This window comes from Eleutherodactylus coqui, chromosome 5 (assembly GCF_035609145.1).
Source record: "Eleutherodactylus coqui strain aEleCoq1 chromosome 5, aEleCoq1.hap1, whole genome shotgun sequence".
Classification (NCBI taxonomy): domain Eukaryota; kingdom Metazoa; phylum Chordata; class Amphibia; order Anura; family Eleutherodactylidae; genus Eleutherodactylus; species Eleutherodactylus coqui.
Genome location: NC_089841.1, coordinates 28,786,185 through 28,838,451, shown reverse-complemented (window position 1 = coordinate 28,838,451; position 52,267 = coordinate 28,786,185). Strand labels below are relative to the sequence as shown.

At 46.1% G+C, this 52,267-nt stretch overlaps 1 protein-coding gene across 1 annotated transcript; it reads right to left on the bottom strand.

Annotated features, from left to right (window-relative positions):
* Positions 1-2,900: 2,900 nt before the first annotated feature.
* LOC136629103 (zinc finger protein 420-like) lies at positions 2,901-46,039 on the bottom strand. The gene is made up of 14 exons (XM_066605237.1): positions 45,983-46,039; positions 31,252-31,347; positions 30,919-31,053; positions 30,713-30,836; positions 24,985-25,088; positions 24,606-24,785; positions 24,400-24,523; positions 24,253-24,317; positions 19,027-19,129; positions 17,627-17,718; positions 17,466-17,541; positions 17,273-17,370; positions 9,299-9,401; positions 2,901-4,995 (listed from the first exon to the last, which is right to left on the bottom strand). Exons 2-14 carry the CDS (start codon positions 31,345-31,347, stop codon positions 3,152-3,154), a joined length of 3,144 nt encoding a protein of 1,047 aa, XP_066461334.1. The 5' UTR covers positions 45,983-46,039; the 3' UTR covers positions 2,901-3,151.
* Between the last annotated feature and the right edge of the window lie 6,228 nt (positions 46,040-52,267).

The following is a 52,267-nucleotide window of genomic DNA, read 5'->3' as shown; positions in this document are numbered from 1 at the left end:
TAATTATCTTGTATTATCTTGTATCTCTGGCTTCATTTAGTGTTATATTACCGCTGGCAGCCAGCAACTGCGCGGCAATAATTCACAAACATTTTTACACCGCTCTGTCTCTGCTCGATTCTTAATCCAGCATGCTGAGGGGCAGAGGACGTGGACGCGGTCGCGGTCGAGGACGCGGAGTCCCAAGTGAGGGTGTGGGCATAGGTTGAGTTCCTGGTCCAGGTGAACCACAGCCGGCTGCTGCGGGAGTAGGAGAGAGGACAGTTTCTGGGGTCACCAGCTTCATATCGCAATTTTTGGGTCCACGTCATAGACCTTTTTTAAAAAATCAGCAGTGTGAGCAGGTCCTGTCGTGGATGGCAGAAAGTGCATCCAGCAATCTATCGACCACCCAGTCTTCTACGCCGTCCACTGCTGCAACTCTGAATCCTCTGGCTGCTGCTCCTCCTTCCTCCCAGCCTCCTCACTCCATGAAAATGACACATTCTGAGGAGCAGGCAGACTCCCAGGAACTGTTCTCGGGCCCCTGCCCAGATTGGGCAGCAATGGTTCCTCTCCCACCGGAGGAGTTTGTCGTGATCGATGCCCAACCTTTGGAAAGTTCCTGGGGTCCGGGGGATGAGGCTGGGGACTTCCGGCAACTGTCTCAAGAGCTTTCAGTGGGTGAGGAGGACGATGAGACACAGTTGTCTATCAGTGAGGTAGTAGTGAGGGCAGTAAGTCCGAGGGAGGAGCGCACAGAGGATTCGGAGGAAGGGTCGCTGGACGATGAGGTGACTGACCCCACCTGGTGTGATAAGCCAACTGAGGACAGGTCTTCAGAGGGGGAGGCAATTGCAGCCGCAGGATAGGTTGGAAGAGGCAGTGGGGTGGCCAGGGGTAGAGGCAGGGCAAGAGCGAATAATTCACCAGCTGTTTCCCAAAGCACCCCCTCGCACCAAGCCACCGTGCAGAGGCCAAGGTGCTCTAAGGTGTGGCAGTTTTTCACTGAGACGGCGGATGACCGACGAACAGTGGTGTGCAACCTTTGTCGCGCCAAGATCAGCCGGGGAGCCACCACCACCAGCCTCACCACCACCAGCATGCGCAGGCATATGATGGCCAAGCACCCCACAAGGTGGGACGAAGGCCATTCACCGCCTCCAGCTTGTGCCACTGGCTCTCCCCCTGGGCCCCAACCTGCCACTGAGATCCAACCGCCCTCTCAGGACACAGGCACGACCGTCTCCTGGCCTGGACCCACACCCTCACCTCCGCTGTCCTCGGCCCCATCCAGCAATGTCTCTCAACGCAGCGTCCAGCTGTTGCTAAGAGAATCGTTGAAGCGAAAGCGCAAATACGCCGCCACGCACCCGCACGCTCAAGCTTTAAATGTCCACATAGCCAAATTGATCAGCCTGGAGATGCTCCCCTACAGCCTAGTGGAAATTGAGGCGTTCAAAAATCCGTCCCGGAAAATTTCTGGGCGTGCCACTCAAGGGGTTAAAGGGGTTGTCCCGCGAAACAAAGTTGGGGTATACTCTTCTGTATGGCCATATTAATGCACTTTGTAATGTACATTGTGCATTAATTACACTGGCCAACACATATTTTGGTGCAGAGCGTTTGATAGCGGATCTAAGGTATATTTTGTGTGCTGATTTTAAATATGCCATCCATTTTCCCCTATCAGCTCTAGTTTCTGTGATATAGGCACCTACTGAATTTTATTACCCTATTCCATATTACACATATGATCGATATAATTAAACAAATACCGTACAAATTAGTGTTACTTTCTACAATATTGTGATGCAAGGAACAAAACAAAGTAGACTATGGAACAATTTATTGTTTTGCAGCTGTATGCAGCATGATTTAGGAAGGAGGGGTGGGCCCAAGCTGAACTTTTGCACCCGGGCCCCTGAGCCTTTAGGTACACTCCTGAACACAACGATTGTATAGCTATAAAACCCCACAACACCTTGGGCGACAAATGTACACAACCGTTCCTCCCTACTGGTTGTGACAAACTAAATGTACTAATAAGATTGGTGATGTGACACGGCGTGGCTGGCCATGTGCATTCGCTGAAACTATAGCTGATGGAGAGAAACTGTTTGCATATTCGTAAATAATGGGCCAAATATACACTTAATCAGTTGTAACATTTCTGGCACCAAAAATTTTTTACAATTTTGTTGGCCAGTGTTATGAGCCATACAGAAGTTATTCACTTACCTGCTCCGTTGCTAGCGTCCTCGTCTCCATGGTGCCGTCTAATTTTCAGCGTCTAATCGCCCGATTAGACGCGCTTGCGCAGTCCGGTCTTCTCCGTGTTGAATGGGGCTGCTCGTGCTGGAGAGCTGCTCCTCGTAGCTCCGCCCCGTCACGTGTGCCGATTCCAGCCAATCAGGAGGCTGGAATCGGCAATGGACCGCACAGAAGACCTGCGGTCCACCGAGGGTGAAGATCCCGGCGGCCATCTTCGCAAGGTAAGTAAGAAGTCACCAGAGCGCGGGGATTCGGGTAAGTACTATCCGTTTTTTTTTTTCAACACATGCATCGGGTTTGTCTCGCGCCGAACGAGGGGGCTATTGAAAAAAAAAAAAAAACAGTTTCGGCGCGGGACAACCCCTTTCAGTTATAAAAGTAAACTTTTATGAACAGTTAGGCTGGGTCCACACGGGACGGAATTTCTGTGCGGAATGTCCACACGCGGATCCTAATCCCGGGATTAGCCAGCAAAGTGGATGAGATTTGCAAAAATCTTATCCACATGCTGCGGCCAAGTAGAGCGGAAACGGATATGCGGAGCAGCAAACAATGACGCAGAATGTCAATTCTTTTTTCACTTCTGCAGCGGCCTCGCTCCTCTCTACGGGGAGAGCGGAAATCGCACAGAATTTCGGTGCGGCCATTCCACTGGAAATCCGTCCTGTGTGACCTCAGCCTAAGAAAACAAATTTAGAGACGCAGTTATATGTGTCAATGTGAAATATTCTATGTACACGGGTGATAATTAAGGTGGGATTGTTTGCTTTTGGAGAGCGGATGTTTATTGGTAATTACATACATTTATCACTTAATGCTGTAAATAACTTCCTTTTTTTGCGTATGATATGTCACTTTATTTTTTACATTTTTTTTGTACGGTTTGACAAAAACAGGTTTAAAAAAATGTCTTCTCTCTTGTGTGAACTTTTTGATGTAGCAGTAAATATGATTTCTGAGTAAAACATTTCCCACATTCTGAACAAGAAAAAGGTTTATCTCTTGTGTGATTTCTTTGATGCAGCGTTAGCTTTGATTTATGTGCAAAACATTTCCCACATTCTGGACATAAAAATGGCTTCTCTCCTGTGTGAAATCTCTTATGATCAACAAGAAATGATTTCATTGCAAAACATTTCCCACATTCTGCACAAGGAAATGGCTTCTCCCCTGTGTGTGTTCTCTTATGATCAACAAGGAATGATTTCACTGTAAAACATTTCCCACATTCGGAACAAGAAAACGGCTTCTCTCCTGTGTGAATTCTCTGATGTTTAACAAGGTCTGATTTCTGTGCAAAACATTTCCCACATTCTGAACATAAAAATGGCTTTTCTCCTGTGTGAATTCTCTTATGATCAACAAGGACTGATTTCACTGCAAAACATTTCCCACATTCTGAACAAGAAAACGGCTTCTCTCCTGAGTGAATTCTAAAATGTTTAACAAGGTCAGATTTCCCTGCAAAACATTTTCCACATTCTGAACAAGAAAACGGTTTCTCTCCTGTGTGAATTCTAAGATGTTTAACAAGGTATGAATTAGCTGCAAAACATTTCCCACATTCTGAGCAAGAAAATGGTTTCTCTCCTGTGTGAATTCTAAAATGTTTAACAAGGTATGAATTAGCTGCAAAACATTTCCCACATTCGGAACAAGAAAATGGCTTCTGTCCTGTGTGAATTCTCTGATGTTGAACTAGCTTTGATTTACCTGCAAAACATTTCCCACATTCTGAACAAGCAAACGGTTTCTCTCCTGCGTGAGTTCTCTGATGCTGAACTAGCTTTAATTTCCCTGCAAAACATTTCCCACATTCTGGACATGAAAATGTCTTCTGTCCCGTGTGACTTCTCTCATGTTTAAGAAGGTTTGATTTCCTTGTAAAACATTTCCCACATTCTGGACATAAAAATGGCTTCTCCCCTGTGTGAATTCTCTCATGATCCACAAAGGCTGATTTCACTGCAAAACATTTCCCACATTCTGAACAAGAAAACGGTTTCTCTCCTGCGTGACTTCTCCGATGCATAACAAGGTCTGATTCCTCTGCAAAACATTTCCCACATTCTGAACAAGAAAACAGTTTATCTTGCCTGTGAATTCTCTGATGTCTAACTAGCTTTGATTTCCTTGAAAAACATTTCCCACATTCTGCACAAGGAAATGGCTTCTCTCCTCCGTGAATTCTCTGATGATCAACAAGGACTGATTTCACTGCAAAACTTTTTCCACATTCTGAACAAGAAAACGGCTTTTCTCCTGTGTGAATTCTCTTATGATCAACAAGGACTGATTTCACTGCAAAACATTTTCCACATTCTGAACAAGAAAATGGCTTCTCTCCTGTGTGAATTCTCTGATGCCGAACTAGCTTTGATTTCACTGCAAAACATTTTCCACATTCTGTACAAGAAAAGGGCTTCTCAGTTTTTTGATGTCTAACAGGATGTGATTCCTCTGTAAAACATTGATCATATTCTGAACATGAATATGGCTTCTCTGCTGTGTGAGCTCTTTGATGTTCTTCCCTTCTGTGACATTTTCCCTGCTTATCAGTCTGTGACAAATCAGAAGATGGGACCCGTATAAGAGGATCAGATGATGTATTTTGGCTGTGAAGGGCTGAGGGGATATCTGGGATAATGGCAGGTTCTTCATATGTATCTTGTGTGATACCACAATCCTCTGCTTTAGTATCTGCAGATATCAGATCTCCCTCTGAGCTCCCGATACCGTCATCTGCAGAGAGTAAAACTGATTATTCTTTAATACTACATACCTTATAAATGATACTGATATTATAACATTTCCATACAAATAACAAGTCATGTAGCAAAATGTAATCATCATCTAAGGGTGCTTTTACACAGGCTGACAGCCGCTAGAGTAATCACTGAAAAGAGCCATTACGGATGACTGTCAGCCCATGTAAACACGGATCCTGACAGAGCGAGTGAGTAAGAATCGCTCACTCATCGAAGTCACTTGGTTTGCAGCTCACTTAAACACTAAGTGATTGTCGGTGCAGAAGAAAAACCAAAAACTACAGATGTGAATCGGGACTTACAAGTAACTAACAGGACTTTCATCAATAACATGGGGGTACTGGTGGATCTGAAAAAGGGTAATAAAAAGTAACTTGCAGCAGAGTCCTCCACAAGCCCCGGGTTACTGTCCCTGGTAGATTTCTGAACCAAAGCTACAGAAATAGTATATTCTATACAGACGGAGTTCGGCCATTTCTGCATCAAAATTAGTTTCTAATTTTCTATAAAGAACACACAGAAACTCTCCCATGAAGCCGGATGTCAGTAACACACGGTGTACGGCAAATATAGAACTGCTCATCTATAAAACAACCTAGTATATACAATCATTCTATATGCTGTCACATCAGACGAGGAATAATACGTCAGACCAGGAATAGGCCAGGCCACCTAGTTTAGAGCTCTTAAAGCTATGGCGTCACCTGCTGCTATTAGTGCTGACAGTCTTATTCACGGTATTGCCATGTCCCACTCTCTCTCACAGGCTGACAGAGTCACCTCCTTCCTCCCTCCCCGGCTCCAGCATTCACTGTAGTCTGAGTGACCATGCAGTGGGGGACAGTAGCGAGGTCACAATGTGAACCTGTGGGACAGAGTGCACAATACAGGGTGACGGAGGCAATGGAAGATGATAGGTGCTGTTGGGGGAAGAGTGAGTTATGGGGGCTGTTCAGGTACATCAATGAGGATTGGGGTTGTTTGGGGGATTATAAGGACTGTTTGCAGGATCTTGGAGGATGATGGGAGTTGTTTGGAGGGCATGGGAGGATGATGAAGCCACTTGGAGATGGACATGATATGGAAGGATATTTTTTGAGATTTAAAACTTTATTCTGGGTCCCATATGAGTCTAGTTATGCCACTGATTAGGGGAACAGAGGAAGATCATAATTGAGACCACAACGTGAAATTCCTGTGAAATACTGTAGATAAGAAAGGATACATTATGGCCGATCACACGCAACCAGACCGTGCTCACCGACTGCGGGAAGTAGTCATGTCATTATGACAGTATTTTGTGTGGCCAGCTATATCACAGGTTTCCACCATTAGATTATGATGCAGGTCCGCACCAAAATCTGCACAAAGTCCACACTATATGCTGTGGATTTTACCACAGATCTGCAGCTGATTTCACCATTTCAATTGAAGGAGTGAAGTTTGATGCAGATCCACATCAGAATATGTGCTAGTGGGGAAGATTGAAATGTGAAATAGGACACTGATTTGTTGTGGATTTTCCTCAGCAGAAAATCCACTCCGTGTGAACACATCCTTATGTCGGGTCGCTACTCACGGGCCTGTGATATATTCCTGCCCTACAGACTAAATTTTGTCAGCCAGCCCCTGACCATTACACACAGCTGCCATGAGATATATTGGGCTCCCATATAACGGGATTAATGAGAGCCCCAGGGGACGGGTGGGGGATGGGGTCTGAGTCTTAAGTGGGGGATGCTGAGCAGAATGGCCAGTGGGAAGCAGAGTAACCTGTCATTGACCACTGGGGGGCTCCTTAAAGGGATCCAACCCCTCGGGATATAATTCCTACTGCTAGTGTGCAGAGTGCTGGCGATCACTGACTTGGCTCAGGACATACTGATATCTTTATTGACAGGCAGGCAGCAGCCAGCGGTCAGCGGGGGCCTCTGTAACCATTTATCCTGCCCTGATGGCGGTCCGCACATTAGACTCTTCTTGATTCTGAACAGACTCTTTGGAGCCATTAGAGAACACATCTGTAAGCCGTTACTTTATCTCCAACCCCCTTATAATCGGCTCAGACGTTATATTAGGATGAAACTACTCGGAATCTGTTTCCCAATTGTGCCCATTTATGGCAACTGGAAGAGTATTACGGTGAGATCACACACTGCGGAATTGTATAATCTACAGTACAATGTAAGGGAGTGGGATTCTAAGAAACCGCATTCACTCCCAGCTGAGAGATAAGAATGTGACTGAGGAGAATAATAATGTGACTAGGAGCACAGGTAGTCTTCTCATTCATCTTTCCAGTGGATGGCCATGGAATAAGCAGATGGAACAGGATTCTACAGGTGAACAACTGCCTACGTTGATGGTGCCGTCAGCAAAGATTTGGATTTCTAGAACATGGAGTGAATTACCTATATGATGGACTGCTTGCTAGAGGCGGGTTGCACCTTAGAAAAACAGGTAAGCATATATTTAGTGGCCGCTCTGTTCACTCATTCGGAGAGCTTTAAACTGCAACAATATGGGACGGGAACTGAAAGGCTAGTTAAAAATATAAGCTAATTAATACATTCGAGAACCTCGCTATTAGAAGTGGAAAGAAAGAACAAAGACAAAAAATTCAAAGGGAAAGTAAAGGAGCAAGAGACACCAGAAAAGCTTGAACAGTGGGCGGCGACTAACAGAATGGTATTTAACAAATAGAAATGCAAAGTCCTACATCAGGGCAAAAATAACAAAAAAAGCACATACTGAATGGGAGGAATTGGGCTAAGCAGCAGCACATGTGAAAAAGACTTGGGTATACTAATAGATCATAGACTGAACATGAGTCAACAATGTGATGCAGCAGTCAAAAAGGCAAACACAATTTTGGGATGTATTAAGAGAAGCATAGAGTCTAGATCACGTGAGGTAATTATTCCCCTCTACTCTTCCTTAATTAGACCCCATCTGTAATACCGTGTCCGGTTCTGGGCATCCCACTTTAAATAAAGACAGAGACAAACTGGAGCAAGTTCAGAGAAGAGTTAAAAGATGGTGAGCGGTCTGCAAATCATGTCCTATGAGAAATTGTTAAAGGATCTGGAAATATTTAGCTTGCAAAAAAGAAGGCTGAGAGGAGACTTCATAGCTGTCTACAAATATCTGAAGGGCTGTCACAGTGCAGAGGGATCAGCCCTATTCTCATCTGCACAAGGAAAGACTAAAAGCAATGGGATGAAACTGAAAGGGAGAAGACACGGATTAGATATTAGAAAAAACTTTCTTACAGTGAGGGTGATCAATCAGTGGAACAGGTTGCCACGGGAGGTGGTAAGTTCTCCTTAAAGGGGTTGTCTCGCGAAATCAAGTGGGGTTATACACTTCTGTATGACCATATTAATGCACTTTGTAATATACATTGTGCATTAAATATGAGCCATACAGAAGTTATTCACTTACCTGCTCCGTTGCTAGCGTCCTCGTCTCCATGGTTCTGTCTAAATTCGCTGGCGGCTTGCTTTTTTAGACACGCTTGCGCAGTCCGCTCTTCTGCTCTGAGCACGAGCCGCTTCAGTGTGCTCGCCGCTACAGCTCTTCTGCGCATGCACAGATGAGCTGTATCCTCACGGGAGCGCGCTGGAGCGGCCATTCTGCTACCATCCTCTCTTAGAGGAAGGTGCAGAGCCGCCCAGCCCAGCCGCCCAGGTAAGTGATGGGTGACGGACTGACGGGGGTGACGCGTGACGGACTGCCGCTGTGGCCCCGGAGCCTACCGCTGTGGCCCGGGGGGGAGCCGGGGGCCTAGCGCCGGTTACCTGCTGCCTGGCGTTGGGTGACTGGTCGGTCGCGTTCAATCCCGGGGTCCGGTCGGCGGCTGCGGGGCGTCTGGTTGTTAGGGAGACACAGCTGGTAGCGTCTCGGGAGCGCGCACGTCGGGCTACAGCAAGCGACGGGAAAAGAGCCGGCGGCCATCTTGGGGAAACTTTTTATAAGTTGCTGAAACGCTGGAACTGTAAGTACAAACCAGCTAGAAAAGTCATTTACAGGGGGGCTTAGTAATGTATGCTTAATTAGGGGGACTGGGCAAAAAAAAAATTTCACTGCTTCCTCGAGACAACCCCTTTAAATGGAAGTGTTCAAACAAAGACTGGACAGATATCTGTCTGGGATAATTTAGTGAATCCTGCACTGAGCAGGGGGTTGGACCCGATGACCCTGGAGGTCCCTTCAAACTCTACCATTCTATGAGAATCTGTGACTCTTCTCTGCTGTATTTAGTGGTTACTACTCACCTGAGCGGTTACCTGTAGGAATCTCCTCTTTACACCGCTGATCGCCCCTCACATTTGTCTCAGTAGTATTAATATTGGTCAGATCTTCATCCGGATACAAAAGCTGTAAGACAAATATTGTAAAAGTCAGCAGACAGATACAAAAATGACCTGACAGCTGCAGTTATCAGTCATGTCAAAGTGGATGCCCCTTTTAAGCTACAATTGCTCCTTAAAGGGATTCTATCAGCAGCTTCATGAAGTTTGGCATGGAGCTGAGCTATGAGTCGTGGAGAAGGGCCATGCTGGCTTTTTCCTCCCGCATCATGCAGACTGACAGCTCCCACCTATTTTGTGTATAGAAAGAGAGCCGTCACTCTGCATGCTGCAGGCGGGGAAAAGCCAGCACGGCCCCCTCCACGACTCAGAGCTCAACTCCAAGCCGAACTCCATGAACCTGCTGACAGAATCCCTGTAATTCTATAAATGTTTGTATTTTGTAGCTGTATTTGATTCTACGTGATCATAATGAGCTTCACACTGCTGGATTTTATAAAGGTCGTCCCTTTACAACAAAGTAACTGCAGAATAACAAACACTTGTTTCAAAAGTAAGTGTTTTTGTCGATACAGATAAGGAAAAACAGATAAAAGAAATACACTTGTCCGATGATCATGGAGACAATTATCCTGGATTAATGCCTATATGTCTTGGTTTACTAGTCTTGGTTATGTGACATGTAATTGAGTTATGCTTTTATACTGGCACTGTTCCTAATATTAACTCTAGGTTTCCTTTAGTTGCTTCTGTGTTTCTGCTAACGTTGTCAGTCTATAGTAAACCGTTGGGACTGTAGTGTTGATAGGGGGTGAGGAATAAAGACGGGATGTGTATCATAGTTGGAATAAAATGGGCTCTGGGCGGTTGAACGGTGTTGGGCATTTTCTCACTGTGGAGACGTTAAAAACGCTTATTGTCGCCCTCATCCACTCCCGGCTTGATTACTGCAACTCGTTGCTGATCGGCCTCCCCCGCACCAGACTCTACCCTCTCCAGTCCATCCTGAATGCGGCAGCCAGCCTCATCTTCCTGTCCAGCCGCTACTCGGAGGCCTCTGCCCTGTGCCGGTCACTGCACTGGCTGCCCGTTAAATACAGAATTCAATTCAAACTCACTACCTTCATCCACAAAGCCCTCCACAGTGCAGCGCCCCCCTATATCGCCTCCCTTATCTCAATCCATCAACCAGCCCGGGCTCTCCGCTCTGCTAATGAAACCAGACTGAGCGCCCCTTTAATTCGAACTTCTCATTCCCGCCTCCAAGACTTCTCCAGAGCAGCCCCGGTCCTCTGGAACGCACTACCAAAGGCTACCCGAGCAATCCAGGACTCGCAGAACTTCAGGCGTGCTCTAAAAACGCACCTCTTCAGGGAGGCATACCGCATTCCCTAACGAAAAAAAAAAAAAACCTCTCTGTACTCCGCCTGATAACATGCTCCCTGACCTACTGACTGCAATCCCTGCTAGCCATCATAAACCGCTCCTGCAGTCACACCGTTTCTGCGGTCACACGGCTAAATGTCTGACCATTGTCTATGTGTATAGCATTGCTCACTCTCCACCTCACTATACCGTGCACATCTCCAGCCCCTTTACCTTCTGTATCCCCCCATTACTTGTAGTATGTAAGCTCGTTGGAGCAGGACCCTCACCCCTATTGTTTCCATCAACTGATTACTATATGTAACCGTGGTTCTGTAATGTTTGTATTTTGTCTTTCTGTATTCCCCCCTGTCTATGTAAGCGCTGCGGAATAGGTTGGCGCTATACAAATAAAGATTATTATTATTATTATAGGTGAACTCTGCTGTTGACAAATAATCCACCCAGTCATCCTGTAGATGGGAGATAAAGCAGCAGAGATATTGCTCCAAAGCCTGATTTGTTCTTTCCATCTGGCCGTTAAACTGAAAATGAAAGGCAGAGGAGAGATTTATGGTACTTCCCAGACCTGTGCAGAATGGTCTTCAAAACCTTGAGGTGAACTGGACCCCTCTGTCAGAAACCCCATTATCCAGATTTCCATGTAGTCAGAGAACTTCCCGGATCAACTCTGTGGTCTGTTTGGCAGTGGGATTTTTTTCTATGGGGTTGAAGTGAGCCATCTTCGTAAGTCGATCCACGACCACAAGGACAGTAGTTATCCCTTTCAAGGGGAGTGGATCAACTATAAAGTCCATGGATATAGATCAGTATTGGTGCTGAAGTAAGTAGTCTTTAGTTTCTCAAAAGCGGTTTATGCCTCTGGGGACCAGCAAAACATGTGTGCTTTCTTTGTGAGGGAGGTACTGGGGGAGATGACTTTTGAGAAGTCCTTAATAAATTTTCTGTAGAAATTCACAAAACCACTCAGGCACTGTACTTTATTCAAATGTTTTGGAATGGACCAATCCAGGCTGGCTTTCATCTTGCTGGGATCCATACTTAAGCCCTCTGGGGAGATCATGTATCTCAGTGTGAGGGTATATGTATATATTGCCGAATGTTTTTTATGCTTTATACCTATATGCAAGTTCTATTCAATTCCAAATGAGAAAAAAACTTATATGTCGCCTTACATCAGATATTCCAAAGACCTTGCAAGGCGAAGACAAAATGTATCTTGAACAAAATGTATTTTAAACATAGCAAAGAAGAATCGGACGAAGGACGCGTACTTGGCTGTTTTCCCGGAGGCGCCAGTATTAAGATAACGACTGTTCAACTATGCATCTGAACTTTCACAGTCTCAGGCCGGAATATGGTTATGCTGTGAATTTTAGCCAATGAGCCCATCACCCATTCCTGGTGATGGGACAAAAGGGTATAAGATCTCATGTAATCTGTAATAAAGCGAAAAGCGCAGTCATGTCCCGTGTGAGGAACTATACCAGACCTCCGTGTGTGGTGTCTCTTCTTACCGCCGGCAGCGGGGCAAGTGGGGTGGGCCTGATTGGTGCTGTACTTAGAATATTACCCTGACATCAGGAATTGAATTTGTGTCTGTTTGAACTCAGATTTCTCTAACTTGATGTAGAGGTTATTCCTTTGGAATCGTTCCAAGACCACCCTTAACGTGTCCACGATGTTCCTCCAAATTGTCAGAGAATATGAGGATGTCGTCAAGATATGCCACTACGAATTGATCCAACAGGTCTTGAAACACATCGATGATAAAGTGCTGGAAGGTAGCAGGAGCATTGCAAAGACCAAACAACATCATTTAGGATTCAAAATGTCCATATCTCGTCCTGAAGGCAGTCTTCCACTCGTCTCCAGGCCGGATCCGCACCAGATTATAGACTCTTCTGAGGTCCAGTTTTGCAAAGACACCTGGCCAAAGCCCCTCCAGTAGTTCTGGGATTAACGGGAGAGATTAGCAATTCTTAATGGTGATCTTGTTTAGTTCCCAGTAGTCGATGCTCGGCCGATGAGTTGAATCTTTTTTTTTTTACAAAGAAAATGGGGCTCCTGCCAGAGAGGAAAAAGGCTGGATGAAGCCTCTTTCTAGATTTTCATCCAGATGTTTCCAAAGGGCCCCTAATTCTGGTTCTGCGAGGTTGAAGATACGCTCAAGTGGAATAGAAGAATCAGGAAGCAGCTCAATAATACAGTCGTATGGCCGGTGAGGTGGCAGCTGGTCGGCCTTCTTCTTGCTGCAAACATCCTTGAACATCTGGTAGTGAACTGATAATTTCTCTAGGTCCTGTTGATTGTCCTTAAGGTGTTGCATTGGTTTAGGAGCGGATGGTGCAATTTGGCATTTTCCTTCCAGTAGTCTGAAGGGAAGGCAATGGTCCTGGTTTCTCGCTTGATAGAGGGATCATGGATAGAAAACCAGGGGATCCCCGAGAATCACTGGAAACTTGGGGGATGACATGAGCTGAAAGCTGATGGTCTCATAGTGGTCAGCACTCATGTGGAGCTCCAGTTCAATTGTCTCTTGTGTGACAGGGCCTGAAGACAAGGGTGACCCACCCAGTTTCCAAATCGATTGGTATGGATTTAAGTCAGGTTGCAATGTTCTTGTCATGAGCGAATGTTAAGTAAATGAACTCCCACCACCCCCGCTCTTGAATTCAACACTGCTGAGCACTGAGTGTTCTGATTGCCTGTTATAATCTCGAGTGGAAGGACAAAATGGTGGAGGGGGGAAGGCTTTCCACACCACTCTGAATTACTGGTACAAAGGTGTGTTGGGTGGCATCTCCTTGGCCATTGGTTTAGCACGGGTCAAGGTGAGAGTCCTTTAGGGCTTGCTTGGACAGTTTAAAGGGGTTGTCCCGCGAAACAAAGTTGGGGTATACACTTCTGTATGGCCATATTAATGCACTTTGTAATGTACATTGTGCATTAATTATGAGCCATACAGAAGTTATTCACTTACCTGTTCCGTTGCTAGCGTCCCCGTCTCCATGGTGCCGTCTAATTTTCAGCGTCTAATCGCCCAATTAGACGCGCTTGCACAGTCCGGTCTTCTTTCTTCTGAATGGGGCCGCTCGTGCCGGAGAGCGGCTCCTCGTAGCTCCGCCCCGTCACGTGTGCCGATTCCAGCCAATCAGGAGGCTGGAATCGGCAATGGACCGCACAGAAGACCTGCGGTCCACCGAGGGTGAAGATCCCGGCGGCCATCTTCGCAAGGTAAGTAAGAAGTCACCGGAGCGCGGGGATTCGGGTAAGTACTATCCGTTTTATTTTTAAACACATGCATCGGGTTTGTCTCGCACCGAACGGGGGGGGGCTATTAAAAAAAAAACCCGTTTCGGCGCGGGACAACCCCTTTAAGGCATAATGTCCCAAGCTCCCACAATAGAGGCACAAATTTTCAGAGCATCACCTTTCTTTTTCTGTGATCAAGAGAGGTCTGTGGATGATGCCCACTTGCATGGGTTCAAGGGTGGCGTCAGTCCTTGGGTGGGGACTAAACAAGAGTTGGCGGAAAGAGGACTTTGTGCTGGAGCCTGAACCCCGCAATCTCTTCCTTCACTGCTCAAAAAGTCTCTGGTCAATCCGAATGCATAACTGAATGAAGTCTTCCAGATTATCAAGAGTCTCCACTCTGGTAAATTCATCTTTTACCCACTCAGATAAACCCCTGGCACAGAGTTGTGCATCTCCAAAATCTGCCTCTGTAGCCCCTCAATCTCCCGTTGCATACAGACAACCTTCTCTTGGTAGGAGGCACAAAGATCCTGGAGTTTTGTGACTTGTTTCCTGAGTATTGTCACTACGGACTCAATTTTTGGGCGTGATTATTTTGTAAGGTCTTACTGGCTCTGGTTTTACCAGGTGTAGTAGCTGAGTCAGTCACAGGAGAGTTATCAAGGAAGCTGGGAGTCATTATTGGGAAGTCACAGAATGCAGCACAATGGGATGAGACAGAAGCATAGTCAAATGGAAGCCAGAGGTCAGCAGCAGGAGGCATTGGTATGCTGTACAATGGGATAAGATAGAAGCATAGTCAAACGGAAGCTGGAGGTCATAAGCAGTAGGTATCAGTACAATTGCAGATGAGCAGGAGGAAGAGGAGCTTGATCAAGGTGGTGGAGCACAATAACTATACACTGAAGGAGTGGAAAGGCTAGGCTTATATAGGAAGTGCAATCATGGGGCAGGGTCAGGACCAGGAGGCAGGAACTAGGTAACTGGGAAATACAGAACAAAGCTAGATTTCCGCAATGGAACTGTCCAAGTACTAGCCGAGAGAGCTGCCGACTGGAACACAAAAGGGCGTGGGTTCGAGCCCTCATATAATTACTATTCATAAATATATCAGGGGACAATACAGAAATCTCCCATCATCTATTTATACCCAGGACTGTAATGAGGGGGCACCCTCTACATCTAGAGTTAAGAAGGTTTCTACACCAACATAGAAGGGTTTTTTTTACTGCAAGAGCAGTGACACTATGGAACTCTCTGCCAGAGGATGTGGTGATGGAGAACTCACTAAAAAGAGTACAAGATGAACCTGTAGTGTAATAATATTACAAGTTACCAGATTGATCTGATGTTTGCTACGCGGGCATAAAAGGTTTCAAAAGTTTGGTTGTAAACTTCTAAATCTGCTCAGTTAGGTAATTATTTAGAGTGTCACTTTGTATTTGTAGAACATATCTAATATAAAAAAAGCCTTCAGGTCTCTCTCACTCTGCCCGTCTCTCTCACTCTGTTTATCTCTCTCTGTCTCTTTCTGTCTCCATCTGTCTGTCCCTCTCTCTCTGGCTTTCTATTGCTCTCTCTATTGCTATCTCTTTCTATTTTTCTCTCTATCGCTCTCCCTGTCTCTTTCTCTGGGTCTCTCTATCACTCTCTCTTTTTCTCTCTATCACTCTTGTTCTGCCTGTCTATTTGTCTCTCTATCGCTCTCTGTCTATCTCACTAGTGCTGTATCTCGGTTTCTTTATCATTCTACCTCTGTCTGTTTCTTGATCGCTCTCTCTCTGTTTCTCTATCTGCTTCTCTATTGCTTTCTTTCTGTCTGTCTCTATTGATCTGTCTGTGTCTCTCTATCACTCTGTTTCTCTATTGCTCTCTCTGTCTGTTTCACTATCTCTCTTTCTGTCTATCGCGCTCTCTGCCTCTCTTTCTCTCACTATCTCTCTATCTCCATCGCTCTTTCTCGCACTGTCTCAGTGCACACCCGTAGACTTAACATTGTATCTTTCAACCTGTCTGACAGGTCCTTGATTGTATTAAACTCACATTTGATGATTTTATGGAACCGGTGAGCATCTGTGTCATCTAATGACACCAACATCATACACCAATTTTAAAGCAAAGGGGTTAAAGTGTGGGGGGTTTTTTTGTCTCTCTCTCTCGATCAACATTTGGGGTCACAGACCCAACTGGATGGACATGTCTTTTTACAGACGAAAATACTATTTTACTCTGTAATTCTCTGACAACTATTTCTAATTTGCAGCCAGATGTATTTGGTGTTGTTATACTCTCTATTTTCTTGAAAGTCTCATTAAAGTCCTTGTGCTTTTGGGTCTGTAGAGGTGGACATGTTGGAGTTCAGCTTTTAGTATGTTTCTTACTATAGAAACAGGAAACTCAGTGCTGCTGCCACCAGATCTTGCTGCAGGCCTTTTGCAGCCACTCAAGGACATTTAACCAAATGCCTCCTCCAGTATCTAGTGGCGGCCGGTGATAGCTTATTGTTTCTGACATGTTTAGATAGTGTATCCAGTTCCTGTAACTTTAAGCTTGTAAACTACATTCAGCTATATCTCTAGGTATATTCGGTGCCTTTGTATCTTTTGCAACCCTTTCCTTGTTTGAGCAAGGTGATGATCGTTTCTTATACCTTTTTGGACCAGTCTCTTGACTTATCCATATTTCTAACATGTAAACAAACATCACATTCAGCAAAGCTCTTGCCAGTCCAGGTATTTGATGTATTTTTTCTCAAGCACACCTGGTGCAACTAATGAAGCCCTTGATTAGTTGCATCTGGTGTGCTTGAGACAGCAACTGATTTCCAAATGTGAGCATTTTGTGAAGAAATAAGAGCACTACTTGTTATTTTAGTTGTGTTGAGCAACTTACATTGCTCTTGTTTGATTGCAAAAAAACAAACAAAAGGTTTCTAAATTTGGAAAATATACCTAATCTGCAATGAAGTTTCAATCATTTTGATTGAAAATCTATGAAAAAACTAAACTTACTTCTTCCTTCAGTACATGACAATATTCTGTTAGCTTTAGCACCAGTTGGTTGTAATTGTGCAGTTAGTCTATGATTTACACTGCAGAACTTTACATTTGTTCCACACATAATCTCAATTTCAAATTGGATGTCCAAACAGGTGGAAATGCAATAATATGATTCATGAAACCAGACACCATTTGTAACCCCAACCTACCATAGCCATCAATATGAAAAACAGCGTTTAGCAGAAAGCTGCATTACAAGCTATAAAGGATTTGAAGAAATCTCAGCTTCATCTACCTGATGGTTCTCTGGGACGCTTGTCTTTTCTTCTGGACAGTTCTGGGAATATAGACGGCTGGGACATTTCTCTGGTGGGTTTCTTTCCATGAGTCCATCTGTGGGAAACCCACAGTGACAGAATAGATTATCATTAAAGGTGACCTAGAGCCCATCATCTGTTCATCACATGCAGATAGTCACCCCTCCTTACACTGATAATCAGCCATTATATCCATCTCTTCTGCTTCGTCTTTAACCTCAACCTTAATATCAATCAGATTTTCACACTAAACAAGAGAAAAAAATAAGTAAAATGATCCTTGGTTCCATCACTTTATGGTCAGATTCTGGTGAGACATCAGCGTCATCTACCTGCTGGTTCTCTGGGACATTTTCCTCTTGACAGTCCTGAGAATATGGATGGCTGGAACATCTTTCTGGTGGGTTTCCCCTACTGGATCCATCTACATGAAATAACCAGAGACTGAATACATTATATTTGTGACTAGCTGATATACCCGGCTTCACTCGAGTTAACTTGGTGTTTACCTGTTCGCACAGAAGACTTTAGGGCTCACACCCACTTGCGTTTTTTTAACGCAATTGTCAATGGGACTTTAATGTTAAAAACACATCGCAAGTTTGTGCTTTGCAATTTTTGTGCGATGCGGTTTGAACATTAGAAAGTCGCATTGACATGCGCATGAAAAAAATGCCGCGTTAGGCTGCCTGCAGACAGGCAGAAATTCCGCGGCGGGATTTCCCGCGAAATTTCCGCCCTTGGAAGCTGCCATAGGATTGTGTTAACAAACGCAATCCTAGGCAGACGGCTGCGGTTTGCCCGCGCGAAATCTCGCTTGGCATCAAACCGCAGCATGTTCTATTTCTGTGTGGGGCTCGCAGAGCCCAGGACAGAAACGTCACTCACCGGCCGCCGGATCCGGTCTGTGCATGCGCTGGCTGCCCGGCAGCCGGCACATGAAAGATCCGGAGCTGCAGGGCACGGGTGAGTACGCACTGGTCTCTGCAGGCGCTCGGGTTGGGTCCCGTGGCGAGAATTCTCACTGTCAGATCCGACCAGGCCATCTGCAGGCAGCCATATTGCGTGAAAAAAACCCCGCCCTTATGAAGTCATGGAATTAAATATGATGAATAAAACATGTATACACATAGAGGAGCATTAGATTCTCCTCAGACTGCATGTACTGGTGTCCCTCTGCATAATCTGCCACCCCTCCTACTCTTCTCACTCTTTATCCTTAAAGGCAAAGCCCCTTTTTATTCAAATTAACCCCCAAACTGGAGATTGCAGCCCCTTCTTAGCCTTAAAGGCATGCTCCGTCCCTGCAGTCCATGGCCCCTTCCTTATGTAAGCTACAGCACACAGAGTATATGCACACAGAGACCAGTTAGATTCTCCTCAGTATATACACACAGAGAAGCATTAGAATCTCTTCAGTATATACACACACAGAGGTAAGGTACCCATTTACTTTTCACATTTATGACCTAAAAAAATGGTCATGCCAAATTTCACGTTTGTACAACTCTGGGCTTTCGCCTTTAAATAAACAGATGAGTGAATTTAGGAAACCCTCATACCTGCTTTCCTCTATTTTCAAGAGGGGTCTCCTCTTACCCAGAGATCTGAGTGTCTGGTGGTCTTTCAATGTGGCATCTTTGAACACATCCAGATTGCTCTCTAAATACCCCTAATCTTACATGGAGAAATAGTCAGGTCTTCTCTGCTGTAGTTAGTGGTTATTAGTTACCTGTGTGGTTATCTGTAGGAATCTCCTCTTTACACCGCTGATCGCCCCTCACATTGGTCTCTGTAGTATTAATATTGATGGGATCTTCATCCTGATGCAAAACCTGTGAGACAAATACTGTAAGAGTCAGCAATCGGTTGTATGGTATCTTTTACTTGACTAAAAAGATCATTAATTATCATAATGAACAAAATTGACCCGACAGCGCTAGTTATCAGAGTCATGTCAAAGTGGATGCACTTTTTAGGCTACAATTGCTCTTTGAAGGGATTCTGTCACCAAATTCATGCAGTTTGGCTTGGAGTTGAGCTCTGAGTCATCGAGGTGAGCCGTCCTGGAATTTCCCCGCCCACATCATGCAGACTGACAGTTCTCTCCCTTCTTGTGTACAGGTAGATAGCCATCACTCTGCATGCCGACTTGCAGATGAGTTCCATGACTTGGAGCTCATCTGCAAGTCAAACTTCATGAAGCTAGTCCAGGCATCGTACTCTATGCATTTGGCACTCACATGCTGATCGCCATGATGCTAGGAGTTCACTTTCAATTTCTTCCTAGTTCGCTCTTAGTGGTGAGAAGATTTAGTAAGGAGTTCTTACGTAACCTCAACATATGTCTGTGTGAACTTATCTTGGTTTGTTATTGAGTTATCTGTCTATAGAATGTCCAAAAGGAAACCTCTTGTCCCAGTGGGTTATGTTCTAACTACTCTGACATTACTTGGAGGTTCCCACAGACATTTCTCTACCTTTATCTCCATCTGCCCAAAGCTGTGTTCAGTGTGTCCTCAGGAGGAAGAATCTCCTACTGGAAAGTGAGATCTTTTATTTCTTTATGTGCTACTTTTTTAATGTTTTAAACATATGAGTTCGAGGTTGATTGAGACAAGCTGAGCTTAGTGATGCTGATTAACGAGTGCAAAGACTATCCAGTAGTATCCTGGTGGCTTGACCATAGAGGGTCTTGGTTCTCAATTCTGATACATGATTAGGGTCCTTGGGGAAGGCCGAGTAATAAAATTTCTAATTGGGTACTGAGGCTATCCATGTGAAGTCTTATCTCCTTATGGAAAGAGCTATGATTATTACCCTCGGTCATTCAGAGGTATAGGGAATTGTCTTAGGTTCTCACCCCAGGGCAATGCAAAAGTGAGAGTTTTGCCCAATGTGTCTAGCCAGGGCCTCTTGCATATAAATTGTGTTAGAATTGAATTGGACACATACATAAGAGCTTGGAGGTATTTAAGCACTGTGCAAATCACTGACATGCTTCTTTATTTTCTGCAGCTACTTTCCATTGCCTGATGTTCTTTTCCATGTCCTTCTTGATGGTGTCCAGCAAACATGTCTTTTGTATTCTCTGCTTCCTTTTACTACTGACCATTCCAAGTAGCAACTCTTTTTCAGGCAAATTCGCCCTCATTACATGTCCAAAGTAAGGGAGTCTTGTGAGCTTGCCTTCCAGGGACACAGTTGGGTTGATATGTCCAGGAGAGCTTTGTTGGTGACTCTAGCTGTCCAGGGAATCTGTAGACATTTTCTCCAACACTATAGCTCGAAAATGTCAATTTCTTCTGTCTATTATCCTTAATGTCTGCATCTCACAGCCATATGTTGCGATCAGGGCGACCATGATTGTGATTTAGCTTAGTTTGATGGTGACTGAGATATCCTTTCACTTCCATATTGTGTCCATACTCACCATTGCGGTACACACCAATGCTAATCGATGCTTAAGCTCACCTGTCGAGCTGCCTCTATGGTCGATGAGGGACCTAAGGAAAACAAAACTATTTCCCACTCTATTTTCCCCGTCGTTGACCTTTATATGGACTTCCTTGTTGGCAGTGGTCATGATATTTGTCTTGTTAATGTTCAGGTGAAGTCCCATCTTCTCACTTTCGTCTTTTAGCTTCAGGAGCAGCGTCTCAGCTACAAGGGTCATATTTTCAACCCGATGCTCTGATCATTTAAGTCCAGCCACCTCATACTCACATCAGCATAGAGGTTGAAAAGAAAAGGAGAGAGGATGCGTCCTTTTCCTGTGGCCTTTTTGATCCTGAACCAATCTGTATCCCCATACCTGGTTCTCACTGTGGCTTCTTGATTGTTGTAGAGGAACCTGATCAATGTGAGCAAGTGTGCTGGTACTCCTACCTCCTTTAGTGCTTTCCAAAGCTTATCATGCTCAACACAGTCAAAAGCCTTTGGACTAAAACAAAGCAACAAAAAAGCCAATAAGACAAGAACAACTTCCTTGAATTAGCCTATAAGAAGGGTCAGTGGTGTTCCCTAGTGTGCAGTAGTGTGATGCCAGTGTTAGAATCCACCAGATGATTCTTTTATATCTATCTCACCTCCGGGAGGAAGGTGTTTAGGGCATAGTTACACAAAGGTGGTTAACTGGCGTGAGCTTTCATTTTAAGCTGCAGGGTTGGCTAAGGACTTTGTCGTCAGTCAGGCTCTAAAGGGGTGTGGAGGCAATATGTATCCAAAGAAGGTAGATGCCTGGTCTCTTGCTCCCTCCTAATTGAGAAGGTCTAGGCTTCTCGGGGTGTTAGCAGTTCTCATTAAGTGTCTGTCCTGTTTAGTGTTGTTTTTTCCTTAGGAGTTTTGGTGACTTTCAGGTTGGGGAGATGGTTCCAGCGTCAGTCAGTGAGGATGTGGCATTAGCTGGTCAAACACAGATTCATTTGGGAGAGGCTTAGGGATAGTCATTCCAATACAGATCAATGTGGGAGAGGCTCATGGTTGTCCATTTACAGCATTTCTGGGCTTCTTTGCTCTTTCAAGCTGGTGTCTGAATTTTTGTCTGCCTGGCAAAAAGGAGAAAAATTCTTGTCCAATTCTTAGGGCTCCAGCACACTGGCGATCAGGATATTGCTTCGTGAAACATTGCAGCAAAATTGCGATTTTTCCTCCCACAATTTTTTAGCATCAGGGCAGTTTTTTTCTTGCAAAACATCACTGCCCCTTACGATCTTTTTGTGTGTTTGTCGCGATTTTTTTAACGCGAAAGTCAATAGGACTTTCTAATATTAATAACGCATCGCACTGCATAAAAATCACAAGTTAGTGCTTTGCGATATGATAAAAAGGAGGCTCCATAGGGAAACGCAAAACGCAGAAAGACAGAGCATGCAGTGATTTTTTTCTTATGACAATAATCGCAAATGTGAAAAAAAACATTGGGTTCATAATTCTGCATTTTTACTCACTCTCACATTGCACGAAAATCGTGTGATTATATCACCAGTGTAAAGGCCCCCTTACCCAAATGTCCAACCATTTATCAATGCAGTCTGGGGGCAGTTGGGACCCCCTCAAGGTAGTTTTGAACTCACTCATATTGGGTTGGTGACAGAGGCAGCTTGGGCCAGGTTATTAAATGTTGTGGTCCAACACATATGGAGATGGGGGTCTTCTTGCATTGCGACTTATATCCAACAGAGCTGTTGATCTAATGCCTTGTTCCTTTTTTAGATGTTCGGCAGCCATCTATTGGTTTCTAGGCAACCTGCCTATTGCTGTCGGGGCTATAGGATGGGATGGAGCAGGCTCTCTTTTTGTTGGATGGTGGTCAGAGGCCAGTGTAGAGATATATGGGCTCCTCTATGGTGAGTGATACTGGGAGATGGTTGGAAGGCGGCCTGTTGGAGTTGATGGCTGGCATATGGCTTTAGCTCCACATGTGGTTAATGTTATGAGATCTATAGGAGTTCTTCTATGTTTGAAGTTTGGAATTTTACCATAATTAGTAAAGCTGTGGCCGACCATCACACACCAAAAGCGAAGTTGTGTTGTGTCTGTGTTTGGGCACGGAAGGAAGGTTTATAGCTAAAATGTTTTGGTTGAGATGTCTGCCATCTCTGGAGCCATGCAGCGGTTAGGGACATTACCTCGGTAACTGGCTAAGGAAAGTTAATTCACCTGGTTGTAACCCTCATTAGGTTTCACGTCCCCTTCTCATGCATCGCCTGTGATGTTATGGTTTTTGGAGGCGAGATACGGCTTAAGCGGGTGTTCTAGTTATATATATACCTTGATGGGGTTAATCATTCCTCCTCCACCAAGTGGTGCTCTCTAGTGGTACTGTTGTATTGACTTTCTCTTCTCGCCCCCCTCTTCTTCCTCTGACAATAGTACGATCTGACACCCCCTGCACAGTGGTCCTGCTCATTGTATTATTAGTTCCTCCTGCTACCTCCTCCCTCTTCCAGTAGGTTCGTCAGCTGCTATTATTTATCAGAGTTCTGATTAGTTTGCCTTTTGGCTAGGTTACCCTGCTTCTATGTGTCTGTATAAAATCTTTAAAAAATTCAAGTGCATATATAATTTCCTTTACAAATGGCAAATGCTAAAAAAAGGAGGTGGTTTTAGTCACAGCTAGCGGATAGTGGACAATTTCTATCGCCACCTTTCTTATTCTACAAGTATAAGGCATATAATAAGACTGAATACAAGAGCTTCATGGCCATTCTACAGATGAGAGGGATCATCTCCATCTACTTGATGATGCTGAAGCTTATTTAGATGGATACAGATGGGAATGATTATACCTCCTAGCAGTCAGAGATGATACTGGTCAAACTTAAGGTCCCTGAGCCAAATCCAGCCTGCTACCTTTTATGTGACCCAACGGCTATGCAGCAACCTAACAGGCATTTCACTCACCCAGCCCACAGCATGGTGGCGGTAGCAGCTACTTAGACAGCTGACATCCCCCAGTATCTGTGTATGCCATCCTCTATGCTGCGCAGTCACTGAGGGGACAGGTCAGAGGTCATAGTCTAAACAGCAGTTTCTGGACCAGAGCAGCAGACTAGCTGAGTGGAATGCCTGTAGGGATGTTGCCCAGCCAGAGGCCAATAAGGGGGTCACTTTTACTACTGGAGCCACTATGAGGGACCCTGTTACTAATGGGTCCATTATGGGGGACTCTATTACTGGGGTCACTATTACTACTAGGGTCAATATAATGGATACTATTACTAATGGGGTTCAGTGTTACTATACAATCCTACAATTATAATCAGCCCTTTGAAGGCAACCATAACGCTGATATGGAGGTGAGTGAAAATAAGTTTGACACAACTGATCTAATGTCTCTGGTCAGCGGTAATCCTGCCATCTCCACCGGCCTCATCACACAAGTAGAAGACATCTAATAAGACTGAAGACAAGAGCTTCACAGCCTTCTACAGATCAGAGGGACATCTCTACCTACCTGATGGTCCTGTGGATGAAGAGGACAAGGACATCTCTCTGGTGGGCTTCTCTTACTGGATGGAACTGGAGGAAACACAGACAGACACTGAAGTCATTCTTCACATACAGATAATAAAGTCCCTGCGTATTTAGTCCTGTCTATTACCTGGTGATGGGAGCGGCTGGCGGGTTACCATCATGGCATCCTTGTACAGATCCTTGTGTCCTTCTAAATACTCCCACTCCTCCATGGAGAAATAGACAGCGACATCCTGACACCTTATAGGAACCTGACAACACAATATACAGTCATCACCCAGAAGCCTCCAGTGCTGTTACTGTATAATGTCCCAGCATTCCCTGCAGCATCACCTCTCCAGTCAGCAGCTCAATCATCTTGTTGGCAAGTTCTAGAATCTTCTGTACATTGATGTCCTCATGAATCAGGGGGTGAGGTGGGGTCCCCGTGTTTGGGCTCAGAGGTTTTCCCCATCCATCACACACAGGGGTCAGACAGCCATCACTAGAGGTCTTCTTCACTACTGTGTAATCCTGTATATGGGGAGACATTAATAAATATCACTACAGACATTTCCAGAGTCCATCACCTCTCCAGTGACATCATCTGTTATTACCAGAGATAAGAATGATGTGATGTGACATCATCAGAATCCCCCACCCTCTCCAGTGACATCATCTGTTATTACCATAGATATGAATGATGTAATGTGACATCATCAGAATCTCTCACCTCCCCAATCAGCTGGAAGAGTATCTCTAGGGTGAGATTTAATACACTTTCTGCCATCTTATTTCTGTCCTTTTCCAGATTTGATGAATCAATCATGTAGGGATCTGAATGGAAAGAATATGAACCAATGCAAAAGCCACAAATGAAAAAAAAACAAATTTACTGGAGATAATGAGAGGAAACATTAATAAAAGCCATTTACCATTAGTTAAAATTGCTTTACAACCACAGTGTCCTTATTGGTTGCTGATGACCAGGACATGTGACTGTTGCCGCCAATCGCTGGTTATTAAAGGTCACTGCTATGACAAGTGATTGGCTGCAGCAGTCACATGTCCTGGTCAGCAGCAACCAAGAAGAGTACTGTGGTTGTGGAGCAAGTTATGGAAAAACCCCTTTAAACCCTTAATGACGAAGCCAAACTTAGGAAATCTGACATGTGTCACTTTAACATAGACTACCTCTGGAGAGGTTTTACATATCCAAGTAATTATGACACTGTTTTTTTTTCCATACATTGTACTTCATTTAGGTGGTAAAAATACACCAATAGAATTCATGTATATTTATTAAAAGGGCCAAAATTGGGAAAATGTTGAAAAAATTGTCATTTTTTCACATTTTCAACTGCAATATCTGAAATATGTGCAAACCTACTTGCTGTACAAAGTTTTGATAAGCTATATATTTCCATCTGTTTACTTTATTCTGGAAGCACATTGGAAAACTGTAGTTTTTTTTAAACTATTTGGGAGACGTGCAAATTTACATTAATTATTAACATTTTGAGGAACACTTTGTTTTCCTACATCAAGCCAAGATTGCAAAGGCTCATAGGTGTCAGAATGATGGATACCCCCACAAATGACCCCATTAAAAAAATACACATCTTAATGTATTCACTGAGGGGGGTCAGGAGTATTTTGACCCCACAGTTTATTTTCAGGAATTAATGCAATTTAAAGGAAACAAAAAACAAAAAAAACAGATTTTTGTAAGTATATCATTTTGAAAGAGAGGTTATTTTTCTATAGTGCACATGAAAATGAGGATTTGCACCCCAAAATGGATACCCCTGTTGTCTGTTCAGAAACATACTCAGTGTGGCCCTAATCTTTTGTCAGTATGTAAGACGGGGCCCAAACCGAAAGGAGCAGCCGGTGGCTTTCAGAACAGATATTTAGCTTGAAAGTGTTTTAGGCCCCATTGCACATTTGTAGAGCCTTTGTGCAGCCAAAATGATGCAAAACCCCCACAAATGACCCCACTTTGAAAAACAGACCCCTTAACGACTTCATCTAGGGGTGTACTGTGTATTTTGACCCCACAGTTTTCGAATGAATCTAAGCAAAGCAGAAGTAACTTAACTACTATTCGTAAGTAGAAGAGAATTTTGGAGTACTGCCAATTGTCTCCTATGATATGATATATATTTTAAATAAGGTCAGTGAAAAATAGAGGGTCCGCTCAACGTATCGGGTAGAAAAAAAATCTAGTTCATGTTTATTCAAAAACACGTGAAGACGTACAGACAGCTTAAAAACATTGCAAATAAGTAAAATTGCATGCAAGCCTGGATAAAGGCTGTTTTTAGCTGAAATGTGTCGCTTACATGGAATTTCCTTAAAGGGGTTGTCTCGCGGCAGCAAGTGGGGTTATGCACTTCTTTATGTCCACATTAATGCACTTTGTAATATACATCGTGCATTAAATATGAGCCATACAGAAGTTATTCACTTACCTTCCCTGCGCTGGCGTCCCCGTCTCCATGGTTCTGTCTAACTTCAGCGTCTAATCGCCCGATTAGACGCGCTTGCGCAGATGGGTCTTTTCCCTTCGGCTCGGTCCGAAGGGAAACCAGGAGGCTGGAATCGGCACGTGGCGGGGGCGGAGCTACGTGATGACGCGTACAAGGGGCGGAGCCAGAACACCGCTGCTGCCGGACCGGGTCGAAGGGAAAAGACCCATCTGCGCAAGCGCGTCTAATCGGGCGATTAGACGCTGAAGTTAGACGGAGCCATGGAGACGGGGACGCCAGCGCAGGGAAGGTAAGTGAATAACTTCTGTATGGCTCATATTTAATGCACGATGTATATTACAAAGTGCATTAATATGGCCATAAAGAAGTGCATAACCCCACTTGCTGCCGCGGGACAACCCCTTTAAGCCGTTTGCCTATTTACAGTAGTTTCAAGCTGTCTGTGCACCGTCATGTCTTTTTGAATGATCATGAACTAGATTTTTTAATCAGCATACGTTGAGCAGACCCTCTATTTTTCAGTTGCCTTATTCAAAGTTGGGCTGAAGGAGTGCCGGCCAGATGGGCACTCCGTTGGCTGTGGATACATGTTAATCTGAAGTCCTGCTGCAGATGGGGAGTTGCTTTCTTGATCTATATTTTAGCTATAGATAAGAATGTAGAGAGTTCATTGCCATCAGCACCAAACAAAGTAGAATTACATGAAAATGGAAGAAGCTTGGAAATGAAATTGAATTTCTAGTGGAGCAAATAAAAGTAATGTCTATGGACAAAATACATAAAAATTAATATAAAAACAAGAAAATAATAAATATATGCCACACAAAAAACCACATGCTGCCCCCAACCGTTTTCACCATGTAGAAACATAGCATGGTAAAGGTAGAGTTGGAAGGGACCTCCAGGTTCATCGGGCCCAATTGACTGCTCATTGAAGGATTCAGTAAATCATACCAGATAGATATTTGTCCAGCCTTTGTTTGAACACTTCCATTGAAGGAGAACTCACTACTTCCCGTGGTAACCTGTTCCACTCATTGATCACCGTCACTGTCAGAAAGTTTTTTTCTAATATCCAATCTGTGTCTCCTCCCTTTCAGTTTCATTTCATTGCTTCTAGTCTTTCCTTGTGCAGATGAGGATAGGGCTGATCCCTCTGCACTGTGACAGCGCTTCAGATATTTGTAGACACCTATGAAGTCTCCTCTCAGCCTTTTTTCTAGCATGCTAATCATTCCCAGATCTTTTAACCGTTCTTCATAGCACAATTTGCAGACGGCTCCCCATCTTGGTAACTCTTCTCTGAGTTTGTCTGTTTTTTTGTAAATCAGAGTGCCCAGAACTGGACATAGTATTTCAGATGAGGTCTGACTAAGGAAGAGTAGGGGGGGGATAATTATCTCCTTGTTAAATACCATTCTGTTAGTCGCCGCCCACTGTTCAAGATTTTCTAGATCTTTTTGTATACTCTCACTCTCTCTTCCCTAGTGTTAGCTATCCCTCCTAGCTTTGTGCCGTCGGCAAATTTGCTCAGTTTCCCATTAATTCCCTCCTCCAGATCATTTATAAAAATGTTGAACAACACTGGGCCTAGGACAGAGCCTTGTGGTACTCCAGTTGATACAGTCTTCCAATTGAATGTGCAACCTTTTATGACGACTCTTTGAGTACGATCATTCAGCCAGTTGTGAATCCACCTAACAGTTGCCTTGTCAATCCCATATTTGGTAATTTTGTCAATAAGTATGGTATGAGATACTTTGTCAAATGCTTTGCTAAAGTCAAGATATTCTATATCTACCGCATTTTCCTGATCAATCCAGTCAGTCATTCTGTCACAGAAGGAAATTAGATTTGTCTGGCATGACTTCTTTGTTACAAACCCATGCTGGCTCTGTTAATTACTCCATTTTCATCCAAGTACTTGCGTACATGCTGTTTAATAATTTGTTCAAAGATCTTTCCTGGTATAGAAGTCAGGCTCACAGGCCTGTAGTTTCTGTATCCACCTTTCTTCCTTTTTTTGAAACTAGGGCTACGATCTACATTTTATTTCGTGGTTCGGTAGGAAATATTTTCTGAAAATCTTATATACTTCCGCTAATAATCTATAAGATCAGGATGCTACCCATACACCTTCTGATAAGCTTCTTTAAAACGCTCCGTGCTGCCTTCACGGGTTTCCCCTGGAGACAGAGGAGACCGAGACTGGCTTTAGGTCTTATGGTTAAAAGAAGATCGGAGGCGGATATTGACCTTCCCAATGTCCAGGATTATTATAGAGTCTCCCAGCTGAGTTACTGGATGGATCTAACCCTTCTGATAGGAGATAAACTACTTTACCCCTTGGCAGAGGGCTCTTAAGGAGACACTCTCCTGGAGAATCTTTGGTTCCCTAATAGGGGTAGATTCAGATCCAAACACTTTAACCCACTGATTAGGGGGTCCCTGAGAGACCTGTTAGGGCTTAGAAGAAATCCTGCCCACGAAGCCTTCACCAGGTACTCTGATATGGGCTCTATGCAGGCGTTATCTCATTATCCTTTTTCCTTCTTTCGATCCCCTCCCCCTTCCCCCACGGTTACCACTGTGTTTAGTTTGGTCCACTCATTTGTTTCGCTCTGTCTGGATAAAAAGACAGAGCGGAACATTTTATATGAGGTTTTATACTGATTTAAGTTTTTTATTGTATAGTGTTATTCTATACCTGTTACGAACAAAAAGTACTCAATATGTCAAGCATAATTGATATAGGATTGTGTAATGCCACTGCCGTGATATGTAATATAATAATAAATACTAATTAAAATTGATTTATAAAAAAATATATATATTTAATTGGCCATCACTCATAAGTCCCACCAAGCAGGGTTTCCACTGTGCATGGGCCAAGGCACCGGTACTGTTGTATTATGTCGCTACCGAAAATTAGGGGTGGAGACATAATACAGCTTGGTTAACATGCAGGGTGATACCCCCAGACTATGATTGGCTCTCCCTGCTGCCCTCTCGGCTCTGAAGTGCCAGCCTTTCCATGCTGCCGTCTCGGATCAGAAGTGCCGTGCACAGCTCGATAGCCAGGGCGCCACCAACACTGTCCTCCTCCATTCCCAACCCACATGCTGGCAACACTGACCTTTCTCCTGCTGTTGCGCTGCTGACCGCTGTGGGACAGCCCATGCCGCGCTCTCCACAGCTTCAGTGGATGCGGCCGCTGATGGCTACTCTGCTCCCCCGCCTGCGCTCCCTTCAGCAGCTGTCACGGGAGCTGCTACCAAAAGCACGATGGGGAGCAGAGTAGCCGTCAGCGGCCGTATGCCCCGCGCTCCCTTCACCAGCTGTCAGGGAGCTGATGACGACAGGCAGGAAGAAACACTCCTAGAGGAGTGGACTATCCGTGAGCATCCACATCTCGGCAATACAGCAGTGGGGAATACTGTGTGGTCGGCGGCAAAGTGATCCTGCCGCTACAGCAGTGGGGAAAAACAGTGTTGCCAGTGGCGAGATGGCCAGGGGGGACTACAGTCTGCAGTGTTGCCGACAGGGCAGCCGGGGACAGCCAATCAGAAAATGCGGGTGTCAACACAGCTGTATTATGTCTACACCCCTAATTTCCAGTGACGACAGAATACAATAAGGCACCTCTCCAGCAATGCACCGCCACCTTAAACTGTAGAAGTAGGGCTGTTGAGTAGTGATCTACTACTACTTGATACAGCAGCCGTCCAGTCGCTGACTAGCGTCACTGTATGACCAGGGTGCTTTCATATCAGCAATTAGTGAATGTGTATTGCTGATCTGTAGGCCTTCTGATTATATACTGACTTTAATCAACAATTGTGTAGCGAGTGGCTTCACTAATCCAACTAGCAGAGTTTTCTGCCTGGCTGGCGCCCAACTTCCTCCCTAGAAGCGCCAGGGGCACATGCCCCTTTCCCCAGCTACAATCATGCTAAATATGTCTATTACCTGGTGATGGAAGCGGCTGGCGGGTCTCCATCATGGCGTCCTTGTACAGATCCTTGTGTCTTTCTAAATACTCCCACTCCTCCATGGAGAAATACATAGCGACATCCTGACACCTTATAGGAACCTGACAACACAATATACAGTCATCACCCAGAAGCCCCTAGTACTGTTACTGTATAATGTCCCAGCATTCCCTGCAGCGTCACCTCTCCAGTCAGCAGCTCAATCTTCATGTTGGTGAGTTCTAGAATCTTCTGTAAAGGGTCCAGGTGTCTTCCCCATCCGTTAGACACAGGAGCATGACAGCCATCACCAGAGGTCTTCTTCACTGCTGTGTAATCCTGCATGTGGGGAAACATTAATAAATATCACTACAGATATTTCCAGAGTTCATCACCTCTCCAGTGACATCATCTGTTATTACCATAGATAAGAATGATGTGATGTGACATCATCAGAATCTCTCCCCTCCCCAGTGACATCATCTGTTATTACGACAGATAAATATGATGTAATGTGACATCATCAGAATCTCTCACCTCTCCAGTAAGCTGGAAGAGTATCTCTAGGGTGAGGTTGAATACACTCTCCGCCATCTCGTTTCTGTTCTTCTCCATCTTTGACGAATCAGTCATCTGAATGGAAAGAATATGAACCCATGAAAAAAACACAAAAAACATAATAAATTCACTGGCTATAATAAGGAAACATTTAAAAAGTGTTTTCCCATTAGTTAAAATTGCTTCATAACCTCTGTGTCCTTCCTGGTTGCTGCTGACCAGGACACAGGGGATGTAAAGCAGGTCATGGGAAAGCCTCTTTTAGGAGATCTTAAAGGGAACCTGTTAGGAGGTTTATGTAGAGTGAACTAAAGGCAACACAAAATCCTGACAGGGTTCTCCTCACCCGGATCAGTTGGACTGATAGCTGACCCAGGCAGGGAGAAGTCGTCAGCGACCGCCCCGATGACTCTTCTGCAAGTTCAGAGCTGCTTTTTACAGGGTTTCCTCTGAAGCGCTGCAGTGTTTTGGAGCACAATATAGATGTCTGCAATGTACATGCGTGTTGGGATGTATGTGTGACATCGGGCAGCAGAATCCTCCGGACAGGTTCTGACCTCAAAGCTGAACAACCAAAATACTGGAATCTGCTTATCAAGCAAGTGCCAAACTTGAATGGCGCTGGACAGACACCGTTGACAATAATGAGGTCTAGACGTAATTTTCCTGGACTAAATAGCTCCGCATGCTCTAAACATTTTTAAGGCGTTTTCCCAGAGATTTCTACATTTGAAAAAAAAAGGTCAGAAAAAAAAACACATCTTTATAAAAAGCCACCAAAAGAACTTGTAAAGAAACATATGTAGTTTATGGCTTAGAGAAGGACTTGGGGATTGTAGAGAACTGTAACCTCAACTGGAACAACCAGTGTCAGGCAGCTGCCATCAGCCAGCAGTCCAGCCTCTGCAGCAGCTCTCTCAGAGCCTGTAATGGGCGCTGCTGATGAGGAACAGGCTGAGAGGAAATCTCTGCATTAACCCCTTCCCTGCCTGCCACTCTATACTCTGCAGAGAATTACAGTGAAACCCCTTCTAACACAACCCCAGTAAAACATAAGACCTATTACAGAGGCAATGATGGTCTGCTTGCTGGCAGACCCCAAATGTTCCATCCAGAAGGATATCCAACAAGTCTTTCTATCCCTCCAGATGGGAATTACATCCATATACAAAACAAAATGGTGGAATTTATGTTGGCTCATAACGAAACGGGTGATGTTGCCAATTCTATGGAGAATGATCTAGAGACCATGAAGCTGAAAAATCGCTGACATGGAGGATAGATCCCAGCGAAATAACATCAGGCTTAGGGGCGTTTCAGAAATGGTTAAAAACCACCAGGCGAAGGTCTTCCTTGCTGATGATTTGCATCCTTGCTACCTGATGGTACCAAGCATGATCACATTATAGACCGGGCACACAGGCTCCCTGAGACTAAATGACTGCCCACGACAAGGGAAGTCATCACACATATCTGTTACGGTCGTGTGGGCAAACTAAGAGGGATACGCACAGGTTTCAGACAACTGACCCTGAGCTACAGGGAGGATGACATGGCCCTACCTGAGCGGGGACATCGCCCCAATAAAGGGCAGCCCAGCGGTCTACGGGTCTGGGCCCCAGCTGATCGTAGGAACCATGCACCAGAGTAGGACAAACAAACATGCCACATGACAGAGACAAGTGGACAGAGTAAGCTGAGCCAGAATACACAGCATACAGCAGCCAAAATGCAACCAATAGTAGCAGGTAGTAAAGCTGAATATAAATACCAGGTATTAGTTGACATTTTGATCAAAACGTGGAAGCTAGTGGGCCACCTCAAGGCCCCTGGCTATACCGCTATTCCCTACACTAACCAGGAGTCAAGCGACACCGGACACAGATCACACAGCAAGCTGAAGTAACATGACTGCTCACCCTGAACACCAGACAAACACTGACAGGAACTGGGTTTATATGTGAGCAAAGACCCAGGGGATTGGCTAGCAGGAGATCACCACACACAGCCAGCTCAATCATTCAACACCTGTGAGCTGTGCAGCTAGAAACCCTATTACTACAGGTCCCAGCAGCACAACGTAACAGTATCCATGTTCATCACATTAAAGAGTAAATAAAGGCTGTCGCCAGGCTATCCCCTACAGTCCCTGATCGATTGCACAATATTTTACTGTTTGCTGACCTCTGCAGCCACTTTACTACGTCGGAGGGCATTCACATCCGGCACCAAAGTCCCAAGAGTGCAAGATATTACATATATATGGTGTTTTTCTGTAAAACTCAATCTATATAAATTATTGCACAAATCGCAGAAAAAGCACTTCAGCTGTGCAGGGATCGGGACCTTATATCACAAAGAGCCCCAGGGCCTCATGGGAAAAGAACCTCTGCCTCTGTCCGAGAGGAATAGATCAGGGTATCTCACAATAAACGAGGCAATAAGTGACGCAGGATAGGAAAGCGACAACCTTTGGCGGCAGTGTTCGTGCCACTTTAGGTCTTTATTTGGGGTGTTCGCCCTGTTATTCACCATAATAATAATAATGGTGATCTTTTTTCTTAGACTGGGAACCAGTAGACCCAGTTTCCCCACGAGAACTGTGGTAACTTACATACCACTTACCAGGTTACTAGTTATTGAGGTTGTTATAACTCTTATGCTATTATTTCTAGTCTCGGTTTTGAGTCTCATTGGCCAATGTGATGATAATGTCTTTACTGTTGCAAATTGGGTGAAGGTAGATATGTGAGCGATATTTTGGCCAGAGGGGACTGGGAGTCGTACCGGGGCGGAGCCTACCTCTGCTCTGCCGGGGTCTCCCAAGCTTCCTCTCAGCCCAAACAATTCAGTCTATACTGTCATAATAATGGTATTTAAAATAATATCTGTCAATGCTAAAGGTCTTAACTCTCCCTTTAAGAGATCTAGGCTGTGGAGGAGGCCCAGGAGTTAGGTATTCAGAAGATGCACAAAAATAGAGAAAGTACACAGAGTAGATTATAAACACTTCCCGCATATTTTCTTATCCCAGACAACGCAAAAAAAAAGGCGGAGTACGCATCGCCTTTAAAAATACAGTGGCATTATCCCTGATGATGATGGGCGCTTGTCACCCTGAATTAAACCATTAACAACACATGCTATACTATAGTGGCAATAAATGCCCCAAATTATGAACAACACAAATGTATTAATTGGGTTCTGGCTATCATTAACCAAAATAAGGTGGGCATAGAGCTCTGTGAATCCATTGGATATCATCACCTATCTGGATCCCTACCATCCTTAGGAGACCTCCACTATCCCCACACCCTCCTCCCCTACCTCCGGAGAGCTTTTCAGGACTTCTGTGGTGGTGTTTTCGGGTTGCGGCCTGTTATGGCCTACTAAAGCCGACGCATCCCTGGCCTGGAGTGCCGGCCGCTACCGCCACCTGATTTCCTGGGGTGCCTGCTCTTCCTGCCTATCCAGTGCTGACCACGGCAAATTGTTATATCCAGTGTAACCACGGCTCCTGGCTGCTGTATCTGTGCTGAGCCTGCACTGGGACACAGCGCCACTGATCGCTGCGGCAGGACAGGCCTTACTACATACAGTCTCCATGGGGTCCTCCTGCCTGTTGTCTCCTGCCTCCAGAGACTTAGAGGCACTGAAGAGCTGTGGTCAACTATGTAAACAAGAGAAAACTATGTTCTCCCGCAGGTACCCACACATACGGGAGTGCAGAGTCTGCAGAGGAGGGAGAGGTGAAATAGTGAAGAAGGAAAGAAGAGGAGAGGAAGGATAAAGAAAAGGGGAAGAAGAGGGAGAGAGAACAAAGTTCCACTGGGAGCGCCCTAACCATAGCTCACTGAGGGGGGATTAGAGATCGTAATCAATCACAGCAGCATTGGCGGCTCCTGGAACAGGCCTGATAGCAGTAGTCCAATACATCTGCAGCAGTATTCCAATAGGTGGCGCTGCAGAGGTATTGTTCCATCTCCCTTATTCGCATATTTTGTTTGTCTCACACAATGTCCAGGTGCTTAACTCTCCTAACAAAGGATGCAAAGCCTTTGAAAACTACCATAAGATATGGGCAGATAATGCATTTTCCCCTGCCCCCACCCCGACATTCTTTTACTGCAGCTGTCCAACACCCTGCCCGACCTCCACACGGGAAAAAAAAAAAGAGGTATGGGAATCTGGATACCCAGACAAACATGTTTTGCTCTGAGGAAGATCCATCGAGATGCTGAGGGTAGTTTCCTACCGTGTTTCCCCAAAAATAATCCCTTTCCCCGATTTTCGGGGAGGCTTGAAATATAAGCCCTCCCCCAATAATAAGCCCTAGCTAAACTACTTTAAAAAAACCATCAATACTCACCTAGCCAGCGGCATCTGAGCCCCTCATGCTGGTTTGCGGCACTGTGGCAAGCTGCCATGTCCTCTTTGCTGACATATCACTCTCTTTCGGGTGACGATCTTTGAATATCCCGCCCCTAGCAAACGAGTTATGTGATTTGATCGAGCACTAGCCAATCAGACCTGGCGCTCAATTATTCACAGCCATTCAGTGAATGACATCACTGAATGGCTGTGATTGGTTCATCAAGCGCCGGCTCTGATTGGCTGAGCCAGTGGTGCTCATGATCCAATCACAGCACTCACTTGCTGAAGATGGTGTATTCAAAGCCCCGTCACCAGAAAGAGTGATATGTCAGCGCAGAGGACACGGCAGTCTGCAGCAGCACCGGAGACCAGTGCGAGGAACTCAGATGCCACGGGCAAGGTGAGTATAAGCCCCCTCCCCCTGAAAATAAGACACTGTGCCTCTTTTTGGGCAAAATTAAATGAGACAGTGCTTATTTTCATGGAAACAAGGTAATAGTCGCAGGCACACTTAAGGGATCTCAAGTTATGCTTGTTAATTACTACGCCCCTAACACTAAACAACTTCCATTCCTGCATAATCTCCTCTCCTCTTGTCTTCCTCCCTTCAAGGGCCCAATTATTGTGGGTAGGGATTCTAATTTAGCTCTGGATATTTCCCTTGACAAATCAAAATCGGACAAATCTAAACTCATTCCCCCATAGCTTTTGCCCATCGATTTGCTGGGGTCCTGCACTCCTTTGACCTCATAGATATTTGCTTGAACTCTCACCCCTCTGATAGAGATTATACGTATTATTCCATAGCTCATAATTTATACACCAGAATAGACCATGTTTTTATACAAACTAGATTTATCCTCAAAAACACCAAGGCAAAAATTCTGACGTGCCCTGGTCAGACCATTCTCTGTAATTTATTTCCTTTATAGATCTTGCCAGTCACAAAACTACAGGATGCTGGTGGTTGAATAAATCCCTCCTCAGCAATGAGTCTGTACAAAAGGTGATTCTATATACTACTGGGGACGTTTTTACACATAACCTCCCAGCAGACACCATTGCTACCATTTAGGATGCACATAAGGTGGTAGTTAGAGGAAGATTCATCCAATTAGCTTCCAAGATAAAGGCTCAGCGGGCTATGAATATACAGCAAAAAGAGTCCCTGTATTCTTCTGTGTTAGAATGCCACAAAACTTACCCCTCTCTGGATCTTTTGTCTGAGATCTCAAAAGCACATACTGAGCTTAATTTATGCTTAACTACAATAGCAGAAAAACAATTAAGATGGTCCAGATATATTTTTTCTCACAGGGGACCCGGAACAATTGCTAAATTGTACTACAACTTCACAACGGTACTAGTGCATTATGTCTCCACCGGATGTATGGGTTGAGACATGGGTTGGCCGGTGTCAGTGACAAGAACTCCCAGGGCACACGCCCCCCTCAGCTTCAACACATGTCATTGGATGACTCTCATCTGTGCTTCTGCCGCCCCAACGCCGAACTTATACCTCTCACCGACGCATTTCAATCTCCGCTGCCCTTCACCCTGTGGCCACTGCCGCCGGGACTGCTGTAACTGCTATCTTCTCTTCCGTTCCCACTGCAGCTAGGACTGCTTGCACTGTGGTCCCTGCTCCTCTCACCTTCAGACTGTCACTGTCATCTCCGCTCCTGTGTCCGCTGCAGCCAGCAACAATGTCACTCGGGTCTCCGCTCCTCTCTCTGTTGCACTGCCATTTCCGCTTCCCCTTCCCCTGCAGCCACTGCAGACGGACTCCAGTCATTCTTGTTCCAGCTCCTGTCTCTGCCGGAGTGGTCAGGTTTTGTGGCCGACGGGGCAGTCGATCAGAGGTTAGGGCTGTGCACTTTGTCTCCACTCAATCAGGTGGGCAACCAATCCAAAATGGTGAACAGTAGATCAGAATTGTGCCACGTGCATTTATCTTTACCATAGCAGAAAGTGAATGAAGAACCACTCACCTGGTGCACAGCGGGTTAACCCTGGATAGGGAAATCCCACCTGCACCTCCGGTCAAAGTTCACACTAAAAAATGTATTTGTCCGGGATCTGAGCATCTTGGAGAGGCGTCAGAAGAAAGGCAAATCTCACCAAGGTTGTCCAGGAGTCAGTGTGAATATCCACCAGATAATTAGGAAAAAATTCACTCAGCACTCTTTAGGGACTGAACAGTCTTTTCAGTTAAATGTAATGATTCAACCCAATGATTCTTTCCAGTTACGTCACGGTGCTTCAGTATTGCTTCAATGTATGTATATACATGTTATATGCTTTATAGATCATTTAATGCTTCAAAAAGGATTTGCGTGGCAGATCTATAAATAAAGGATGTGAACCTGTTTATGGGTTGAATCATTATGTTTAACTGAAAAGACTGTCGCTAAAGAGTGAATTTATTCCTAATTATCTGGTGGAATCCAAAGTTGTGGGCGTTGTTGTGAGCGTGCACTTGGTCTCCACCCATTCTGCTGGTGGAGACATAATGCACCAATACCCTTCACAACACCCATAAACAAACTTCCCTATATGCAGAGATAAGAAGAGGAGCTGGGCGAGGAATAACTCAATTTCAGATTGGCATAAAATAGAAAGTTTTGCTTTTGAAATGGCTATAAATGTATCTATTACAGAGGCGGGCTATAAACTTTTAATACGTTGTTACGTGGTTCCAAGAAGAATCTCCAGCATGTTCCTAGAAAACGTTGGCCCTATGTATCAGAGGATGCAGAGGCTAGGGTTCCTTTCTACACATTTGGTGGGATTGTCCGAGGCTTTGTGGATTCTAGATCCAGGTATATACTCTAATGTTCTTCATCACAAATCAATCACTACAAAAAAATCGTCCTGGGAAGCCCTACTGGACAAAGGCTCAAATGAATCTATTGTCTCCCTCTTTAACATTAGTGACCTGAATGACATTTGGCATTTTCAAGACCCAACAGAGCATGACCACACCTTTTTCTCGCACCCCTAGCAGAATAGATTTTATGCTCCTGAACAGGGGTCTTATTAGTAGGGTCAAAGTGGACTAAAGAGGACTTGTCTATGAGTGAGTGCTTTTCTTGCTCCGCCCTTGATCACATGGTGGTGACGTAACCTCAGGTCCTACAACATAAAACATGCAAAGCCTGATAGAAGCCGTGTTTTCACAGGGCCTGTGATGATGTCACCGTCATGTAATCACACGGCCAGGTAATTTAGCAGAGCTGTGTGTGTATGTGACATGCCCATATAATGTAGCAGAGCTGTGTGTGTCTATGACATGAACATGTCATGTAGCAGAGCTGTGTGTGTCTATGACATGAACATGTCATGTAGCAGAGTTGTGTGTCTTGTGACACGACTACGTAATGTAGCAGAGCTGTGTGTGTCTGTGACATGCCCCTGTAATATAGCAGAGCTGTGTGTGTCTGTGACATGCCCATGTAATGTAGCAAAGCTGTGTGGGTCTGCTACATGAGCATGTAATGCAGAAGCGCTGTGTGTGTCTGTGGCATGCAATTGTAATATAGCACAGCTGTGTCTGTGTGTGGGACGCCCATATAGCAGAGCTGTGTGTGTCTGTGTGACGCGCGCACGCAGCAGAGCTGTGTGTGTCTGTGTGACGCGCGCACGCAGCAGAGCTCTGTGTGTCTGTGTGACGCGCGCACGCAGCAGAGCTCTGTGTGTCTGTGTGACGCGCGCACGCAGCAGAGCTCTGTGTGTCTGTGTGACGCGCGCACGCAGCAGAGCTCTGTGTGTCTGTGTGACGCGCGCACGCAGCAGAGCTCTGTGTGTCTGTGTGACGCGCGCACGCAGCAGAGCTCTGTGTGTCTGTGTGACGCGCGCACGCAGCAGAGCTCTGTGTGTCTGTGTGACGCGCGCACGCAGCAGAGCTCTGTGTCTGTGTGACGCGCGCACGCAGCAGAGCTCTGTGTCTGTGTGACGCGCGCACGCAGCAGAGCTCTGTGTCTGTGTGACGCGCGCACGCAGCAGAGCTCTGTGTCTGTGTGACGCGCGCACGCAGCAGAGCTCTGTGTCTGTGTGACGCGCGCACGCAGCAGAGCTCTGTGTCTGTGTGACGCGCGCACGCAGCAGAGCTCTGTGTCTGTGTGACGCGCGCACGCAGCAGAGCTCTGTGTCTGTGTGACGCGCGCACGCAGCAGAGCTCTGTGTCTGTGTGACGCGCGCAGCAGAGCTCTGTGTCTGTGTGACGCGCGCACGCAGCAGAGCTCTGTGTCTGTGTGACGCGCGCAAGCAGCAGAGCTCTGTGTCTGTGTGACGCGCGCAAGCAGCAGAGCTCTGTGTCTGTGTGACGCGCGCAAGCAGCAGAGCTCTGTGTCTGTGTGACGCGCGAACGCAGCAGAGCTCTGTGTCTGTGTGACGCGCGAACGCAGCAGAGCTCTGTGTCTGTCTGACGCGCGAACGCAGCAGAGCTCTGTGTCTGACGCGCGCACGCAGCAGAGCTCTGTGTCTGTCTGACGCGCGAACGCAGCAGAGCTCTGTGTCTGACGCGCGCACGCAGCAGAGTTCTGTGTCTGTCTGACGCGCGCACGCAGCAGAGCTCTGTGTCTGTCTGACGCGCGCACGCAGCAGAGCTCTGTGTCTGTCTGACGCGCGCACGCAGCAGAGCTCTGTGTCTGTCTGACGCGCGCACGCAGCAGAGCTCTGTGTCTGTCTGACGCGCGCACGCAGCAGAGCTCTGTGTCTGTCTGACGCGCGCACGCAGCAGAGCTCTGTGTCTGTCTGACGCGCGCACGCAGCAGAGCTCTGTGTCTGTCTGACGCGCGCACGCAGCAGAGCTCTGTGTCTGTCTGACGCGCGAACGCAGCAGAGCTCTGTGTCTGTCTGACGCGTGCAGGTGGCAGAGCTCTGTGTCTGGGTGACGTGCGAATGTAGTAAAGCTCCGTGTCTGTGTGACGCGCGCATGTAGCAGAGCTCAGTGTGTGTCTGTAACATGCGCATGCAGCAGAGCTTTGTGGTGCTATTAATTTCCTAATAACTACTAGTTTCCACTACTATAGACATCATCAGATAGTCAGACCACACACCCATAACTTTGTTGATTCAGGAAGTCTTGAACCACCCAACTATTAAAGTACTTGGCACTTGAACAAATATATCCTAAAACTCTTAAAGTATCCCCCTCATTCACTAAAAATGTTATTAGACTATTTTGAAATTAATGACAATGCAGAGGTATCTGACTCTATTCTATGGAGTGCCCTTAAGGCACTTATGAGAGGTAATTTCCTAAAGCAGTCCTCATATGATAGAAAACACAGAAACACCTTACTATTGTCACTACAATCTAGGCTCTGACCACTGCACACACTTAATACGTTTTCTCATTCGCCAGAAAGAACTAAAGAAATATTCGCTGTACACCAACAGGTCTAAAAATTGCATACTGTGTTTTCCCCAAAATTAGCCATACTCCAAAAATAAGCCCTTGCTGTGTTACATAAAAAAGAAGGAATGCATTACCTAGCAGGCTCATTCCATGCACTCCGCTGCTCTACAGAGCTCTGCTGCGCATCCTGATAGCCCTCGGCCGCCCACACAAGATCGCTTCCTAGTTATGAGATTCATAAATCCTGCATGCATGAAGAGATGGCTTTGGTTCTCGAGTGCTGCTAAGCCAATTAATGTATCACTCGATGAACCAATCACAGCCGTCTCATTGGCTCTCAACTGCTGCTTAGCCAATCAATACAGTGTCTGATGAACCAAACAGAGCCATCACTTCCTGGGGGTCGGATTTATGACTCCCATAACCAGGAAGTGATCTTCTCTGGGCTGGTGAGGACAGCAAGCAGCATGCTGGATCTCCGGAGAACAGCAAGACGCACCTGCTAGGTAATTATAATAAGACAGCCCCCCCCCCCCAAAAAAAAAACAGAATAGTGACCGGTGACATCAGATAGTGGTGACAGTAGTGACAGAATAGTGACCGGTGACATCAGATAGTGGTGACAGTAGTGACAGAATAGTGACGGGTGACATCAGATAGTGGTGACGGTAGTGACAGAATAGTGACAGGTGACATCAGATAGTGGTGACAGTAGTGACATAATAGTGACCGGTGACATCAGATAGTGGTGACGGTAGTGTCAGACTAGTGACCGGTGACATCAGATAGTGGTGACAGTAGTGACAGAATAGTGACCGGTGACATCAGATAGTGGTGACAGTAGTGACAGAATAGTGACCGGTGACATCAGATAGTGGTGACAGTAGTGACAGAATAGTGACCGGTGACATCAGATAGTGGTGACAGTAGTGACAGAATAGTGACCGGTGACATCAGATAGTGGTGACAGTAGTGACAGAATAGTGACCGGTGACATCAGATAGTGGTGACAGTAGTGACAGAATAGTGACCGGTGACATCAGATAGTGGTGACAGTAGTGACAGAATAGTGACAGGTGACATCAGATAGTGGTGACAGTAGTGACAGAATAGTGACCGGTGACATCAGATAGTGGTGACAGTAGTGACAGAATAGTGACAGGTGACATCAGATAGTGGTGACGGTAGTGACATAATAGTGACAGGTGACATCAGATAGTGGTGACAGTAGTGACATAATAGTGACAGGTGACATCAGATAGTGGTGACAGTAGTGACAGAATAGTGACCGGTGACATCAGATAGTGGTGACAGTAGTGACAGAATAGTGACCGGTGACATCAGATAGTGGTGACAGTAGTGACAGAATAGTGACCGGTGACATCAGATAGTTGTGATAGTAGTGACAGGATAGTGACAGATGACATAAGATAGTGGTGACAGTAGTGACAGAATAGTGACAGGTGACATCAGATAGTGGTGACAGTAGTGACAGAATAGTGACCGGTGACATCAGATAGTGGTGACAGTAGTGACAGAATAGTGACAGGTGACATCAGATAGTGGTGACGGTAGTGACATAATAGTGACAGGTGACATCAGATAGTGGTGACAGTAGTGACATAATAGTGACAGGTGACATCAGATAGTGGTGACAGTAGTGACAGAATAGTGACCGGTGACATCAGATAGTGGTGACAGTAGTGACAGAATAGTGACCGGTGACATCAGATAGTGGTGACAGTAGTGACAGAATAGTGACCGGTGACATCAGATAGTTGTGATAGTAGTGACAGGATAGTGACAGATGACATAAGATAGTGGTGACAGTAGTGACAGAATAGTGACAGGTGACATCAGATAGTGGTGACGGTAGTGACAGAATAGTGACCGGTGACATCAGATAGTGGTGACGGTAGTGACAGAATAGTGACCGGTGACATCAGATAGTGGTGACGGTAGTGACAGAATAGTGACCGGTGACATCAGATAGTGGTGACAGTAGTGACAGAATAGTGACGTGTGACATCAGATAGTGGTGACGGTAGTGTCAGACTAGTGACCGGTGACATCAGATAGTGGTGACAGTAGTGACAGAATAGTGACCGGTGACATCAGAGAGTGGTGACAGTAGTGACAGAATAGTGACCGGTGACATCAGATAGTGGTGACAGTAGTGACAGAATAGTGACCGGTGACATCAGATAGTGGTGACAGTAGTGACAGAATAGTGACCGGTGACATCAGATAGTGGTGACAGTAGTGACAGAATAGTGACCGGTGACATCAGATAGTGGTGACAGTAGTGACAGAATAGTGACCGGTGACATCAGATAGTGGTGACAGTAGTGACAGAATAGTGACCGGTGACATCAGATAGTGGTGACAGTAGTGACAGAATAGTGACAGGTGACATCAGATAGTGGTGACAGTAGTGACAGAATAGTGACCGGTGACATCAGATAGTGGTGACAGTAGTGACAGAATAGTGACAGGTGACATCAGATAGTGGTGACGGTAGTGACATAATAGTGACAGGTGACATCAGATAGTGGTGACAGTAGTGACATAATAGTGACAGGTGACATCAGATAGTGGTGACAGTAGTGACAGAATAGTGACCGGTGACATCAGATAGTGGTGACAGTAGTGACATAATAGTGATCGATGACATCAGATAGTGGTGACAGTAGTGACAGAATAGTCACCGGTGACATCAGATAGTGGTGACAGTAGTGACATAATAGTGACCGGTGACATCAGATAGTGGTGACAGTAGTGACAGAATAGTGACCGGTGACATCAGATAGTGGTGACAGTAGTGACAGAATAGTGACAGGTGACATCAGATAGTGGTGACAGTAGTGACAGGTGACATCAGATAGTGGTGACAGTAGTGACAGAATAGTGATAGGTGACATCAGATAGTGGTGACAGTAGTGACAGAATAGTGACAGGTGACATCAGATAGTGGTGGCAGTAGTGACAGAATAGTGACAGGTGACATCAGATAGTGGTGACAGTAGTGACAGGTGACATCAGATAGTGGTGACGGTAGTGACAGAATAGTGACAGGTGACATCAGATAGTGGTGACAGTAGTGACAGAATAGTGACAGGTGACATCAGATAGTGGTGACAGTAGTGACAGAATAGTGACCGGTGACATCAGATAGTGGTGACAGTAGTGATAGAATAGTGACAGGTGACATCACATAGTGGTGACAGTAGTGACAGAATAGTGATTAGTGACATCAGATAGTGGTGACAGTAGTGACAGAATAGTGACCGGTGACATCAGATAGTGGTGACAGTAGTGACAGAATAGTGACAGGTGACATCAGATAGTGGTGACCAGTGATTCTCCCGCCGATCATAAGGAGATATAGGCCGTAGTAGAGCGCCGGTATATTACCTCCATAGTGCAGAGATTGCGCTATGTGACATCCGCGCGTCGGTCACGTGATTCATAGAGTATACTGTGTGAGCAGTGACGTCTTCCAAGGATGACAGAGAGGCGGAGGCGTCCCAGTTTGGGGGGGGTGTTTCAGCCCTAAACCCGCAGCGATCACATGATATGGGCAACTAGGAAATTCTAGTGCCGGTATTTTTAAGCAGGTGAATAGTGGCATCGGCGGGAGAATCCGATCGGACTACAATACAAGTTCGGCACTTTACTCCCCGTGACAGTGGTAATCTTCCGCATAAGATAACATTTATATCCGCGGCCCCTGGGTTGTTAATTAGAGGAATACATCTGTTCCGCCCACTACCAGAAGATGATTGGCTAATCTATTGGTATCCACCCATTAAGGGAGGAGTTAGCAGGGTATATCTCCAGCTCCACACTGGGTTCACCATCAGAGCCATAGGCTTCATCTTCTGATTTGGGATCGCCGCACCTATATGTTACCCAGGGATAGCACCCTAGACTCCTATTGGAGCTCGCTGTGTGTGACCATGGCTCGCAGCCAGAATAGTATTACCTCCTACCAGCGTGAGCCCAGCCAGCACTTAGTTGTGAGCAGATCTACATCTACAAGAACCCCGGGCCCCATCAATCTGGAGTTCTTCTCTCTATATTATCTATCCCCATATTAGCGCTATGTGAAATCCTCAGGGACCGATCATCCCTTGGGCATTCTTCATAGGTGGGCATCAGTCAGGGTTATCTCAGTTCTTTGCCCAGACTTATTTAGGGCCATCTAATTACAGCTCCTGATGACTGATGTTAGCAGAAGCATGAAATCCATGAGCTATTTGATTGATGAAATATTATAAAATACATCAATCCACACAGATATTTGCTGTCCTGATAGGACCCATTCTTAAGGTCCTTGCATATGGTGACATCTTCTATGCTGGGCTGTTACCTGTTACTATAGATCCACTCTCACATCTATAAGACTCGATCTATATTGGGGTATAACAGTCATCATCCACCTTTCACTTTATTGGACGTGACCTTTGCATTTGTCTCATCCAATCAGTGATCAGCATTACGAATAGTGACTGACCTACCCTAAAGATCTATACTTTGTCCCCTAGTCTTTTTTTATGTTTGTTTGGTGGCCCATAATTATGTTTTTTAATAAGGATTCCTAATAAAAGTTACATTTTATTTAGTCTATTCCCTGTGTGGGAGACTCACACCGACCTACAGATGACAACGTGCCATCTTCTGTCACTGCAGAAAGCCCCTGAGCTGCCGTCTGTCTGAGATCCCTCAGTGGGCCCCTTCCTCACAGCTCCTATAGGTCTCAGTGGCCAGTGCAGGGTTACAGTGATTAACCCTTAAACTCCTAATTGTCCCCCCTGCTGTGTGAGGAGCACATGTCACCTCTCAGGCAGTGAAAGGGTTACAGCTGGTAACTTCCAGCAGCGACTCCCATCATCCACCAGGGGGCGCCGACTCATTCATGAGGTTCCATCATACCGTTTGCTGATGGCAGAAGGTCTCACAACCCTACCGTACCTCCACCGGGGTAGATGCTGGAATGTAGGGGCTCCTAGGAGGTCTGAGGACAGGAAGTCACATGGTGGTGAGGTCACATGACTGGGGGAGGAGCTTACTAATAATGCAGTTCTGTGGAGAGAGGAGAAGAGGAGGCTGCTGGGAGGGCTGTGACTGGAAGAGAGGAAGACTTGGGCTTGTTGCCCCCAGGATTCCTCTTCCTCTGTGTGAGGATGCTGCCCCCTCCTGGTCAGAGGGTCCCGGTCCTTCACCCCCCAGGATTCCTCTTCCTCTGTGTGAGGATGCTGCCCCCTCCTGGTCAGAGGGTCCCGGTCCTTCACCCCCCAGGATTCCTCTTCCTCTGTGTGAGGATGCTGCCCCCTCCTGGTCAGAGGGTCCCGGTCCTTCACCCCCAAGGATTTCTCTTCCTCTGTCCAAGAATGCTGTCCCCTCTGGTTAGGAGCGTCCCGGTCCTTCACCCCCAGGTTTTTTCTTCCTCTATGTGAGGATGCTGCCCCCTCCTGGTCAGAAGGTCCCGATTTTTCACCCCCCAGGATTCCTCTTCCTTTGTGTGAGGATGCTGCCCCCTCCTGGTCAGAAGGTCCCGATTTTTCACCCCCCAGGATTCCTCTTCCTTTGTGTGAGGATGCTGCCCCCTCCTGGTCAGAAGGTCCCGATTTTTCACCCCCCAGGATTTCTCTTCCTCTGTGTGAGGATGCTGCCCCCTCCTGGTCGGAGGGTCCCAGTCCTTCACGCCCCCAAGATCTCTCTTCCTGTGTGTGAGGATGTTGCCCCCTCCTGGTCGTTGGGTCCTTGTCCTTGACCCCCCCAAGATTCCTCTTCCTCTGAGAATGCTGCCCCCTCCCGGTCAGAGGGTTCCGCTCATTCACCCCCCAGGATTCCTCTTCCTCTGTGTGAGGATGCTGCCCCCTCCTGGTTGCAGAGTCCCGGTTATTCACCCCCTCAGGATTCCTCTTCCTCCATGTGAGGATGCTGCCCCCTCCTGGTCAGAAGGTCCCGGTCTTTCACCCCCCCAGGATTTCTCTTCCTCTATGTGAGGATGCTGCCTCCTCCTCGTCATAGGATCCCGATGCTTCATCCCCCAGGATTCCTCTTCCACTGTGTGAGAATGCTGCCGCCTCTAGGTCGGAGAGTCCTGTCCTTCAACCCCCCCAGGATTTTTCTTCGTCTGTGGGAGGATGCTGCCCCCTCCTGGTCATAAGGTCCCGGTCCTTCACCCCCCCAAGATCTCTCTTCCTGTGTGTGAGGATGCTGCCCCCTCCTGGTCGGAGGGTCCCGGTCCTTCACCCCCAGGATTCCTCTTCCTCTGTGTAAGGATGCTGCCCCCTCCTGGTCGGAGGGTCCCGGTCCTTCACCCCCCAGGAATCCTCTTCCTCTGTGGGAGGATGCTGCCCCCTCCTGGTTGGAGGGTCCCGGTCCTTCACCCCCAGGATTCCTCTTCCTCTGTGTGAGGATGCTGCCCCCTCCTGGTCGGAGGGTCCCAGTCCTTTACCCCCAGGATTCCTCTTCCTGTGTGTGAGGATGCTGCCCCCTCCTGGCCATAGGGTCCCGGTCCTTCACTCTCCAGGATTTCTCTTCCTCTGTGTGAGGATGCTGCCCCCTCCTGGTCGGAGGGTCCCGGTCCTTCACCCCCAGGATTCCTCTTCCTCTGTGTGAGGATGCTGCCCCCTCCTGGTCGGAGGGTCCTGTTCCTTCACCCCCCAGGATTCCTCTTCCTCTGTGTGAGGATGCTGCCCCCTCCTGGTCAGAGGGTCCCAGTCCTTCACCCCCCAGGATTTAGTATCCCCCTGTGTCCTCAGTGTAGATCCGGCTGCAGTAAAGGACTCTTATCTAAGGGCCTTTTATACCGGCAGATACATCGCTGGTCGTTCAACCAGAAATCCTTCAGAATCGTTCCGTCTTTCACATTCGCCATATAAGTGAGACGGAGCGACCGAGCGCTGATTAACCCTTTATACCTGCAGGAAATGAGCGAACAGTGAACGATTCTTGTTCTCCGTTCCATCGCCTCGCAGTCAGACTGAACGATTATCGCGCACTTTCTCTCGTTTGAACAGTTTTTTGAAGCATTATCGCTTTGTCTACAATCACCCTGCGGGCGGCTTCACATGGGCGGGTTGGAACATATAGAATGTACGCGTGCAAAACATGGAGAATAGCCCCCCAGTATGGATGTACCACTAGAGGGCTCCACATACAAAATGCACATTGTGCGCCTTGCTGGTCGGTCGCACTGGCAGCTACGTGTCAATTCACTATAACTGAATAAGCAGCAGCACTTTCCCTGATCTCTGCCAGTGTGTGTCTGAGGCAAGCCGCGGGCGGGACCGCTTTAAGTACTCGGCGGTCACTTGATCTCGCCAGCCACTCTCTGCAGGGGGGTGGGATAGGGCTGGAACGTCACAGGAGGAAGTTGTAATGCCTTCCCTTCATGTCTATTGGCTAAAAAATAGCGCTAAACATGCGGGGAAGGAAATGGAATTGACTGGAGTACCGCATGGTGTTCGTCTCAAGTAACGAGTATCTCGAGCACCCTAATGTTCGAACGAGCATCAAGCTCGGACGAGTGTGCTCGCTCATCTCTACTGACGATATGACCTAGGTATTTGACCGCTGTCTGAAGTAGGGGACATTTGCTTGGTTTTACCTTTGTGCCACGCTGGATGAGGATTTGAAAAACTTCTTTAAGGTGCTGAAGATGTTCTTCGTAAGTTTTCGAGTAAATCATCATGTCGTCTAGGTATAGAAGGACAGTCTCAAACTTTTTGTGACCTAGACAGCGCTCCATAAGTCTCTGGAATGTACCCAGTGCATTACAAAGACCAAAAGGCCCATTGGAGTGGTAAAGACAGCCTTTTCATGGTCAGGGCCGTACATGGGCCCTTGCCAATAGCCGCTAGTGAGATCAAGGTGGAAAAGTATACAGCAGACCCGAGAGTGGTGAGAGTCCTCTATACGGGGCAATGGGTAGGCATCTGTATGTGTGATATAATTTAGTTTTCTGTAATCCACACAAACTTTCTCCGCCATCTTTCTTTTTTACAAGCAGGATGGGTGCGGCCCACGGACTGTAGCTCTCTCTAATATCTTTATTTTTCATATCTTGTATCATAGTATTACCTTACTGATATGAAGCGGGAGGTATAGGACGGTATCTCTCTGTGATGAGTGGATGACCGTTAGTAGGAATTGAATGATAGATGTACTGAACTTGTCCAAAATCGGTGTCATGCTTGCTAAATGCAGCTTCTTTTTCTCTGGCTACTGCTTGCACTCCTTGAATCTGTTCTGACATACTCCAGTTATTGCTGATATGGATCTCATCTATCCAGGACTTGGAGCTTTCAGAGGGAGCCTGTTTTGATTGAGATTTCTACAGGTGTCTCCTGCTCTTGGCTAGCTTCTGGCGCCCGATTCCTGGGGTCAGACATCACTTCCAGCTGAGAGTCATCCAGTTTCACTAAGCATACTGGACACTTTTTACTTCTCCTCCTAACCTCCCTAGGTTTTTGAGTATCCCTGTCCTGACATGACAAGCTAGAACTCCATTAGTAAAGGGAATGTAGTGCAGGTGTTTGTAGTTTGGCCCACAGGAACACTTACAGTTTGGAGATTGTCTGGGTCCTCCCTGGCCGATATCCTGTACTGTGGGCTTGGACTCCTGTCCTTAGGAACTGATCCCCACTTGTAGTAGCCTCCTACAGGGTTCTGCTGGTGCAGCGGCTGTTTATTTTTGAATTTGTCGCCAAGCAGCGGTAGGCCCTGCCCACTTCATGCACTCTATCTGATGCCCCGCCCCCCTTGCAGAGCGTCTGACAACAGCCGCTAGCGTCAAGGAGCCAATGCAGTGGCTGCCGCCTGGATGATGGCTACGGTGGTGCCGGAGAGCCCGTCCTTCGACCCAGGCCCACACAGTCTCGGTTAGCACCCAGGTGAGGTATTTCCCACTGGCGTAACCGGGTCTGCCAGGAACGATGCCGCCCGCTGCCTTCGTGAGTCCTGATCTGGCGGTATGTGAAAGCATATGCTGGAGCTCTGCCGCTGCTGTCCTGAAGGGACAGGACAAACACTAGTGGTGTTGGAGGGGAGGTTTCTTTTATGCTCCGCCTCTTCCTGTCCCAGCAGGTCAGCAGCCTCCGGCGTATGCTGTCATGAGGTCTTCAAGAAAGGGAATTATCAGTAAGAAAATCTCCAGTTTTTTTTTTTAGACAGGACACATATAAATGAAGGCTTGCACCCCAAAATGGATACCCCTGTTTGTCGCATTTAACCCCTTAAGGACCAAGCTGTTTTGTAACTTAAGGACCAGACACTTTAGGGATTTTACCCATGTGGTGGTTTTACTGCCCTATTTTGCTTCCTTTAACTACCAAAATTATTTTTATTGTGTTTTTTTTCCCAGTGACATATAGGGCGATTTTTTAAAATACCTTTTTCACTGATTTTTTTTCCCGATTTTTTTTTTTAGTTTTATTGGCGGTAAAATGCTAAAAAAAATGATTTTTTTACATGAATAGTTTTTTTTTTGGGTTCCTCTATTTGTTTCGGCTGTTTTGATATATAGTATGTATGGTTTTGGGTTACAGGGCATAAACAGTCACGGTTTTGGTTGGCTTTGGCTTTGAGTTATTTTCTTTCTAATGTATATATTGTTGTTTAATTCAGTAATATTGTTTTCTTCGTGTATGTAATAATGTTTTGTACTATGTCCCCCATGACATCATGTAAGACCTCTGGTCTTTTCATGTACTTATTTTTTTATATTTGACACTTTCCCACTGTAGCTGGGGCATGCATGGGAGCCACAGTTACAGGGAAAACAACCCCTGGAGTGATATTAGTCACTGGCAGAGCTATCCAGGGTCTAGTTTGACCCTCCAGCTCTGATATAGCAGGGAACCTCAGAGGTCACATGACCCCCCCCCCCCCCCCCGACTCCCGATGTGAAAGTTACATGTTACTTTCACTTTCAGTACACAGTGCTCATTGAGCACTGTGTACTCAGGGAAGCAGAAGGCAGGAAGGGTTAAAAACCCCTTCTGCCTTCTCCACTGGGTTATCAGCTGTTACTAACAGCTGATAACTGTTTCCTGCCTCTGATTGATTGCAGAGCCAGGAGGCTTAAAGCTCCTCCGCAATTTTGCTATCAGTGGTGCTTTAAGCCCAGGACCAGGCGCCGTAAATTTACTGTGCCTGGTCCTTAACGAGCTAAGAGGGAACACCCTTTGGATTTCAGGGCACAACTGAATTCATTCCAGTCTCCATTGCTCATTTGTGCAGAAAAAAAAATTGAGTCCTTAAAAATTAATCTTAGATTAAAGTAATAATGTGAACTGTGTGGTATGTCCGGAGACAGGGGTAATTAGGGGGGCCTGGTTGGGATGGGCACATGGGGCAATAATATCAGGCATCCCTCCTCCTCGCTTTTTTGGGGGTATTTCTTGACCCCACTGGCAGGGATGTGTAAAAGTAGCGCTCTGTGAGTCTTCCTAAGCTTGCTGAGGTGCGGCGGTCTCACATAGAAGGCGTTCATCAAGCTGCTCCGGGAACTGCAGGAAGGCGAGCGTTCCCGGGGCTTCTTGTAAATGACGTATTACACAAAGTGATGTGAATAACGCCGGGCTCACACGGCTATATGTGGAATCCGCTTGTGGAAGCCCGTAGCGGATCCCAGCTGTAAGCCTGGCCGTCGTGCTGCATAATGTTCTGCACATAACTGCGTACTCACACAGGCGGTTATACGCAGTACAACTTTTTCTGCTTAGATTTCCCATACCTCTGCTTAGCGATGACACGGGTACCCGCAGGCCGTATACAATGTGGTTGTGTATGGGCTGCAGAGATATCCACGACCATACAGCACAATGGGTTCTATGTCATGGGTATCCGCGGTAAAATAGAACACGTGAATTGCGTAATTCCGACCCGCTAATGTCAGCAGAATTGTGTAATCCAATGCATTTGAGTGATCCGTGTATAACTGCGGATCAAATGCACGCGGAATCCGCAATTTCTATCAGGTCATGCGAGACTGGCCTACGGTAGATCGCTACCTTTTTATTACATGTCCGAGGACTGCTCAGCGAGGCCATTGGTCACTGCTCCAGGCTCTTGGTGACCGTTGGCCGCCAGGAGCAAGGATATTTTAAATCTCCTTTCAGATCGGTGAGGGGAGATGAAACTTCAACTTTTTTTTTTTACTTTTACATGATCGTCATGATCTATTGGATAACGGCAATCATGTGACCAGGAACCACTCACCACAGCCCCCGTGACATCTCTAGG

Excerpts from the sequence above, each read along its gene's own strand:
- LOC136629103 (XM_066605237.1), bottom strand. The coding sequence starts at position 31,347 with ATGACTGATTCGTCAAAGATGGAGAAGAACAGAAACGAGATGGCGGAG. Across the intron at positions 24,524-24,605 it reads TTGAGCTGCTGACTGGAGAG|GTTCCTATAAGGTGTCAGGA; the intron begins GTGATGCTGCAG and ends TTGTGTTGTCAG. Across the intron at positions 17,371-17,465 it reads TATAATGGCTGATTATCAGT|ATGGACTCATGGAAAGAAAC; the intron begins GTAAGGAGGGGT and ends GGTTTCCCACAG.